This window comes from Lactuca virosa, chromosome 7 (assembly GCF_052849685.1).
Source record: "Lactuca virosa cultivar CGN04683 chromosome 7, Lactuca_virosa_CGN04683_v6, whole genome shotgun sequence".
Classification (NCBI taxonomy): domain Eukaryota; kingdom Viridiplantae; phylum Streptophyta; class Magnoliopsida; order Asterales; family Asteraceae; genus Lactuca; species Lactuca virosa.
Genome location: NC_136432.1, coordinates 183,167,761 through 183,239,849, shown reverse-complemented (window position 1 = coordinate 183,239,849; position 72,089 = coordinate 183,167,761). Strand labels below are relative to the sequence as shown.

The window sequence follows — 72,089 nt, the reverse complement described above, 5'->3', positions numbered from 1 at the left end:
ACTTTCAGGTTGATGATCGCCTAAACTACATTGAGAAGCCGGTGGCGATTTTAGATAAGAGAGTGAAGGTCTTGAGGAATAAATAGGTGCCCTTTGTTCAGGTTCAGTGGCAGCATCAGAGGGGATCCGAGTGCACTTAGGAGTCAGAGTCCGAGATACGTGAGTAGTACCCCGAGCTGTTTCCGAAAAATGACTTCGAGGACGAATTCTGATTTTAGTGGGGGAGAATTGTAACATCCTGACTCCCAGGTATAAATTTAATTAATTTATATTCATTTTGACATGCTACTCGACGAGTTGGAGGCCCCAACTCGTCGAGTAGAGATTGAGATAGCCGTGTGGTTTTTAGAGTCAACTCGACGAGTTGGAGGACCCAACTCGACGAGTAGGAGCTGAGCGTGAAAACGCTAATTTTTAGGGTTTGCACCCTATTTAAAGGACCTTAAGTCATTTACCCCACCTCCCTCATCACCATAGCACCCGGAGAGAAACCCTAATCAAGTTGCTATCATCTGTGAGAGAGAGAGAGGCTAAGAGTGTGTGTTTTGTTGCATTATTTGAAGGAGTTTGAAGAGTAGAGGGCTTGGAATGATAAGGAGTCTTTGGATCCGACATTTATTCAGTGGTAGCAGCCCTTTGAAGGTAAAAAGTCATTACCTTGACCACTTGTTTGTTAGATCCCTCCACTAGGGAGTTTATGGCTATTTCTATCTTCTCTTTGAGTACTTTAGTGGTTTGAGCATGCCTTGAAGATGAGACCTTAGATATAGACAATACTAAGTCCCTTGGGCCTAAAGATTCAAGCTTTGACAAGCTTTGGCCAACTTCCATACCCAAAACCCTTGTTGAGTTTTGGTTTGTCAAACTTAGCCCTAGATGCCATGCATGGACGTAAAGCTTTGCAGCTGTACGTGGTATTTCAGCCTTAGAAGGATAGATCCAGAGTTTGGAGCCTTAGCCTTGCTTAAAAACATCTGAATGAGAGAATGACTTGAAGGAACTCGACGAGTTGGTTAGGGTTTTCCCCGATAGTCGGGACGCGTTACACACTCGGCGAGTTGGTGAGACAACTCGGCGAGTTGAGTTGGACTTTCCTGATTTTTTAGAGAAACGAAGGAACTCGACGAGCTTCAGAGATGCACTCGATGAGTTGGGTCAACATGGACTATTGACTTGAGGGTTGACTTCCGTTGACTTTTAGGGCTTGGTCAAGTTATGGACTTAGGAGACCATGGAGGGGTAAAATGGTCTTTCACCCTTTCCGAGACTTAGTAAAGGAATAGTCGAACATCCTTGGAGTTGTTATTATAAATTGTTAATTAGAAATGATTATAATATATGTAGGCGGAGTCTACACCTACCGTTGAGTACGAGACATACTTGCTTACTTATGAGGTGAGTCTTCTCACTACACTTATCTGAGTGGTGATCACGGTGCGACCGAAGGGTCTTATTTGTGTTATCGACCAGAGGGTCTTATGTGCTTATATTAGGACATGTGATATTATGCTTTCTGTCTTTGTGATTTATGTTTTATATTATTCTGTGCATTTCTTGAGATAGGACCAGAGGGTCCAACTGAGTTGTGAGACCGGAGGGTCTTCAATGAGACACATGACCGGAGGGTCCTTGTCGAGATATAACCATGAGAGGCTAATTATTTGTGTGTGTTATTTTGGGGAACTCACTAAGATTTGTGCTTACAGTGTTGTGTGAAATGTATCTCAGGTACATCTCAGGATCACGGGAAGGCGCCGACATGATTGTACATAGTAGCTAGAGATTATGTTTTGAGGATTCTGGGATATTATCAAACATTTTTATTGTCTTGTGTTTTGAACAACTTATAACTTGGGTATTAGAAATGTGAAACTGTGTTTTGGGTGGTTTTAAAAATGAAAAATTTTATTTGAAATTTTAGACACTTACAAAAGTCAAATGGCATGTTTGATGGCTGTGTGTTAAAGTGTTAATTCGTTTTAAAGCATGGATATATATATATATATATATATATATATATATATATATATATATATATATATATATATACTTATTCATATCATCTTAGATAGTATAACATCTTTAGCCTGTAAGTTGATGGTTTTCAAGTTTAAAGTAGAAAATTTGTGAGTTTGACCTAAGAGCAAATGCAAGAAATACCATTGTACTTTTATTTGTTTCCTTACATTATTTTTTTCTTATTAGATCATTGTACTTTAATTAATATACTCAAAGTACAATGCTTTAATCAAAAATAATTTTGAAAGTACAATGTTGTAATAAGAAAAAGAGGAAAGTACTGTGCTATAATAAGGAAAGAAGCTAATTAAATTGATATATCTTGAATTTATAGCCTTTTGACCTAGTAATCCAGAACTAAGACATATTTGCTGCTAAAGGTTATGGTTGATGATATTTGGATAATTAGTATCTTTGTATCCATCACTATACATATGTTAATTGTTAAAAATAATTATATTTTTTACTAAAAAGTAATAGTAACATTCACTTGTTTTATTTAAAATCGTATATTTACGTAATGCTAATAGTATTCAAAATATGTTTCCTGTAAAGATCAATCCAAAAACCTTGGTTTTCAAAGTATGTTTGATTAAAGGAAAATTGAATGTAAGTATATATTCATTGGCCCAAACAAGATTTTATGCTTAAGCATAATAATGGTTTTATGCAGGAGCAAGAAATTATTTTTGCAACATGAAAAATAATTTTATATGTACAATTAGATTTAAATATGGTAGGATCCCCTCGATATATGTTCTGATAGCAATTAGATAATGATCTTCCAAGAACAAATGAACAACTTGATTGGACTTTGCACCTTCATCGACATCCTGACTATTCTAAAACCACACTCATATTGAAACTGTTGCATAATACCTCCATATGCATCACCTTTGTTTTAATACACAAAACACCTGAAATTCATGCAGTCACAACCCAAATTTGAGATTGTGACTACTAACTAGCAGCTTACCTTACATAACAGTCCATAATCATGCCACAATAAAATATAAACTTAAAGGGAAAATGACACATACAAGCTATGAACTTTCTAGGGTTTATGAGGGAACGAACTTTAGTCACTTAACTTTTTAAGTGGCCTTATGACGGAATGAACTTTATTTTGTCGGGTCGATTACGTCATTATTTAATTTGTGAAGGGGCCATCCGGTCATATTTATGCCACCTATGTTACTTAAACCCCTTGGCTTGCTGACTGTGTATGCCATGTCATTTAATAATAGCTTTACTTAAACGAGATCTTTTCCCGTCGACTGCTCACCACTTCCATCTCTTTCGATAAACCCTTACTTTCTTTCATCTCCTAAACCCCAAACATGGATCTTGTATTCATCCAAGTTGATGTGCATTTCCAAGGAATCTTCGCAAAATACCCCTTACGCTACACCGGGGGGGGAGGTTACTCAGAGGTTGTCGGACATCGATTTCGCAGGCATGGACAAGAACGGGTGTTATGAGTTTATCGAAAGTTTTACTAGAGAAAAGTGTGAGAAGCTCTATTACTACCAACCAAATATTAATTTCCCCAAAGGTTAGACCTTAATTTCCAATGAGATGGATTATGCCGATTTCATAGAAATAGCTTATGAATGTGGTGTTATACTCCCTATGTATGTAGACCATTTTGGTAATAGTAACATGCAGGAATGGTTGGAAGAATACAAAGAAGAGGTTGTTGATAACATAGTGGAATAACTGATTGATGGGGCAGGACTAATTAAGGAAATTAAGATAGGCCATTTGGATGGGGATGAGGATGAGGATGAACATGAAGATGAGGATGAGGATGAAGATGACCATGGGGCTAAGGATGTGGATGCTGATGAAGATGAGGATGACCATAACATCCCTTATTTTTTCAAAAAGGATAATGACCCTGATGTCGACATGTGTGAGAATGCAACTTTGGGTGACCCTTTGGAAGAAGCCATGGATGACAATGAAAATGTTTATCCTGAGTTGCCAAATATTTTCAATGAAAAGTTGAACTGGAAGGAGTAGGAACCTGTGTTAGGTATGAGGTTTGAGAGTCCTAAGAAATTGAAACACATGCTCTATAACTATGTTGTTGCAAATGGTTATCAATTATGTTCTGTGAAAATGATAGTAGACGCTTGCTAGCCAAATGTTGTGATGGAAATGTACATTTAGGGTTTGGGGTTCATGGATGAGTGATGATAAGTCTTTCCAAATCAAGTCTCTTATTAGAAACCATAATTATTCAATGAATTTCAAATTCGGATCAATTGTCACGTATAGATGGATAGGTACCCACTTTACCCAGCATTTTTTTAACAATCAAAAGATGAGTGTGAGATTACTTAGAGAGGAGGTGAAAACCACTTTTGGCATTGTTGTGAGTATGAGTTAGTGTAGGAGAGCCAAGAAGTATGCATTGAGTCTAGCTGAAGGCATGGTTGCCGAAAATTATGTTAGAATATGGTCTTACGGTGAGAAGATTAAAAGATCAAATCCTGGATCCACTGTTAAAATTTCTATAGATACAATGCCTGATGGTAAGAATTACTTCAGCAAGATTTACATATGCTTTGTTCTAGTCAAAGAGGGGTGGAAGGGAGGGTGTAGAAGGATCATTAGCTTGGATGGTTGTTTCCTGAAAAGTTTTTGCCAAGGTGAGTTGCTTTGTGCTGTTGGTAGGGATGCTAACAATGGAATATTCCCAATTGCTTGGGCAGTTGTATGTGTGGAAAACAAGGAGAACTGGAAATGGTTCATTGAAAATCTTTTAGAAGATTTGTAGTGTTGGAATGAAGGAAGTGGTTTGGTTTTAATTTCTGATCAACATAAGGTATGTTTGTAAAATATAAAAAAATAGTATAATAAATATTTACATTTCTAACATCACCTATAACTGGTACATATGCAGGGTTTGGTTGAGGAAGTCAAAGAAGTATTCCCAGCAGCAGAACATAGGCAGTGTGCTAAGCATATATATATATATATATATATATATATATATATATATATATATATATATATATATGCTAATTTTAGAAAGAAGTTTAGTGGAGCCAAGTTTGAAATTTTGTTTTGGAGAGCAAACAAGGCAACAACTGAAGCACATTTTAACATAGTCATGAAGGAGATTGAAAAGTTGAATCCTGAAGCCGTTAAGCGTCTTATGGATAGAGATCCAAAGACTTGGTCTCTAGCTTTTTTTAGAGTTCACAATTCATCTTGTGAATATGTGGAGAATGGATTTTTAGAGAGCTTTAATAGTGTCATTTTGGATGCTAGGAAGAAACTTATTATCAACATGTTAGAGGACATTCATATATATGTGATGTGAAGGATGGTGACTATGAAACTAACAGGTCAAGAATGAAATCGTTATTCTGTTTGTCCAAACATCAGAAACAAGATTGAATATTCTCCAAAATGAGAAAAGGTATGCACACTTATTTATTCATACATATATTACCTCTCTCAACTCTAAACATTTGCATTGCATTATGTAGGCATTGGCAGGTTGTGTCTTGTGGGCGTATGAAGTTTGAAACAAGGAAAATGGATGAGCCGTACATTGTTGATGTCACAAAAAAGGAATGCAGTTGCAGGTTATGGCAACTAAATGGATCTGGTTGTGTTCATTCAGTAGCTACAATAGCGTATTTAAACATAACACCTGATGGACCATATGTAGACCCATTGTACCTAGGATCCTTATTCCATTATACCTACAAACAATCCATTTGTGGCATGAATGGGATAAACATGTGGCCTTCTACAAAATTTATATCTCCATTGCCTCCTTTAAAAAGAAGAATGTCAGGCAGGCCAACAATGAAATGAAAAATGGATGCTTCTGAAAGGTCTGGAAAACACACGATTTCAAAGGCAGGGAAAAAGGTTTCTTGTGGCATATGCAAACATAAAGGGCACAACAAGAACAATTTCACTCAAGTGCCAAGACCTCCTAAAACTAATGTCACAAAGAAACAAAAGATCATCCAAACATAAGAGTCAGTCAATATGCAAGGGGGTGGAGAAGATGATGTTATGGGTGATGCAGTTCAGCCACAAACTGTTGACGTTATGAGGGTAAACAAATCTGAGCAAGTGGTGACAGTTAATGAAGCTGAGTAATTGGGCAGGGTTAGTGAAGTTGTTGGCCATGTGTATACTATAAGTCAACCAAGCAAGAGGAAAAAGTCAGAGAGAATTCTTAAACTAAAGCATGCTAAAATAGTTGAAAGTGAAGGTAGTAGTTTGGATCACCAATGGAGTAAGTGTAACATCCGGATTCCCAGGTATCTTAAATTATGTATTTTATTGAGTTTTGGAGAGAGACTCGGCGAGTAGGCGCTCAGACTCGCCGAGTAGAGTCGCGAATCTCCATTTGGGTTAATGACCGGACTCGGCGAGTCCACGCCGTTTAATGAAACCCTAATTTCTCGGGTTTGGGGACTATTTAAAGGCCCTTATGGCCGCCATTTGAGGTCACTAGTCATAGAGAGAAACCCTAGAGTGCTTGAGCGTTTTGGGAGAGGAAGGAAGCCATTTTTGACCTTGGGAGTGTTGTTTAGCAAGAAGAAGGAGGTACTAGCCAAGAGGAAGCATAGGAGACTGCTATTCTGTGGATTTGGAGCTAAGATCTTCACATTTGAGGTAGTAATTCGACTCCCCTTCTGTTCTTATGATGATCATATGGATTTAGGGTTTCTTAGACCCTTTGTTGCTTAGATTTGAAGCCCAAATAGTCCCTTATGATGAGGAGGCTTTGGTTCTGGATCCATAGAGGTCCAGAGAGCCTTATTCATTAAGCTTTTTGAATAACAATGGAGGTTATGACCTTGAGTTATGGTATTTGGGGCTAAATCATCATATATGATCAAATAGATGTTGTATGTGCATCAAGATGGAAACTTTACATGGTTATTGGGTTTGGGAATGATAGATCTATTGGTTAGAGGACTGGATCTGACCTCAGGAAGTTGTTTGAGGATGTGCATGGAATGAACTCGCCGAGTCCATGAACGGACTCGACGACTAGAGTCGGGTAGCCCCGCGACTCGCGATCTATGACGACTCGTGGAGCATAGGGTTGACTCAGTGAGTTGGAGGGAATTAGAGGACTGGAGTTCAAGGCGGAACTCGCCGAGTCCATGAACAGACTCGGCGAGTTGAGTCGGGGTGGCCCCGCGATTCATGCCAGGTGTCACCCGTCGAGTAAGGGGAAAGACTCGACGTGTCATGCGAGATCAGAAAGATAGTGGGCACGTGTAGACTCGCCGAGTCGCCCAAGTGCACTCGGCGAGTCGGGTCAAAGTTTGACCGTTGACTTTTATTGACTTTTAGGGTTTGGTCAACTTTAGGGTCTTTGAGCCATGAGAGGGGTAAAATGGTCTTTTACCCTTCTGAGAGTACTAAGAGGAGGAATAGTCTAGCCTTGAGAGATGTATTAATTCAGAGTGTTTATTTCATATGATTAGGCGGAGGCTAGACCCGACTTTACAGAGTTCGAGCTTTACCGAGTTACCCGAGGTGAGTCTTCTCACTATACTTTACCTAGAGTGGTAATTAGAGCTATGAGACAGAGTATTGTGTATACTTTTGCATGATGTGATTTCTATGTGTTATATGCTATGTATGTTACAGAGTTTTTAGAGTTAGGTCCACAGAGTTAGGGTCAGAGGACCCATAGAGTTAGGGCTAGAGGGCCCACAGAGTTATGGGACTGGGGGGGGGTCCCACAGAGACACTTTGACCAGAGTGTCAAACAGAGTTATAGCCTCGAGTGGCTAATATGTGTTATGTGTGGTATTTTGGGGAACTCACTAGGCATTTATGCTTACAGTGTTGTGTTATGTGTCTCAGGTACCAGCGAGGATCGCGGGAAGGCGCCGGCTTGATCAGTACACACGCGGGGAGATTTTATTATGATCTTGGGATATGATGTTATGTGATACAATGGTGTTTTTATAACGATTATGAATGAAAACGTGTTTTATAAAATGTGAAAAATTGTTTTGAAAATTTGGGTGTTACAGTAAGATTAATTACAGTTTTAATTGTGTGTATGTTACGTGGATTGGACAAGGTAATTTATGTTTGTTATGTTCATGTATGTTGTAATAATCGTAACATTTGATATTTGGATTCGTGTATGTATTTATAATATGTATGATCTTATTTATATTAGTGTGTACAGGGTACTTTAGTCATTACAAATATTTCAATAGGTCATGTTAATGTTAGTTCAGGGGTACTATAGTCATTCGAATGAATTAATCCAATAGGTGTATGTTATTTCAAGTAATTATTAAAGTAGGGGTATTTTAGTCAATCAAAGAAGTTAAATTACTTACACTCCCGTTAGGTGTCTTAGTGTCATTTTAAATAGTTAAAGAAATAGGGGTATTTTTGTCATTATTTGTTATTTGAGTAAACTCATCAAGGGTATTACAGTTAGTATTTTTTATGTGACTTAACCCATTAGGGGTATTTCAGTCATTACTTTTTTATTTGACTTAATCCATTAGGGGCATTTCATTTCTTCCAGACAATTATCGAAAGTGGGCAACCAGAAAGACAACAAAAAAGAACTTTGCCATTGTTTTCCATTTTTGGGTTACAGGCAACGACAAATCTGGGTATTAGATTCTTCTCTTTTGTCCTATGTCCCACACACAAACATTGGGGTTCATCTTTTAAAGGTTTAAAAAGTTTGACTTTGTCATGTGGTCCCAGGAAGAAAATCAACATAAAATATTGGTATTACTTCACGACACATGCACATTTAGATTTATAACAAGAACATTTTAACTTAACCAATATTTCATTCATGGTTACATCTTTACATCTATTAAACAAGATAAACAGGATTTGTACCACCATCTTACTACATACGACACCCATCACCTGTGATTAACATCAAAAAAATGATCATCACAACAACATGATCACAAAACCACCAAGCACGACCACCAAATACTACGACCATAAACCAAAAGATAACGAACAAAATGCCTTACTAATAAGGAGAATAAAGCAGATGCACATCAAAACAAAATAGAAACCCACGATAGAAATGGTGTAACCTAAAGTTCTTCTGTCATTTTAAGAACTTATAGGTTAACACCCCCACAATAGCAACGACAAAAACTCCAAGAACCCATTTCACTTTGTTGCACTTGAACACAAATGCATCTTTAAATCCGCAACCATGTTAGATAGATCGAGTTGACCTGCCCTAATATCATCGACTTCATGATTTAGGGCGTCCAAGTCTCTAGTGATGTTGCGTCGTAGTTCACGAAGGTCGTTTGCAATCTCTTCCCTCACAAGCGACACCTCCAACTGTGTTTGTAGCAAATTGAACGCCATGTCTTCATTGGTGACTCCATTGGACACATTTTCAGCCATGTGTCGACTATAGTTGGGTAACCAATTGTGATTTGGAGATGATCGTGAAGGCATCATTTTTGTGATTGGTATTGATGTTTAGGGTGCAGTTAGGGTAACCAGGTTTCGAATTGTGCCATTTTAGGGCACAACCTTCACATTTTATACGGAGGCGGGGCGAACAGTGTGAACGTGGCCTCTACGTTTCACATTCAAAAACGAAATCGTTTGGGTCCAAGACGTAAGTACAATTTCATCATGTCATCGATGATGTGTCAAATTGGGATGGTATGGCATGGTTACCGGGTATATTAAGTAAAAGGGACTAAAGTGCTAGGTTGCAACACACTTCGTTCCCTCATAAAGCCACTTACAAAGTTAAGTGACTAAAAAGGTAAACCCTAGAAAGTTCATAGGTCGTATGTGTCATTTTCCCAAACTTAACCAACAGAAATCCCACGGAATGATATATCAATATCAACGATCTTACAAGGAAAGTCTAACTCAAATAGATCCAACTGATAGCAACACAATCTTAACATTAAAATACACATACTAATGGTAAAACAAACTAAAATCCTTTAAGTTCTTTTACATCTTCTCATTCCCCTTCGAACTTGAAGCTATGGCACCTCCTAAGACACTTGATAATGGTGCTAAGATGGTATGTTCACGGTTTCCTATATATACACAATACCATATGCATGTCAAAAAGCATCAGTATGAAACTGATTACACATACAAAATAATGTACTATTTCATTACACTTTAAAAAAAACATTTTTTATATATTGTGATAAATGTACTATATCATACCGCTTTTCTAAAATGCATATTTGACTTGATATGTAATTTAATTAATGTTCGGATTAATGATTGAATACTTAAAGTAATTTTTAACATAACAATGTTGAGAAATATACGTATCAAGTTAATTTCACAATTATCTTTTCATGATCACTTCAAAGTAAATAAATAAAATCCATTTTATATTTTAAAGTCGTTGAGGGTTTTGAAACCACATCCACAACAAATTATTGTCTCGAAACATTCGTACCAAATTGTAATGTTATTCAAAGAATTATGATACCTTCATTTCTCCACCTGTTGCCAAGTGGTCTTATCCATTTGTATTTCTTCTGAACCGATCACTATATCTTGTATGTAGAAAGTTTCCAATGAACATCCCAACAGCCAGCCCACTTCCAAATCCAGAGGATATGATAGTCCAATCAATTCTTTTACTTGAGGGGAGAGACTCAGATTGTGGAAGTCTTGACGCCTTTGAATCTTGACATTCCTTGGATAAAGGTATTCCACACAATCCAGGATTCCCCTCATAGGAGGAATTCTCGAATGTATTAAATTGTTGCCCTTGGGGTATGCGCCCCTCAAGATGGTTGAATGACACATTGAAAATGGATAGGAAGCTGAGTTTTACCAACTGTTGAGGAATTTCTCCAGATAGTTCATTTCTGGAGAGATCTAAAGATTCAAGATTCTTTAGGTACCCCAGCGATGGAAAGACATGTCCAGTAAAATGATTGTTGGAAAGATTAAGTGATTCAAGCCCTCGAAGATCTTGGAGTGATTGTGGGATTTCTCCTTTAAAATGGTTACAAGATAGATCAATAGCCGTGAATATGGTTAAAATTTGTTCGTATTCTGTTCTTATACCATTGTGTATCAGCGTCATGGGGTATGATGATTTTGTATTGAATGTTCCAGAGGCTGAGGGTATCTCCGATTCCATAACAAATGATTCCCCAACATAAATGGATTTCATGGCATTCCATGTTTGGAAGTACTTTTGGTGCAACTGACCGTTAAAATTGTTGTTAGAGAGATCTATTATCCGCAACTTTGGGAATTGTGTGGAAACGTTTGTTGAACCTTGAATTGGACCATAAAATTTGTTGGAACGCAAAATGAGAACTTGCAGCTTGGCAAGAGTTCCCAGCCAATAAGGGAAGACATCATCAAAAGAGTTATCACCAAGAGAGAGGACCTCTAAATTAGTACACCTTTTTAATGATTTGGGCAGCTGACCCACAAATCCATTTTCACTCAAATCAATACTTTCCAACCGGCATTGATGCATGAACGCATGCATGATTATGCCATGAAAACTATTTCGTCTCAGATTCAAAACCATTAATGAATTGCGTAAGCTACTGAAACATGAAGGAAGAATTCCACTCATGTTGTTAGAAGACAAATCTAACACTTGAAGAGATTTTAGTTCACATATGAATGGTGGTATTTCTCTTGTCAAATTGTTATTTGAGATGTCATAAACAACTGTGGTCTGTGGTGGAATTGGTAGCTGTCGTACCTGATTATTCCCGATGAAAAACGCTTCTAAATGTTTCCATGGTAGGAAATTAGGATGCTGATCCAATCCGGTGATGAAGTTGTATGAAAGGTCAATAACTTGTAATGTTTCTTGGCTGTTGTTCCAGATCCACACCGGTACCAGGCCATACATTTTGTTGTCGCCAAGAAGCAAGTGAGTCATTTTATCTTGGAACTGCAGAAAGGCAGGAAATTTCTTCAAGTTGCATGATGTCAGGTCTAAGTGTTCCAATTCTGGTAAGGTATTATTGGTGTAATTATCGGTGGTTACTAACAATATCCTGTTATAACCTAACGCGAAAACTTGAAGTTTCTTGAGTTCTAGAAGCATGTCTAAGTCTACTCTTCCATTGAGATCGTTTGACTGTAGGCGAAGATCTTGAAGACTTTTGAAGTTGGAAAATGAGCTTGAAACTGTCCCTTGCAATTGATTTTCTTCAAGGCTCAACTTTCTTAGTTGGGTGAGGTTGAAATATGAGGATGGTATATGACCGGTAAGCAAATTATTTCCCATTAGGACAACACAAAGTTTGGTTAGGTTTGCAAGAAAGGGTGGGATTTCACCATTTATGTTCATATCATGTGCATACAGTTCATTAAGTTTAGTCAGCTTGCCAAGCCAATTCGGAAAGCGTTCCTTCTCAAATCTGTTGCCACTAAGCTCCAAAACATTGAGTTTCAAAAGACTTACCAATGGAGGAACAAAGCCTGTGAACTTATTGTTGGCAAGACCCAAGCCAGTGAGTTGTGTCAGGTTAGAGAGTGAACTCGGAATTTGTCCTGAGAAACCGCATCCTGAAAGGCGCAAAACTCCCAAATGGTTTAGGTTGCTTATGGATTCAGGCACAATCCCAAAAAAACTTGTGTAACCTAGATCCACATGTTCAAGTAAGCTATTGTTACGAAATTCGGGAAGGGAACCAGTGAGGTTAGTATTGTATGCCACACTCAGAAATTTCAATTTTGGTAGCTCAAGTATGGCTGGAAATTCATTCCGAAGCGAACAATTATGTAGCCGGATTGACCTCAAAGAAGAAAAGTTGGCCAAGAAATGAGGTACAGAAGAACTAATGTCAACCTCTGAGAGATCGAGTTTTTCGAGTAGGGTTAAGTTTTGCACTAGGTTATGGAGGCTAGGACTGTGAAGCTTTAGTGGATTCATTGACAGATCTAAAGAATACAATTGGATCAATTGTGAAATTTCAATTGGGATTTGGCCTCTAAACCCAGAATAAGAGAGATTAAGGCTTCTTAATTGCTTTAGATGAGCAATCTCAGATGGGATTTGAGATCCACGAAAGTTGTTCATGGCAAGGTTGAGGCTCTGAAGATGAAGAAGGCTGAAGAGGGTGCTGCTAGAGTTGATATGCCCACAAAGAAAGTTTTCACTCAAGTCAACGCTGATCACATGACTGTACGTATCATCGTTGCTGCACTCCACCCCATACCACGAACAACAATCAAAACTAGTATCTGATGCATTGCCTGTAGGCTTCCAAGTGTGAAACGTTTGAAACCAACTAGTAGTGCAAATCGCATCATCTTGATGAATTATGCTTTGCTTAAACTGAACCAAGGCTGAGCATTCCTCATCATTGTTTATTGATGATCCAGCGCATGTGACTGTGAGCAATACATATACAAGTGAAATTGTTTGAAATAAGGGGAAGAGCTTCAAGAATGGAGCCATGAAAAAAGGGTTTAATGATTTTAATTGTTTGTGGAAGTGATTATATAGACCATGTATCTGTTTAACATTCAACAAATAAGTGGATTATTTCAAGGGGGGGGGGGGGGGGGGGGGGGGGGGGATAAAAGTAGATAAATAATCAACTCATAGAGACAAAGATAATATATTGACCAGATATAAGGAGAACGGACTTTTAGTTTGTTTGGAAAATAAAAATTAAAAAACACATTAAATGACTTGTTTTAGTATTATTTTTTTCTAACATTTTAACAATTAGGAATTTTAAAGAACAAATGGTTATTGCTGTAATATTTTTAGATAATTTAGTATATAGTGCTTTGACCTTTAGCTGGTCTTGTATTTTGTTTGTCATAATCATCATGTAATGGCAGGATTGAAAAATCTGAAAGAAAATATATATGTGAAAAGTGAGAAAAATAGAGGGTGAAGGTTGCCCTCTTTTCACATGTGTTTGTCTCAATGTAGTGTTGTGAAATTAAATTCTTTATGTTTAAAGGAAATATTGTATAAAACAATGCTTTTTATGTACCGATTAAATCGTTTGAATGATAGTAAATAATATTACTCTGTTTTGATAAGTGCTTAATAAAAACTTCATTGTCTGTTTGAAAATTGTCCTAGTATAAATTTTGATTGACGTACCTTAAAGTTTGATATAGAATTATGAAATAGATAATGTTATAGATTCTTAAACATTTGATATAAATTAGAAATAAAAAATGTTTGATACAAATGAGGGAAAGTGATAGGAAAGCCCTTATATTTTTTACTATTTCTACACTCATGGAAACACGTTTTCCACTAAAATCATCTGAGACTAATTATGAGTTGTTAAATGCATGAATGAAAGTTTCCACAAAGTTATTACTAATTAAACTATGGAAAACTTCAAAGTCTTTTCTTTTGTCCTACTATATCAGTGCAAGCAACTAGAAAGGTGGTACACAAACGTCTTTTATGGTTCAATTTTTTTTCTTGAGTAAATTACAACTTTCTTCCCTTATGCCAAAAGTTATGTTTCTCCTCCAGATGTTTGTGTTTTCGCACAAATAGTCCCTAAATCTTAGTTTTGTTTCATCTTTCGTTCCTGGCTTGGACTGTGAGTGTAAACCTACTTGGATGTGAACCTGCTATGAGTAGCTGTACCACCCTCTTTAGTTGACAAATGAATCCCTCCTTTGTTGACAATAAGAACTCAAATGGCAACTTCGTATGTTCACATAATGAACACAATAAATGGTAGCAGTAGTAATTGTAGGCTTGTTTAAGTATAAATAGAGGCTCTAACCTCAGTTGTAAGACACCACAAAACAGAGAGTGTATTGTGTAATACTTAGAGTGAGTATTAGAGGGTTGTTTCTTTTTCTTGTAATATTGAGCGTGTAAGCTCTTCTCTTTTGTTCTAGTTCTGAATAAAAGTGTGTTTCAACCGCAACAAGTGGTATCAGAGCTTGGTTAAGCTCCGGGGGAAGCATTCTCTGTTTTTTGGTCGAAATTTTTTGTCTCAAAAACAATTTCGGAGTACACCGTTGGAAAGGTCTCGTTCTGAGGATTCCGAAAATATATTTTTTTTGAATTTTTTGACCACCGAAAGGCCTCCAAATCACCGGTCAAAGTTGGTCAAATCTGCCGGAAAAGTCGCCGGAAAAACCAGGGTTCGCCGGAGAAGACGGTACTGTAGCAGCACTGTAGCAGTGACGTCAGCAGCTGACCAAAGTTCTGGAAATTACAGTTTAGCCCCTGTTCTTCCGGAAAGTGCAATTTAGCCCCTGTTTTTCAGAAAAATTACAATTTTGGTCCCGTTTTTCAGAAAAATTTCAATTTAGCCCCTGTTTTACTTCTGTAAAAGTTCTGTTTGCCCCCTGAACTTCTGAAAAGTTCATATTGGTCCCCGTACTTCAAAAAAAAAAATATTCTTACTCGTGTATGCCCAAGTATATGCCAAGAATGACTACACCAACCTCGTCATCTTCTCAAGCCGGAGTTGAAAGTTTTCAAAGGACCGGGAAAGGCGGTAGCGTTACGTTACACTATCCAATGCTCACGAAGATGAACTACGCGGTGTGGGCCATAAAAATACGAGTGAATTTACAAGCACAAGGAGTATGGGATGTAATTAAAAATGCAGAAACGGACGAACGTAAAGATCGGATGGCTCTTGCGGCTATTTATCAAGCAATTCCAGAGGACGTACTTCTGATGTTAGCTGAGAAGGACACAGCTAAAGAAGCATGGGAAACGCTCAAGATGATGCACATGGGAGCCGATCGGGTCAAGGAGGCTAAAGCTCAAACCTTGAGAAGTGACTTCGAGGTGATCCGGATGAAAGACAGTGAATCGGTAGATGATTTTTCCATGAGATTGAATACTATCGTAACCGATATTCGATCTCTTGGTGAAAAGATTGAAGAAATTACGGTTGTGAAGAAGTTTTTGCGAGCCGTACCAATACGATTTATACAAATCGTAACATCGATCGAGCAATTCGGAGATTTGAAGAATATAACGGTGGAAGAAGTTGTGGGTCGTCTTAAGACCCATGAAGAGAGACTTCGAAGCTATGGAGAAAAAGAAGAAGGACCTTCTTTATTGCTTACACATGCCGAGTGGGCATCTCGTTCGAAGCAAACTGGCGAGAGAAACTCGTCAAACACTTCAAGAGGACGAGGAGGACATGGTAACCGAGGCCGGGGACGAGGCCGAGGTCGTGGACGTGGCCAAGGAGGTGGTCGCGAGTACAATACAAATCGGAATGACCATAATCCTTCTCGAAAGGATAAAAGTAAAATCAAATGCTTTACTTGTGAACAATTTGGTCATTATGCTTCGGAGTGTCCAAACAAGAATCGAGGTGAGGAGGCAAACCTCACTCAAGCCAACGAAGAAGAGCCTATTTTAATGATGGCAACCTCACAAGAATATGCACACAAAAAAGTGTCTCTAAGAGAGAAGATTTGTGTTAATCTTCTTGCATCGGGAGAAAGTCGAGTCGAGTCTGAGGTATGGTATCTCGACAACGGTGCTAGCAATCACATGACTGGAGACCGCTCAAAGTTTCGGAAATTAGATGAGCACGTTACGGGCCATGTGAAATTTGGGGATGGTTCGACCGTCGCTATTTTGGGAAAAGGGTCGATTTTATTCGATAGCAAAAATGGCGACCAAAGACTCCTTAATGAGGTATATTTCATTCCAAGTCTAAAAAAAATATTATTAGTCTTGGACAAATGACAGAGGAAGGGAGTCGGGTCATAATGGATGGGTCGGATCTGACATTGTTTGACAGAAACAAAACTCTACTTTTGAGAGTTAAACGATCCCCAAACCGGTTATATAAAACTCCTTTAAGGACCGGTAGACCGACTTGTCTTTTAGCAACAAAAGACGAACCAGCTTGGATATGGCATTCTAGACTCGGTCATGTTAACTTTCTCGCCTTAAAGAAGTTGTCCGAAAAGAATATGGCAATCGGAGTCCCAAAGATTGAGCACCCAAACCAAGTATGTGAAGGGTGCGTTCTTTCCAAACAAACCCGAATTCCTTTCCCGGATCATGCAGTTTTTCGAGCTCAAAAACCTCTACAACTTGTTCATGCGGACTTATGTGGTCCGATCACACCTACGTCTGTTGGAGGGAGTAAATATTTTCTCCTTTTAGTAGACGATTTTAGCCGGTGGATGTGGGTTTACATGCTATCGGAGAAGTCTCAAGCCTTGAGCGCTTTCAAACGCTTCAAGTTGATGGTTGAAAAGAATTCGGGTTATCAAATAAAGACACTTCGAACGGACCGAGGGGGAGAGTTCACTTCAAAAGAATTCTCATTATTTTGTGAAGAAAATGGTATTCAAAGGCATCTTACGACACCATATTCGCCTCAACAGAACGGAGTTGTAGAAAGGCGAAATCGGACCGTTATGGACATGGCAAGAAGTCTGCTCAAAGGTAGAAATGTTCCGGGAGAGTTTTGGGGAGAAGCGGTTAGACATGCAGTTTATCTTCTCAACCGCCTGCCAACAAAAGTACTTCCCGACAAGACGCCTTATGAAACATGGTTTGGCAAAAAGCCCAACCTTGAACATCTAAAAGTTTTTGGCTGTGTTGCTTTTGCTAAACTTGTAGGTGGTCACTTGAAGAAGCTTGATGATCGAAGTAAGAAGATGGTGTATTTAGGTGTGGAAGATGGAACTAAAGGCAACCGTTTGTTTGATCCACAAGACCGAAAGTTGCGAGTTAGTCACGATGTTGTTTTTGACAAAAAAGAAGAATGGAATTGGTACAAAAACAAAGAAGAAGAGATGGCGACTCCTAAGACCTTTACCATAATTGAACCACAACCCCAAATACACCTCGAAACACCTCAAAATGACCCCAAAATCAATCCGGAACAACCAAACAGCCCAGGAATCGATGCTATCCAAGTTGGACAACCATATGCTGAATTTGACGAGCCTGAACCAGCTCCACATACTCCTGTCTCAACCCCGTTTTCTTCAACCTCGCCCCATATGGAAAGCCCTTCTAGTGAGATTGGGCCAAGGGGATTGCGTCCGTTAACCGATATTTATTCTGAAACCGAAAATGTGTTCCTTGAACCCGGAGAATTGTTGATGATTGCAGCGGATCAACCCTTGAATTTTAAAGAGGCGGTAACCTCTAAGGCATGGCAGGAGGATATGCAAACAGAGTTGGATGCAATCGAGAAGAACAAGACATGGCAACTTACCGATTTGCCATCCGGACACAAAGCAATCGGTTTGAAATGGGTGTTTAAAGTGAAGAAAGACAACTTGGGAAAAGCGGTGAAGCATAAAGCTCGACTTGTAGCAAAAGGATTTGTACAAAAGGAAGGAGTCGATTTTGATGAAGTTTTTGCACCGGTAGCACGACTTGACACCGTAAGGCTCATTCTTGCCTTAGCAGCTCAACATGGGTGGGTTGTCCACCATCTCGATGTCAAATCGGCTTTTCTCAATGGAGATCTCAAAGAGGAGGTTTATGTCACCCAACCAGAAGGATATGTTGATAAAGCAAACAATCACAAGGTGTTCAAGCTTTATAAAGCTCTTTATGGTCTACGACAAACTCCTCGAGCTTGGAACATTCGTTTGGATAAAAGCTTAAAAAGGCTTGGTTTTACAAAAAGTTCACAAGACCCAGCTGTTTACAAAAGGAACTCAAAAGACAAAATTCTTATTGTTGGTGTCTATGTTGATGACTTGATCATTACCGGGTCGAACACTAATGATGTTGTCGAATTCAAAGAACAAATGAAGAAAGAATTCGAAATGAGTGACTTGGGATTACTTTCTTACTACCTTGGAATCGAAGTTTCGCAAAAGAAGTGGGGAATATCTTTGCGACAAACGGCTTATGCAAAGAAGATTTTAGAGCAATTTGGGTTGCTGGATTGCAATCCGACAACGTCACCAATGGAACCTAAGTTGAAGGTTAAGAAGGATGAAGATGGTGAAAAAGTTAATCCAACTGAATATAGGCGAGTGGTAGGTTGTTTGAGGTACTTGACTCACACTCGACCAGACCTGTCATTTTCGGTTGGAATTGCAAGTCGTTTCATGGAGGAACCAACCACTTTGCATTTCCAAGTTGTGAAACACATCTTGCGATACGTAAAAGGAACTGTTGATTATGGAATCAACGATGGAAGAGGTCGTGAAATTGAAGATTTGGTTGGTTTTACCGATAGTGATCTTGGAGGTGACCCTGTTGATAGCAAGAGCACAAGTGGAATGATTTTCTATCTGGGAAGGAATGCGATAACTTGGCAATCCCAAAAGCAAAAGACTGTTGCTTTGTCCACGTGTGAAGCCGAGTTCATGGCAGCTACAACAGCAGCATGTCAAGCCATTTGGCTTGCTAATCTCGTGAAGGAGCTCACGGGACATCATATTATGCCTATCACCTTATATGTCGATAACAAGTCAGCAATCGCATTGATGAAAAATCCTGTGTTTCATGGTCGAAGCAAACACATTGACATTCGTTATCACTTCATACGAGAATGTGTTGAACGTGGGCAAATTATAGTGGAATATGTCAACTCGAAGGATCAACGGGCGGACATCTTTACAAAGGCTTTAGCATACGTGAAACATGGTGAAATGTGAAACATGATCGGAGTGACGAATCTCGAGCCAAGTTAGGTTTAAGGGGGAGAATGTGAGTGTAAACCTACTTGGGTGTGAACCTGCCATGAGTAGCTGTACCACCCTCTTTAGTTGACAAATGAATCCCTCCTTTGTTGACAATAAGAACTCAAATGGCAACTTCATATGTTCACATAATGAACACAATAAATGGTAGCAGTAGTAATTGTAGGCTTGTTTAAGTATAAATAGAGGCTCTAACCTCAGTTGTAAGACACCACAAAACAGAGAGTGTACTGTGTAATACTTAGAGTGAGTATTAGAGGGTTGTTTCTTTTTCTTGTAATATTGAGCGTGTAAGCTCTTCTCTTTTGTTCTAGTTCTGAATAAAAAAAAAGCAATGGTCAAGTAAAGCATGGAAGACTTCAGAGTCTTTCTTTTATCCTATTAATTGTAGCAATAGACAACCAACAAGGTGGAGGTACATATCACAATGGTAACGTTCATTTTCTTCTTTAGTGGTTATTATTTTTTCTATGGAAGACTTATTGTCTTTGTTTTTAGAAGAAAAACAAATCAACGTCCTTAATGGTTGATTAAATTTTCTCATCTAGGTCATTATTCATTTGTATCAGTTATATATTAGAAGTGTAACTTTAATATAATGACCTTTTTGCCATTATTTATTTTTAACTTTTTTCAAAATTATTTTTTGATTTACATTGTATTTAAATCTAGTAAGACCCACCCCACCACTCCCCAACTCTTTGATCGACAGCAGCAACTTTTTTTTTTTTTAATTTATGTTGTAATTAAAGGTAGTAGGATGCACCCCACCCCTACCATGAAGGAGAATTTCCGACCACGAGACGGTCTTTGTTGATGAATTTTCGATGGATTTGAGGACGTGTTTTAGCTCGTCGGTATTTTTTTACCGATGTATGCGTCTATCGCAAAGTTACCTATGAAATAGTGATGGGCTATCGACTAAAGCGCATTTGACCTTGTTTGAAAAATTTACCGACAGATTTCGGATGGCGTTTTAGTGACAGATATATCTGTCGGTAATCCGTCACTAAATGCTTTTTTTAAGTAGTAAAAAATAATATAAATTTTAGTTTTCTCTGTCCAAAAGACTGAAAAAAAAAACCACATTTACGTTAAACCTATAATAATATTGAAATTCAACCACAAAACCAATAAAATTACAATAAAACTAATAAACATCGTCTAAAACATTAAAAAGGTATCAAATATATCATAAAGTGTTTAAAAGCATAAAACTAAGAATTATATGGTGGATTACCGGACAGCTCATAAATTTCATAAGGGCCGCTATTTGTTGATGGAGTTGAGCTTGATATTCACTTTGGCTTTGTTCTAATTGCAACTCACTTTCAACCAAAAAACTAATGGACATTTCTAATAATACATTAAAAGTGTCTAATAATACACACTAAAAGTGCCAAATACAAATGTTTAACTAAGTGCTTAAAAACATAAAACCAAGAACTATTTGGTGGATTACTTGGTGAGTTATTGGTAAGTTGAATCGATAAAACCCGGTAACTGTCTTGAATTTGAGTTTAGACTCAAAGGCCGCCAATTGTCCATATTTCAACACATCGTAATCAATGATCACAAAATACAAATATAGCAATATACTTTCAATTATTTTTTTATCGTAGCATCACTACAACAAAATGAAGGTAATGCAACCCCGCTAAAAGGATGCGTTAGGCCTTGAAAAAGTTGCATAATGCCCAAAACAACCTTTTACCCAAGGTTGCATTAGGTAAAGTTGTATTAGATCTAAAGCAATTTTTTTCTTCAAAAATGCAACCCTTTTTGAGATAGTTGCAAATCTTTTTTAAATTCAAAATTTTTATTGCAGCGTGTGTTATGCAAAAGCAATTTTTTTAATGCTCATATGCAACTTTTTTACACTTAGATGCAACTTTTTTTAACTATTTTTAGTTATGAAAATGCAACTTTTTTTTAACTATTTTTAGTTATGAAAATGCAACTTTTTTTATAATCAATTGCAACATTTATTATGTTTCTAGTAAAGAATTGCAACCTTTCTATACGACATATACAACCTTTGTTATGTCTTTAATTGCAAAAAATGCAACCTTGTTTATAGTCAAATGCAACTTTCTTTTTGTGATTTTTCTAATTTCAATGCGACATTTTTTTCCTAATCATATAGACGCTATATATGTTTAGTACATTGCTACAAATATTCATTACTACTAAAATTACACCATAACAATAATAACGTAAATATATTATATAATTTTATGGTCTCCTTTGACATGTCTAAATTCAAAATAACAACCATAAATCAAAGTCAACACAAAGTTGTCAACTATAATCACAAAAAAATGTATTAAAAACATTCTAGACGTGTATTAAACATAGACGATAATTCATATTAGCAACTATCGACTTTCGCATCATGGCTTCAAGGTTTTCTTGTTGGTTTTTAATATCTATTCGCAAAGCTTCTAATTCGGTCTGTTTTTTTTTCATGGTCCTCTTGAATCTCTTTCCGCATTTCAATCAACTCATTTCTTTCAACTTCATTTGCTTTGAATGATTCCATAAGTCCCGCTGGAAATCATGTATGATGAATCACCACCACCCACTTTTTTTTATCAATCTATTAGTAACGTCTCTACCATAAAGTCGACGGTATCCATCATTCCCTTTTTTCATCACAATCATATAAGGATCTACGATATCACTTTCATCTTCTAGATGTTCGTACTTCTTCATTTGTTCCTACAAGATTGTTAAAAATGAATAGGATACTTTTACTAAAGCATCTACCATTAAAAAGTTATTTATATTGTAACAAAACTGCATTTTAATGTAGAAAAAAATAGTTTTTTTATTGTGTAAAAGACAGCTATTTGATGTCCAAAAATATGCTATCAAGACTGTTTTTATGTAAAAAAACAGCACTTTAACATCTAAAAAAACTGCATTTTAACATCTAAAAAACAACATTTTAACATATAAAAATTTGCAATTTAACGTAAAAAAACTGCAATTTAACGTAAAAAAAACTCCAATTTAACGTCTAAAAAGGTAGTTTACTATCAAAAGAAAAAAAAATCTATTGTAAAATTGAAATACGAACTTATAATTTTATTTGTCGTGTAATCATATGTATCGGCATATACACGCTCATATGTCCTTTTAAGTGTACGTTCAAACATTTGACTTAGAGTAGGGAATGCCTTGTTTGAATCTTCATTTTTCTATACTCGCGATAACATATATATCAACAAGAAAGAATCAAAGTGTGGGGAAAATAAAAACACAAATCACAAGCAAAAAGAAGACATTAATTACCATCTCGTCACGAATTGTAGCAAAACTTTTTGGACCAGCCGTGTGCATATTTTTTAGAGACTTGCGTATTTCTTTTGCCTGCGAACAACGCTTCTACACATACGTTAATATATAAAACTCAACTGATCAAATACACCGAAAGACAACTCAAATATTAACAAATACTACCAATAAAGAAAATGTTTTTGAAATTACTGTCACATCTTTTTTATTCCATAACACTAATAGTTTTGAGAACTCTTCTTGAGGAATGCATTTAGGTCGATTCTTCCATCTTGTTTTATTGTCCTTAAATTGATAGAAGTGTTTTTTCTTGAACCTACATTTGTATACCTTATACAAATTTCCAACTCTCCTAAGAACCCAAGTTTTAGCATCATCGGGCACATCGTATTTTCCCTTGAAAAAAATTAGTAATTAGTAAAGTGAACGGAAAATAAAAGAAGATGGAAGGATAGAGCTACTTAAAAACTTACCAAGACATACTCCTATATCTTATCTTTATGTGAAACTTTGTGCCATAAAGTACATGTCAATGGTGTGGGTACGAGCTATTGTACCCAAAAATCGAGAGAATTTTCCTACTACGTCCTTCCCCTCTGTTATCGGTCCAACGGGTTGTCCATCTTCATTACATATAATAACCTCACGTTGATTAACTTTCCGTGTGTGAACAGCATGTAACATTGTTGGTCCTCTTTTCTTGGGTGCAGAAATTACTACATTCCAACATAGAATTATATATATATATATATATATATATATATATATATATATATATATATATATATATATATATATATATATATATATATAATTTATGACAAACCAAAAACATGATCAAGTAGTGAAGTTGAACCAATTTCCTTTTCTAATTGGGGCTCTTCTAATTGTTCTTCAAAAAGTACAGCATCCTCATTTCCCAAATCGTCATCGATATCATCAACTACAATCTCATTTTCAATATTTGCATATGTCAAATGGTCCATGTCTTCATAGTCATCATTTTGATCAACATTATTTTCTAATTAATTAGTAAATATAACACCAATAATAAATAGAAATTGTTGAGAGAAAAACTTGAGAAACACACTTGAAAAAACGTTAGAACAAGTTTATATTGTGGAAATTAAAGTTTAACTCAAAGGATTATAAAGCTCAACAATAATAAAAGTTATAGTTTGTAACATCCCGAAATTCAGGTACATCTCTTATACTCTTCTTCTTTTCCAAGTTGTCAAGTTTGGCCCTTAAAGGAAACATTAAGGCAAATGAGTACGCTGGGCGTACTGAAGAGTACGCTGCGCGTACTCATGCGCTTAAGTTGGACGCGGACTCGCCTAGGTACGCTGGGCGTAACCGGCCCAGATGCAAATCCTAAATTGTGGCTTGTGCACTATAAAAGGAATGTTAAGGCCTTATCCTCAGCCACCATTTCAGAGAGTGAAACCCTAATAGAGAGATACCCTTCGTTCCTAGCTTGTGTGTGTGTGTTCTAAGCTTCAAAGTGCCATTTCAAGGTGGTGAAAGAGAAGAGGAGGCCATTTTAGGAGCTAGAAGTTGGTGGACAAGAGTAGATCTGAGTTCTTCAGAGGCTGGAGCTTCTTTCTGAGGTAAAAAGCTCAAAGCTTTCCTTGGCATTTGTGATTTGTGCTTCTTGGACCAACTTTTAGGGTTTTTGGTCCCAAGGTGGAGACTTTATGAGCAAATGGTCTCCATAAGCCTAGATCTGCCATATTTCAGAGTAAAATGAGTTGTAGGTTCATAAAAATCCAATCTTGGACGTGAATATTGAGCCATGCATGAGATCTAGACTTTATAAGAAAGAAGGAAAGGTGTTAAAGTGATTAGGGACCTTTACAGCGATGCAAAGGCTTAAAGGTCTCGACTTTATGGATTAAGTGGTCTTAGAGAAGTCAGATGTGGAGTTTGAGTTTATGTCTTAACCGATTAAGACCAAAATCCATGAATGCATGAAACTAATACTTACGCTGGGGGTAAATCTCAGTACGCGCAGCGTAAGGGTCTGAGACCCCGATTCTGGATCGCCGGAGTACGCCCAGCATACAAGAGCTGGTACGCGCCGCGTACTGTCCCTGTTGACTTTCGTTGACTTTTAGGGTTTTGGTCAACATTTGGTCTTTTGGGTCAGGGAGGGGTAAAATGGTCTTTTACCCTTCTGTGGGATTGTAGGAAGGGATGTAATCTAGTCTTTGAGAGCCTTTATTTATTCGAGAGTACTGTTTATATGCTTAGGCGGGGACTAGATCAGCGTTTTCGTGTGCGAGATTATCCGAGATACCCGAGGTGAGTCTTCTCACTATACATTACCTAGAGTGGTATTTATATGTAGACCAGATGGTCTTGTATGTTATGTGTATATATGAGATTATGTGCATTGTGTTATATGTATGCTATGTGTTGAACAGACCGGGCCAGAGGGCCCAACGATATAGACCGGACCGAAGGGTCCAACGACACAGACTGGACCGAAGGGTCCGACGAGCTATGACCGGACCAGAAGGTCCAACGAGCTACGGGACTGGAGGGCCCCGCTGAGACACATCGACCGTGTTGTGTGTTATGTGTTTCAGGTACCAGTGAGGATCGCGGGAAGGCGCCGGCATGATCAGTACACACTCATAGACATTATGTTGAGATTCTGGGAATTGTTTTGTGATGATGACATTGGATACATTATGTTTTGATATTGTTTTAGGATTAAAAGTATGATTTAAAAATGAAAAATTGTTTTGGAAATTTACTTTGTTACATAGTTAGATGGTTAGATAATTAGGTGCGGAAATATAAGGAAATATAAATGACAGCAAGTATTATATCAAGTATACACTTAAGTTGATTATTAACAAGGAATACAATCAGACCAAGTTATTAAGTGAGATCAAACTTAGTGATTAAGTCAAGGCTGTCTTGCTCCGAAGGAGAGATGTAGATCTGTTATATTTCATATTACTTTTTTAGAGATTAGAGAGTGAGAAGTAGATGAGAGAGTAAGTTATGAATATCAAGAGATATGAGATTTAAGATGCGTAGATAGATAGATGTGTATTTTTCAGAATGAGAGAACTCCTTTCTATAGAGTCTCAAAGATTACAAAGAGTCTTGTCTGTTTAAAGTTGCTATGCAAGGCACATTGGATAAAAGAAAGTACAATAAGAGAAACAGATAAAAGACTAAGACTAAAAGTTGATGACGACGACTGCGGTTGCTAAACTTGACTGCGGATGAGAGAATGGTTGCGGATAAGGAAGTTACTGCGGTTTGGATAAAGTTTAAGAGGGTCACTTCTATGTTTCAACAATTTCCCCCTAAGTGACCTCTTCAACTTCCTTTCATTTGTCAAGCTTTAGGAACTTGGTGAGAATCCACTAGAACTTTCTTACTTCTCCAATCCAGGTGATCCTTCTTGAAATCTCAAACTTTACATCAGCAGTTGTGTGTTTTGACTTATGAACTGCGGTTTGATTTAGTTCAAGTTGCTTTCGAGTGAGACGATGCATGGCAGTCATAGGAATGAAATATTTAATTTCATCATTTTTGCGTTTAAAAATGACTCCATGATCTGGGAAGTTTGTTGCTCCAAGAGATCTTTCTTGAAAACCTTCAGTCAGCATTGGGGCAGGATCAAGAGGTGGAAGGTTAAACTTCTGAGCAAGTGCGGTATGAATGTCTGCGTCAATTCTTGCAAAATCATAAACAGTTTCTCTCAGAAACGTGCTAGCCCTTTCAAGTGCCATTTTCATATTGGGATTCTTCTCTGACTTGTTCTGAAACACCCTTGCTATCAGAAAGATTTCCTCCGGGTTCATACAGGGAAAATCAGCTTGGGTTCGGACATAGTCCTAATTTCTTCTGGTCAGAGTGTACTGGATGAAGTCTGCTTTCATGAATTTTCGAGACTTGAAGTTCTTGACTGCAGTGGGCCTATCATTCGACCAAATTTTCTCAATTGAAGACCCATGCTTGGCATGAAAACTGTTGAGTCTTTCAAACTCTAAGGGCAACCTCTTATCGTCTGGGAGACTGCGGTCAAAGGGTTCAAATAATGTGCAGTATTTTGTATTGGGAGAGATGGGAATGTCCCAATAACCATCATGAGGGGGTTCTGCGTATGTGAGGTAGGGCTTGTAATCGTCATCAAGTAATCTTCTGTGTGGATTGACCCAGGAGTTGATGAGGGATTCCTCCATTGTGATGTCAAGGCCATTTTCCCTCCAGATCAACTCGGCAAATTTAGCTGATCTCTAGTCAGCTTTCATCTGTTTGGTTGCGGGAGAGTCGACGGAGTGTTCGGATGACATATGAGAAGCTAAGTTTTTGAAATGAGGGGGAGTCACTGGTCGCTCAGGAGAAGGATGAGATTCTCAAAGTGTTTGATGTTGCGGTGGTGGCTGATGATTTGGACTCTTTTGAGGAGAGGGAACAGGTGTTTTCTTTTGTGGAGATAGCTGCGGTGAAGGTTGAGGAGTAGGAACTTTTTCTTGAATGATGGGATGTTGATGACCAAGATTTGTTTGGATGGGAGAGTTTAGATGTTGGTGCGGATGAGAATGGTGATGAGAGATTTGATCTGAGTTTCGGTCTTCACTTCCCCCTCTTGAGGAAGGAGCAGTTGGTACTTCTTCAAGCCATTGCTTAAGACCATCAATTTTTCCACAAACTTCGTCGAATTGAGCCTTTAGTGCATCAGCAAGCTGTTGGTTGTTTGGGATTGCGGTGTTAAAAAGCAATATGTGAATCTCCTTGGTGAGGCGCAAGATTTATGGACCATGAAAGTTGGATGTCAAAGATCGTCGTAGGCTGTTGATAGTGGACTGCAGGACTGAAATGGTGGACTCATATGCATTATTAGTTTCATCCACAAGCTTCTTCGATTGAGTGGATTGATCCGCAATTATCGCTTGAAGTTCTGACTTGATTGCGGACACCTCAGAAATGAGTTGCTCAACAGTTGTCAAAAATTGTTGATGATCAGCTTTGCGGTTGGTATCCAGGGCTTGAATACCCATTTCAACTTTAAGAGAGATTCTTTCCGCATCAAGTCGTTCTCTGGCTTCAAGTCGCTCTATCCGGTCTATGAGGGACTGCGATCCAAGCATATCTTCTTCTTGCGGTTGGTCCGATTTCACTGCGGCTAAGATCTGATTAACTTTGTCTTGCAAACTCAGAAATTCTTTTCTAGAAACGGGTAACTTCCTTTTCTTTTTCTTCTCCTTGGGCTTAGAGGTTGAGTGCTGAGAACCACTTGATTCTTCTTTTCATCAAATATCATGAGATCATCAGAGGGATCAGGTTGGTTTACCTCATTGATGTTGATGTCGTCAAAACCGAAGGTTGACGCGGAATTGACTTCAATCTTTGTTCCATCATTTTGTGATTCTCTAGCAGTTTGAGTTGGAGGGGGCTGAGATGGACCTGTACCACCAGGAATGGATTGAGAATTGTGGATTGTCTCAGCCATTGCGGACATCCAATCCTGTACTTTGAGGATAGTGGCGACGGTGTTTGCATTGTTGATTGCATCAGCCCAATATTTGGCTACCGTTTGAATTTCCTGCTGCTTGGTTTGTTGATCTTTCCTTGCTTGAAATACCCTACGGAAAGCGGCATACTTCTTGACTTCAGATTCTGCGGTTGGTTTGTAATGCCTCTAGGAATCATTAGATTCATCACCGTCAAATCCTTGAAAACGCACCGAGGTGTCCCTCGAGTTCACGGATCCTTGCACATTTGTGCTCACCGTGCCTAAACCACCTGTGTTAGATGTAAGCAGAGTAGGATTTCCGGAGCTTCCTCGGTCTCCTTGACCCGTGGTCAAGTTTGGCCTCGGCTCCGTTCTGGCATGGGATGAAGAATTGCCCTGCAGTGGGGAAGGTGTATCGAGTGTTTGGATTACAAAGTCTAGAATGGAGTGCAACTCCTGTTCTTCAAAGAAATGAAGTTTAAAAGCCCTGGATACCTTAGGGCGAGAAGAACCAATTAAATCCTCTTGGGATTTAGCTGGGGTGAGTCTCCATGTTTTGATGAAACAGATACACTTAATGTATATGAGTAGTCAGGAATGGTTGATGAGAATGGGTCTGCGGCAACCCCAAGGACCACTGGAGCCTTTTGAGAGGCTGCGGTATCTGTCCGGTCACGCATTTGGCTAGAGGGATTGGGTTTCCTTTTCTTGAGAATAGCGATTGGTAAGAAGTCATCATCAAACTCATCTTCAAGGTCAAAGGCAGGAGATCGATTGTGATCAGATTCGTCGTCTGAAGACACAACATGTTTGAGCTTTCTTTTCTTGGTTGGTTCCGCTTTCTTGGGGGCGTTACTTTTCTTTGGTTTAGCATGTTTCTTGATAATGTTGCGGGGGCCTTTCTTGGGTGAGGCTAACTTCTTGAGCCTTTTAGCTAAGGGTAAATGAGATAAAGTAGTAGAAGATGGAGTTGCGGTATGCTCTGGATTGGTGGGGTCAGTAAAGGCTAGTATATTCTGACTGGAAAGAAGCGCGGTAGAAAGGTATGGGTCAATACCTTCCGTGGCCTCAATATGTTCAGAGACTTCTTTTGTCTCAAGTCCAATGGTAGTCAAGATATAGATGGGTAAACGTCTAATTGGTACATAGATAGATTGATCTTTAGAGGGTGCGTACCTTTTGAGATCGCGTGTGATAAAGAAGTTGATATCGTTTCCCATACTGATCTTGGCGTTGGAATGAAGATTTGAAATACAGAGAGCCCAGAATCTTGCAAAAGTGAGCTCTGTGGGTTTTTCTCTTGGACTTTCCTTACGGATGTACTGAAGGAAATCATCCCATAAGATTTGGCCGTAGTTGAAATCATGGCCTGTGAAGATGCTTCATAATAATTCCAGTAATTTGAGGCCCATGTTGTTTGTGCCTCCGGTTCTTCCTGAAAGACTGCGGATCACAAATTGGCACACAAACTGCCATACCGCAGGCAGCTGATTCTTCTTGAACTCTCCTATGCCCTTGAGCTTCTTTTGGTATCCCATCTGATATAGAGTGGAGAGAATGTCTGTCACACTAGGCGAGAAAAACTTGGTTGAGGGATGCACCAAAAGATTGATTGCAGTGAGAAACTTGTCCTTGTTCAAGATGACCAATGAATCATCCACCAAGTTCAGATGAAGTTCTTGAAGATTATTGAGTGGTCGGTACGCCGAGAAAGCACATTTGAATGCAGTTGAGATGGGATCTACATCAGTGAATGAGTCGAAAGGTCCAAACAATGGATTATTGGAGATGTACTTAATCATGAGACGGATTGACTCATTATAGAGAGGGTGATCATCGAAGACTGCCCTAAAATTGCTAGATGCAATTGAAGGTGATTGGTTCCTTGTAGCAGAGTCGGAACTAGTTGGTTGAACAGATGCTGAGGTCTTCGATTGTTTCTTGGAAACGACAGATTTCACCATTTTGATAAAAGATTTGAGAACTTGTAGAAAAAGTGGGAATACAAGAAGGTGAAGAAGATGAAGTTCGCCTTAGAGAAAACAGAAAGCATAAAACTTTCTTGGGAAGAAAAGAGGGTTTTTATAGTGGCGGATTTCAAATGATCATTGTTTTTACCCTAAAGAGAAACGGTGAAAGGTAAAAAAAAACCTTTGAGTTTTTTTTATATTTAAAAAAAAAATCATTAACAGCCACAAAATCATTTAACGAAAAGTTTTTTTTTAATTTTTCAAAAAAAAATGGAATTTAATGAAGTGTCAGGCCCAATACCCCACGTCTAAAGAACGTGTGGTGAGGGGCGATGGTATGTTGAATAAAGGTGGAATATGTAACGGATTTGACATCTTGAGGTAAAGGGGAAAAGACAGTTTAAGGAAAAAGATTTCCTAAAAAGATTTCTTTTATTGGAAATTGTTTTATTTTGGCATCACACCTAAAATAGGTCTGACAAAAGGTTTATTTGAAAAGATGAACTGAAACGATCATATGCTACACAATGAATATTCTTGAGAATGTTTTTCTTATTTAATGAAGTATCATTAAATAGCACACAATGTTTCAGAATTTATGAAGTAGTTGAAAGTTCAATCACTATGATTGCGGTTTGAATCTTCATTGCGTATTAAGACTTCATTGCGGACGACCGGTTAGATGACTGTGGTAGAAGAAACTGAAAAGAACACTTGAACACAATTAGAAATAACAATCAATAAGGACCCTTGAAATATAGGTATGATATATGGTTGCGGTATATACGGTACATTGCGATACATAAGATGTACTGCAGTACACAAGATATACTGAAACTATGTAAGATATATATATTTCGTTAGGACCGCAATGGTGACCAAGGATGGTCTGCGGTACCTATCAATTCAAAAAGAATTGTGGGTCCGGATTCATCATTCATAACATTTGTAAGAAACAGTTAAGTTTTGTAGAGTCAAGTGCCTTTGTGAATACATCAGCAATCTCTTCATGAGTGTTAACAAAAATTAGTTCAATGTTACCTTTCAGAATGTGGTCTTTAATGAAGTGATACCGTAGTACAATATGCTTCGTCTTAGAGTGATGAATAGGATTATGGGAAATCGTTATTGTACTTTCTGAGTCACAGTAGATCGGTATCCGCAGCATCCTGTATCCGTAGTCCATAAGTTGTGTTTTCATCCACAAGACTTGTGAACAACAGTTGGCTGCGGCCACATATTCAACTTCTGCGGTAGACAGTGAGACACAACTTTGTTTCCTTGATGACTAGCTGACGAGTCTTTGACCCAGAAATTGACATCCACCTGAAGTGCTTTTTCGATCCAATCTACATCCAACATGATCCGCATCAGTGAATGTTTGTAGGCTGAAGTCATTCCATGCGGGATACCAGAGGCCAAGAGCTTTGTTGCCTTTTAAGTATCTGAGAATCTGCTTAGCTGCGGTCAGATGTGATACTTTCGGATCGGCCTGGTACCTTGTGCATACGCATGTTGCAAAGACAATATCTGGTCTACTTGCAGTGAGGTACATCAATGACCAATTATTCCTCTATAAGTTTTGTGATCTACTGATTTTCCGGAAGGATCAGCAGAAATCTTCTATCCGAAGGCCATGGGGACCTTGGCTGAGGAACAGTTGTCCATTGAGTATTTCTTCAGCAGTTCAAAGGTGTACTTCTCCTAATGGATGAATATCCCTTGAGGGACCTATTTTATTTGAAGTCCTAGAAAGAAGTTAATCTCTCTATTCATGCTCATTTGAAATTTGTTGGTCATGAGCCTTGCAAATTCATCCACCATCCCCTGATCTGTAAATCCGAAGATGATATCATCCACATATATTTGTACAAGCATAAGGTGATTACCGTTCGCTTTTCTAAATAAAGTGGGATCAATCACTCCTCTTTTGTATCCAGAAGTGACAAGAAACTCTGATAGAGTCTCATACCACGCCATTGGTGCTTGCTTTAGACCGTAGACTGCTTTTTCAAGCTTGTAGCAGTGATCTAGGAATTCATGACATTCGAAGGCCGGAGGTTGTTGAAGATAGACCTCCTCTTTTAATTCACCATTTAGGAAGGCACTCTTTACATCCATTTGATGTACTTTGATGTTTTTGTGAGCTGCATATGCTAAGAAGATGCGTATGGCCTCCATTCTGGCTACAGGGGCGTATGTTTCGTCATAATCAACACCTTCAAGTTGACTATACCCCTTGGCAACTAGTCTTGCCTTGTTCCTGATGACCGCACCAGATTCATCCAACTTATTCTTGTACACCCATCTACTACCAACAATAGTGTGACCATGAGGCTTTGGAACGAGTTGCCACACCTTATTTCTTTCAAATTCTGCCAGCTCTTCTTGCATTGCTGATATCCAGTCGGGCTCCATTAAAGCTTCTTTGATCGTTCGGGGCTCGACCGAGGACATAAACGCTGCATAGTGACAGTGGTCAGATAAATCTTTTGAAGATCGAATTTGGATGCCTGCTGATGGGTGTCCGATGATTTGACTCGGTGGGTGATCCTTTGTCCATACGTGTAAACGGGGTTGCAGGTGGTCAGCGGCTATGGTGGAAGGGATGTCTTCAATATCGGAAGACTCTGCGGTTGGAGACGGCAGTTCCCCCTGGACTTGAGAGCAGCCCGCAAAATTATCTTGGATTGATGGAGCGTGATCAGCATTTTCTTGAGCAATTGAAAGAAGTTCCGCATGGATTGCGGATGAGAGTTCCCCCTGAACCTGAGAACGTTCCCCATGGATTGATGGAAGTGTGATAACCTTAGGGTCAGTTCTTGTGTCAATGTTCTCTATATTTTCATCATTTGAGTCTGAAGAAACATTTGAGGGCAGAGATCCTCTGCGGATAGGAACCGGAGCTACATCTTCAAGTACTGGAACCTCGATGGTTGTCACATGATTCGGAGTGGAGCTTTCCCCCTCAACCGGCAAGGTGGAAGTATTGAGTGATACTTCATCGGATAGAGATGGACCAGATACATCGACATGCTGCTGTTGAGCTTCCGGGGACACAAGAACTTCGGATAACTTAGCAGTCTCTACAGGGTCAAAGAGATCATCATAGTTTACTTCAACTATGTTTATGGACTCGAAGAGGCAGGAATATCACTTTCCAGGATTGCTTTGGTTTCGGTTGATGGAGCAGTGTTGCGGACGTAATAGTCATCGAATTTGACGTCGAAGCTTTCGACTATTAGTCTTGTGCGTCTAATGAGAACCCTATAGGCTACCTTGTTTGTTGAGTAGCCAAGAAAGATGCCTTCATCAGACTTTGGTGCAAATTTTTTAAGATGATCTTTGTTGTTGATCACAAAACATCTACACCCAAAGATGTGGAAGAATCAGACATTTGGTTTTCGGTTGTTAAGGCCCTCATATGGAGTTTTGTTGAGATGCTTGCACACAATGCTTCGGTTTTGCACAAAGCATGTTGTGGCCACTGCTTCGGCCCAGAAGTAAAGAGGAAGATTGGCAAAGTTGAGCATGGATCTGGCTGCTTCCACCAGAGTTTGGTTTCTTCGCTCTACTACTCCATTCTGCTGCGGTGTGTAAGGAGCTGAGAAATTGTGACTGATACCCTTAGAAACCAAGAAACTGTTTAAGAGATGATTGGTAAACTCGGTTCCATTATCACTGCAGATACGACGTACTGGCAACTTGATCTGAAGTTCGATCTCCTTGATAAAGTTGATCAACACATGCGGTGTTTCTGACTTGAGTCTTAGAAAGAAAACCCACGTGAAACGAGTAAAATCATCCACTATAACCAGTATATATTTCTTGTGATGAAGACTGGCTACGGTAGATGGATCGCAGAGATCAATATGTAAAAGTTCCAGTGGTTCAGAAATTGAAGAATCAATCACCATAGGATGACTTGCTTTGGACTGTTTGCCACATTCACAGGCTGGGCAGAGGGTATCATTGTGATATTTCAGAATGGGGAGACCTCGGACGAGTTCCCCTGTGACGATATTATTGATATAGCGAAAGTTGAGATGAGCTAGCTTGCGATGCCATAGCCAGCTAACTTCTGACACTGCTTTGGATAGGAAGCATAGCTGCGGTTTCCCTATGATCAGAGAGACATCCAAAGGATACATGGTACCTTCGGATTTGGATTTGATCAAGCAAGTACTTCTATCACTTGTCATTACATAACAGAATTCACTATCAAATTCAACTCGATGGCCTGCCTTACATAGTTGGCCAACACTGATGAGATTAGGTTTAAGACCTTCCACATAAGCAACCTTTTGGATGGAGAAATTCCTAGTAGTAAGAACACCATAACCTCGGATTATCCCATTCACGTTGTTGCCGAATGTAAATTTTCCATCGTTGCAAATTGGCCTGAAATCCCGAAGGTACTCCAACCTTCCGGTCATGTGCAAGGAGCAGGCACTGTCGATTAACCATTCTTTTTCTTGTTCCTCCTTGCACATAGCCTGAGAATTACACGGTTAGTTTGGGCATCCAAATGAGTTTGGAGCCTGGGACAATGGATGTTTTTTTAATTAATGCATGAACCAAGGTTGCAGGGACAAGTTTCGTGTCAACTTTTAGGCCTAGCCCTGGGTATTTGTGAATTATTACAGTGTAGTGAGATTTAGAAAGGTTACGAGGTTTTTGAAAGAAACGAGATTTGACATGAGATGAACCTTTTTGACAATTACATTGACATGCAAAATTTTTGTCATTTACCCTGACACTTTGTTTGGTCAGCGGTCTGGGTGAAGAATTAAGCTTGTGACCAGTCCGAGAGAGGTGGGATCTGATAGTGGTGCTGTTGGAAAAAGTGCGTTTTGTAGGTGTGTTAGCACGTGTAGATCTTTTGGAAAAAGGTTTCTTAAAACTTTGATGTGATTTCAAAAGTGTTGGAGTTGGTAAAATCCATTTCCATTTTGGGTCATCTGAGGAATAGATTTGAAAACCATTGCTTCGAAAAGACTTTACTTTCTTTTGGGTTGTGTCAAATGTTTTTGAAATGGTTTTAGAAACTGTACATTCCCTTTTGTTTGTTTTCTTGACTGAAGAGTTTTTTGAAAGATAATTTGAGAAAACAAGCTTTTCTAGACTCTTAGATTTTGGAATTTTGACTCGTTTTTTGTTTTTTGAAAAAATTTCCCGGTTTTTGTCACGGGATCGAATTTCCTCTTTGAAAGCCTTTTTTGCCTCGGTTTTAGGAGAACCGCAGTCATTGAGGTTCAGCTGCGGTTTCCTGGAAACCATTGATAATTTTTGAAAACGAGGACTTGATTCATCCGAACTAGAGGGTTCAGGTTTTTGAGAGCACTGACCCACTTCAAAGTTTTCAATGGGTATTTCATAATGAATTGGCTGAATGGTCATAGTGTTTTTGACTATGGTATGCGGTAAGGAAGACTAGACTACCGCAGAGTAAGTCTGATTTGAGACTTTTGTGGGACACTTGATGATAGGCAGATGGGCAGACTGTGGTTCATGACTGCAGTGAGAGATACTGCAGTCTGAGAGCAGAGTTCGAAATCCATTGAGACTTCGGGTCCTTCCACAACAATTTCCTCATCAACAACTGATGAAGTCTGAGAGTTGGGATAGATTGTGCCATAGATATGAGTTTGATCACATGAGTGACCCGAAAATTCAGGAACAATTTCCTCTATGACACAATTGTTACTCATATCATGAAGTCTACCGAAATGAGCTTTGATGTCTTCGGGAAAGGTTTTGTCATTGATTGGGAAATGGAACTCTCGGTCCGGAGGGACATAAAGTCGATCTTTATTAAACCGGGGTGAGGAATCCTTTGCGGTAGGATATCCATTGGACCAACCCCAATTATAGGTGTTATCTACGGTTCCATTGTTCACAAGATTTTCAATAGCTTGATTTTCATTAAAAAGTTTTTCTATTAAAAGATTTAAACGTACAATTTCACTATGAGCTAAATCTCTTTGATTCAAAGCTATTTCTAACTGTGTTTCACTCAACATTCTTGCGTCTTTCTCTAACTCTAAGTCCTTTTCTAACATAGCTACTTTGAGTCTTTTGTTATCCAGTCGTCCTCTTACGTGAAACATCTCTTGGGACGCTATGTTTTTCTCATCTAGAGCTTTGTTATAGTCTGTAAGGACGGCAACACATGTGTCATTAAGGTTGTCTATAAAAGGTTGACAGTCATGCATGCTATAATTAAGAGTTTGGACCATTAGTTTTACCTGTTCGACGATGCTTAGAGTCCCATCTTTTGCCATGTAGCAGTAGTTCTTTTCTAGCTTTGTAGACCCATCCTCGTCCGCAGTTGCCAGCATGCAAATCTTGCCTTTTCCCTTGACGTTGTTGATGTCTTCATCCTCATCTCCGGATGACAAAACTTGATGGTACCTTTTCACATGAGCTACGTATGCCCTTGCTTTCTCCTTTTCTTCCAATTCTTGAGCCATTCTAAGATAAAATGCTCTATCTTTCACCATATTAGCTTTGCAGTCTTTGGCAAAGTGATTCTCCTTGTTGCAGTTGTGACAGATTACAACATCACTTTTATCTTCTGAAGAGGTACCGGAGTCAGTTGGATTGGTAGGCTTCGGTGCCTCTTTGGGTTGAGTGGTCTGAGGTTGCGGTGGTGGGTGAGTGTTTTTGGAGAAACGTGAATGATTTTTTTGAGGATTGAAGTTGCGGTTAAAGGGAGGTTTGTTGAATTGTTGATTTTTACGAAAAGAAGAGGGTGGTAGCCGGTTGAACTGTTGGCTAACAAGAGCAATAACATTCTGAAATTCTTCTTCATCATCATACTCTGAGTCAGCTTCGTATGACTGAGGAGGATTGTCATACGAGGGAGAGTAAGATTGAGTATGTGGAGCTTGTACTATGAGGGCAAGTGGTCCTCCGAAGTCAGCACAATCCTTGAGTACGGTAGATTCTTATGCTTGTAATTCACCATAGATCTTGTAGAGAGATAACTAATGGATATTTCTATCTACTTGAACTATCATTTTAGTAGTCGTCCAGTGTCTTCCCAAACCATTTAGAAATTGAAGATTTGTTTCATGGTTGCTTCGAACCGTGCCAGCATTGGATAACTTAGTGACAATCAGATTGAACCTTTTGAAGGAGTCTTCCAAACTTTCGCCTGCATGAGCCTTGAAATTGTTGAACTCATTGAGTGCGGTTGTGAGCTTCTTATCTTGAACTTGTTCTGTACCCTCATATAAGTTTTTGAGAACATCCCCAGATCTCTTTTGCTGATTTGCAGTTTATGATAATGTCGAAGTTGTCGGGAGCAACTCCACAGGAAATCTCATAAAAAGGAACAGCGTCATTTTCCATTTTGTCGAGATCATCTTTGGTGGGACGATTCAGGGCTGGTTGACCTCCTCCTAGTCTGGCTGTGGCGCCGTCGGTTTGAACTGATGTAAGAACAGGGACATGTGGCCCTTCTTCTACAGCGTCATACATCTCTTCCAAGTCTCCTTAAGTATCTTTCCATTTGTTTGAGACCAGTGATGATATTCGTTTGCCACCAATATTAGGGCTCTACTAGAACCACCAACACTGTTGGAAACATTGAGAGATAATGCTTGTGCCATATTTCCGTGTTTTGAAAATATTTTTGTTTTTTTTTAAGAAATGAGCTTCAGTGGTATAGAAGGCTTTTTGAAAATCATAGTTTTGCTTCAAAAGGCAACCACTTTGGCTCTGATACCAATTGTTGAAAGAAAAACTTGAGAAACACACTTGAACAAACATTAGAACAAGTTTATATTGCGGAAATTAAAGTTTAACTCAAAGGATCATAATGCTCAACAATAATAAAAGTTATAGTTAGATTGTTAGATAATTAGGTGCGGAAATATAAGGAAATATAAATGACAGCAAGTATTATATCAAGTATACACTTAAGTTGATTATTAACAAGGAATGCAATCAGACCAAGTTAGTAAGTGAGATCAAACTTAGTGATTAAGTCAAGACTGACTTGCTCCGAAGGAGAGATGTAGATCTATTATATTTCATATTACGTTTTTAGAGATTAGAGAGTAAGAAGTACATGAGAGACTAAGTTATGAATATCAAGAGATATGAGATTCAAGATGCGTAGATAGATAGATGTGTATTTTTCAGAAAGAGAGAACTCCTTTTTATAGAGTCTCAAAGATTACAAAGAGTCTTATTTGTTTAAAGTTGCCATGCAAGGCACATTGGATAAAAGAAAGTACAATAAGAGAAACAGATAAAAGACTAAGACTAAAAGTTGATGACGACTACTGCGGTTGCTGAACTTGACTGCGGATGAGAGAAATGGTTGTGGATAAGGAAGTGACTATGGTTTGGATAAAGTTTAAGAGGGTCACTTCTATGTTTCAACATAAATTACAAAAAAATATAATAAAAAATGAAATATTCATTAAACTAAACAAAAGTACCTTCACATTGCACAATACGTCCTTCATTGACATCATCTTTCAAACCAGATTTTTCCATATCAGCTGCAATAACATGACAAAAATCGTATAAATGTAAATTAATATAACATGTAGTTTTATGAGGTGACTTTGTTATTTCTCATTAATTAAATAAACATTTAGATTGACAGGATAATACATTCAGATATCTCATCATTCTCATCCTCATCAACAAGAGCTAATTGTCTCTTTCCTCCATTCTGATACAATTATGCTTTTCTGCCTTTTGTCTGAATACCTCCCTTCCCCTTTGCGGTCCTTTATTCCTCAAGATTAAGTCACCCATAGTAGTCTTTGCTCTAGATTGTTTTTCTTTTGTTGCATTCGAAACCAATGGTTACTTATTCGAGACATTTGGAGCAATCGCCCGACGTTGCCTTGTAAAATTAGCAAGTCTATTCATGGACATTGGTGCAATATACTCTGGACGATGTTGCTGTAACAAATTTACTTTTCATTATTGAAGATCAACATCAAAATAAAAAAATTAAAGATTTGCTAATCTGATTACCTTTTTGGATACTTCAACATTTCTAGAAACTTTGTGGTAATCTCCATCATTACCATCACACAAATCAGGAATATAGTCTGAATCTCTAGCACCAGTATATGTTGGTTTCACTTGCTTTTTCTTTGGTTTTTCACTTTCTACCAAACTTGTCAAAGAATTTGAAATCTTTTAACTCCCAAATCTTTTAGTCTTGCTGGGTTTTCTTAAATCCTTAAAAGTCTATTCTTCTCAAAATCATTCATTTCTTTTTGTGCACTTTGATCTTGCTTGTTTTGTTTTCCCATCACCGGCCTGCTCAAAAGTGAAATTATCAATTTAATTTCAAAATACATAATACTAGCATTGTACTATCACTTACATATAATATTTTCCTGCAGTCATAAAATTAAATCAAAAAGAGAAACAAGAACCTGACAAATAAGGCATAATGCAACTCTGGTACTTATGATTAAACTGAATCGAAAGGAACCTGCAAAACAACCACACATGCACCTCTTGTTCAGAATCTAAAAAAGGTAAAAAATAAAAAACATGAAAATTATTCCAACAATATAAACATCATATTATAAAATAAAATCTATCAAATATAGAAAAAACCTTTGTTTTTCAGTTACCTTCAAAACTAAACTTTCACAAAGTATTGACTTATTATCACTTGCTTATTATTCAATGCACAAAATGACATAAAATAATTTAGGTAAACACAAAACGTTTTAACCATTAAACTAACTTATTACAAAAATGTAAAAGAAAAGTAAATATTAATATTAGTGTTGGTATCTCAATGAGACTCGTCTTCTTCTGCTTCCATCCAATCCCATAATGTATTGTCATAATCAAAATCGCCTCCACTATCACTATTAGTTTCATCAGCCCCATCTAAATTTGTATTTGTGTCAGCTACAAGAGGAGGCATATCGTTTATTGACAATTGAATCTCATGTTCACTAACTTGTTGCAAAAGAATTTAACCTATCTTCATTAGGCTCGGGCCAATACGAGTCACGAATAGTTTCACTACTTTCATCTTCGAGGTCATAGATATCTCTAGGAACCCTATTGAGAAGATAATGCAAAAAGTATTCTATAGGATCTGCTACATAGAACACCTGGTTTACTTAGGAAGGCATGACAAAAGGATCGTCTGAAGAGAAAAATTTGTTGAAATTAACACATGTTAATCCATAATCATCTTTCTCTACTTGGTACCACTCACAACGAAACAAAATAACTTTGAACTGCGACCAATAGTCGAGTTCAAGTATATCCAAAATTCTACCATAGTAGTCAACATTCCCTACAACTAGATTTTTGTCTCTAGAACTTGCAAGCTAGGAGTTAAAGCCGTACTAGAAACACCACTATTTTGAGTATGGCATTTAGCATCTCGTGATTTGTTATGAAACTTATATCCATTGACATAATACCCGTAATATCTCTTTGAAATAGGACTAGGATCCTTAGCAAGCCAAAAAGTATGATCTGGAACATTATTGGTTTTAACTTTCTCTTTTAACTAGTCGGTGAACTCATGACTATGGTTTTGGGCACGTGCCCATCGACTTTTCTGTGGTTGAGTGTCAATATAAAATTTATGCTCACCGCTTCATTACATAGACCAAAGAAAATTAAATGTGAATTAAGTTATATAATACATTTAATTTGAAGAAATGAGATGTTATAAATTGGTTACTTACTTGATATATTCAACAACTTGTGCACAATCAGAACTGAATAAGGCATAACAATGTGCTTGTTCCCTTAAAATAAGATCTAAAGTTATAAGATTCCCTTTTCTTCGGTTTATACCTCCAATAGGATGACCCTTATTGAAAAATATTGGTCCACCGGACTCATGTTCTTCATCCATATCATTGACATCTTTTGAACCCCTATTAAGTCTTGTTTGTACTCCATCATGCATATAGCGTGAGCAAAAAGTCAAACATTCTTCAATCAAATATCCTTCTACTATGGATCCCTCTGGACGACTCTTGTTTCGCACATATGACTTCAACTTGCACATGTATCTTTCCATAAAATACATCCATCTATATTGAATAGGTCCTCCTAGTCTAACTTCGTTTACTAAGTGGTTTACTAAGTGGATAGGTAAGTGCACCATTATGTCAAAAAACTTTGGCACAAATGTTTTCTCAAATTCACACAATATTTGAGTTATTTCTAATTGTAATCTGTCAACTTCCCCATGCCTAATTACCTTGCTACACAAACTACGAAAAAAAACACCCAACCTAATCAATGGGATTGCAAGATGCTTTGGTAATGATTTTCTCACTGCAACTTGAAGCAAGTAATGCAAAAAGATATGAGCATCATGACTCTTTTAACCCGAAAATTTCTTTTCTGAGGAATTACACATCGGGTAATATTAGATGCACATCCATAAGGCAACTTTGCCTCCTTCGAAACAAGACAAAAAAATGGCTTTCTCCTTTGATGACATTGAAAAACATGCATTGTGGAATATAACATTCTCATCGTCTTCAGAAAGTTCTGGTTGAAGTCTTTATTTAATGTCCAACTGCAAAAGGTAAAATCGAGCTTTTACATGATCCTTCGACTATCCACTAATATCCAACACAGTCCCTACCACGTTATCAGTTATATTTTTTTTATATGCATCGGATCAAGATTATGTCGGCATTCAATAAATTTCCAATAGGTAAATTAAAAAAATATTGAGCTCTTTTTCCATGGGTAATTGCTATCATTTTTTTCTTTTGTGTCTTTCCAAAGATATTTTGAAAGCTAGACAACTCTCTCAAAGTTGCATCTCTTGATAGGGGTTTTGGAGAAGGTATTTTTTCAGTTTTACCATTGAAAGCACTCTTATTACGTCGCCAAGGATGTTTAGCATCTTAAAATGATCCATATAGCATGCCTTATTACTATGCTTCAGTTGGAGTGAACTGGTTTCATGATTACAACATGGACATGCAAATTTTCCTTTTGTTTTCCACCCGGACAACATGGAATATGCCGGAAAATCACTAATTGTCCATGTTAAGGCTGCATACATTCTAAAGGTTTCATCCTTATATTTATCATGTGTCTCTAACCCATCAACCCATAATTCTTTGAGCTCCACAATTAAAGGATGGAAATAAACATCAATGTTATTACCTGATGAGCCGGGTCCACGAATTAACAAAGACAACATAAAGTATTCGGGTTTTAGTGACATCCATGGAGGCAAATTATAGTTAACTAACACAACATGCCAAGTGCTATGAGCAATGCTCATTGTTCGAAACGGATTAAATCCATCACTTGACAACCCTAACCTTACATTTCTAGTTTCTTTTGCAAATTAAGGATACAAAGAATCAAATTTCTTCCAACTTTCCCCATCTGTAGGATGTCGTAAGTTTCCATCATTAGGACGTCCTTTGTCATGCCACATCATATATTTAGCTGTTTCAGAGCACATGAAAAGTCTTTGGAGCCTTGGTTTTATAGGAAAATGACACACAACCTTAGCAGGAACATTTGAATATTTTTTGGAATGCTCATTGACATGTTTGCTCCCTTGTTTCTCATCCATTTGTTTCCACTTAGAGGTATGACAAATGTGGTAGGTATCATCTTGTTCATGATCCTTCCAGTATAGCATACAATCATTCGGACACGCATGAATCTTTTTGTAATCAAGCCCCAAGTCCTTCACGATATTTTTAGCTTGTGCAAAACTAGCAGGAAGTTTTGCCTCTAGAATCACCTCTGGGAAAAGTTGTTATAGATCATTAAATGCTACATTACTTAGCCCATGAAGCGTCTTGTAGAGAAAAAAGTCGGATGATGAAAAATAGCTTTGTGAAATTTTTACAACCTGGGAACAACTCTTACTTTCCTTCTTCCACCACTTTATAGAACTTTTTGGCCTCTTCATTTAAGCCTTCTTGCACCATACCTATTTCTTATGCCACATCTCTAAACCTATCATGCAATAATTCATCAAAATTGCCGTGCATACCAGCTCCATCATCGTCTATGATGGTATTATATATAGATTGTGAGGAGTTTTCTCCATGAAAAACCCATACATAGTAGTTTTCTACAATCTTGTATCCTTTTAAATGATCAAATACTTTATACCTTCAATACCAATAACGGTTCTTACACCGTTTGCAAGGACAACAAATTTGACCACCCTTTACCACCTTAGCAAACGAGGCATTAAGAAATTCAATGACACCAGATTCAAACTTAGGTAACCGTCTAGGTAAATACATCCAATCTTTAACATTCCCCATGTCTCTCATACCCTGAAGTTAATAGGAACATTTAACTATAGTAAAGAATAAAGATCTACTAGTTAGAAGTCAAATTGTTATGGGTAAGAAACATCAGAAGAACCTAGAAGAAGAACCTAGACGGTTCCAAGTTTGGCTTTTGGAAGTTTTAAGATATTTATTATGGGTTAATGCAATAAATAGAAATGTGTATTTATTGTATCTTTATTAATGGAGTTTTGAAATTTTTGCTAATTGTCAAGCAAAATAAAAAAATATGGGAGTGTACAACTCCTAATGTAACGACACTGCTATGCATCAGGTTTAGCCATGGATTTTATTTGGGGGTATTTTGGTAAACTCGGTGAAATAGGTTTGCATGTGTAGGGCCAGTTTTGGTATTTTTATTCTGAACTTTGTTACAACAAGATACTTACAGTGTAATAAGTAGCGATTATACATGGGTCTTCGTGTGATTCTCAGTTACAAATGTGACCCTAATTTTCATAAACATTATATGACCATTTTCATATAAGTGGACTCTTTGATTATTAGTATGACTGTTGGTTAAATATCATTTTCACATTGTTTTAGTTTTGTTGCAATTATTGGATTATGGATTTGAGGTTATAAAGTTTGATAAATCCACATATTCAATTATTCCTAGCCTTTTTTTAACCTTTTCATTTCCAAACTCAAATAATTTTGAAAACTCCATTAATATCAAACACATTGATATGTTTGCATGATTCATGATTCTTGTTTGTCGTGTTTCATAAAATCATTAAAGACATACTTATGCATATGCAACTTGGCTAAATGTTGGATTGGCTCTTTCTAAATTCAGGGCTGATGCCATGGAATTAAAAAGTTGCATAAATTTGGATCTGATGTGTTTAAAAGAAAAGTTGTAGGTTTCAGAAGCTCTGTAGATGGAATTATGGTTCAAAGTTGTAGGCCGTAAACCATGTTTTGAAAACCGGACCGGACCGTGCCGGTCTAATCAGGAACCGGTCCCGAGTCCTGGATCCGGTTCTTAGAGTTCTTAGAGGCCAAAAACCGTTCGTCATCTGTGCCGGTAAAAACTGGTCCGGTCGAACCAATAAAACCGGGAATTTTAAATTTGTTTTTTTTTTTTTTCATTTTTTGTATTTTTTTATATACTCAAATTAATAATAACTTAATTATGATACTATTCGATTTGTCAGGTTTTTGAGATCGATTAGACAACTTGAACCATCGAACCAGTAAGACGGTAATTTCGGTCTCTCGGTCTCTGGTCCGGTTTTCAAAACATTGTCTATGAAGAAACTGTTGCCTAATTGTCGTTTGCTCACTGACGAACTGAACGTAACGTCTCATTCTAACTAAATGACTATTCTACCATTCTATTTTAAAATGTCCATTTATTTAATAACCTTCATAAATTAATTTATACATTATCACATTAAAAGTTTTTTTTTTTTTAATTCTATTTCATTTGAATTACTATTCTTTTGTATACATAAAATATAAATATATATCCAACTTCAAAGATCAAGAAGAAAAAAAAATACATAACATAATAAACCAAACAAATATAAACTAATGTTTGCCGTTTATTATGTACTTGAAAAAGAATTATGCTATGCTTAACAATATTACAATCGTTAATTAATATTATATTAAAAATTAAAGTATAAAATTTCTTTTGAATAAGTTAAAAACTACAATCATTTGGTAAATATTTTTTGCAAATATTATTTTTAATTTTAAAATTCTAGAAACAAAATAGTAATGTATTCAAAGTGTTGACCAAGGGGATTTCGGGGAATAGCAGATAACAAGGGAAAAGGGAGTAAAATCAATCGAAGAGGATGTAGTAATGTTCATCATGGTATATTTGTAATATTATATCCTATTCATGTAACATAAATTATTTTATTTGTATGTTCTATAAGGTGCTTCTAAATTAGTGTATTTCTATGTTATGTAATATCAGTTGTTGTTAAAAGCAATCCAATCTCTCCTTCCATACTGTGAGTATCATTCTTGACCAAAATGTCCTCCTTCAGTAACTGATATGACTTCAAGCTTGCTTTTAAAAGATGTTGCTTATGGTGCAGCTGCATATATTTATTATAAGCTGCCAAATTATCTCAGTGTTAAGGAATGGTGTGACTTTTTTACCCTTATAAATTGTATATATATGTTATTTATATAAAGTGTTGTGTTCTATTACTTATTTACTTATTATTTTGGTTTTTTTAGATGAGTTATACTTTTGTTTGTGTGGAATTTTTGTAGGATTTGACAATGCTTTATCATTGGAACTCGCAAATGATCATCCCAACATGCAGATTATACATAGGAAAGTCGCACTTATTCTTGGTCAACGGGTTTCTGTGGTAATGTCATTGTGTTTTTTATTTTTTTAATAATGCAATTCCAGTTTTGTTGTTTTGGCCATCTTTTCTTATGGAATTTGAACCTATGTTCTGCAATAGATATATCTGACATAGAAGATGCCACCTTCGTTACTGTTACAAATGTTTTCGTAAAAGAAATTATATATCCTCTGTCTAAATTTAAATTATTCCTTACACAAAACTTAAAACTAATGAAATCTTATATAACTAAGTACAAACCTGCTTTAGTAATATGACTTTTATAAGCATAGGCATTATCACATTATAGCCTCCTTCCTACTAGAATCACATTATAATTTTTTGGGTATCCACAAAAAATACAAAGTTTTGTTTTGTTTGGTAAACATTACTCATACTTTTCTATAATATATAATATTTAATTATTTAAAAATTTAATTTCTAACTTTTTGATTACTTCTCGTGTTATCTGTTGTTTCTCAATTTAGGTTCAACTGTTAAACACAATCTCCGTGTTAATTGCCTATGTTGGTGATATCATCCCATACGCTCTTGATTTGGTTCATTTTTTTTAGAAGGTATTTCATCCAAATACTACATGATCAATTTTATTCTTATTTGTGACACTGGAAAACTCCCCCTTTTTTATGTCTATGGGAGGAATCTTCTGGTGAAAGCCTTCTACAGATACAGCTTCTAACTGCACTCAAGAACTTCGCAGTTGCACTTGGGTATAAGTCCCCTATTGCTATAATGTTCTACATCTTATTTTAGCATTATGGTGTTTGGTATTAATTTATGTTGGGGCTGTGTGGTGCTTATAACTTGAAAACAGGGACTATTTGTTATGAATTTGTGTAGGGGTTGTTTCGTATTTTTTTTATTGTAAATCAAGCTAAATAAAAACCATATTTATCGTACGTACCTTTCTTTCAAATATGACCTTGCTTAACATGTATATGCATGGTAAATCATTAAACAAACAACTTTGAATCAATTAGCTATGCTCTGAAGCGAAAATCTACTGAATTTTATTGAGTAGAGGAGTAATTTGAGGAAAAAGGGTATAGCATCATACCTGGTTTGGGTAGACAGACTTATGCAAGAAGCTTTGATGAAATTGGCAATTACATGAAGATATTCCGCCTCTTGGCACCTGTAGAAGAGTAACCGAGAGTAGAGAAAAGATTTAGCAAGTCAAATCGTAGAGACAAAATAGCTTCGAATCAATTAGGTTAAATGAAGTTCCAGTTAGCTTTTGTCGCTTTCATGGAATTTAGAATAGGTACGAAGATAACTAAGCCTTGGAGCCTTCAGTGGTGTTAACCGAAACTGTGGAATTGAGATGAACGGTGCCAATGAATGGCACTGTGAGCATGCTCCCTTGAATGGCAGTGATTGCCTGATTCGCGAGTTAGGGTTGAGAGGAGTATGACGTCGGTTGAAAGATTAGATGTAATTGTGTATACCGTGTTTTTGGTTGAAAAGTCAAATATTGGAAACTATATGATTTAGTCAGAGGGAAATAAAAAAAATTAGCGGGAATTGAAATAAAAGGTTATTTATTGAGAGAGTAAATGAAATTAGAAAATATATGTAAATGAAATTTTATGAAAATAAAGGTACGAAAAATATATTTAAAGAAAATTTGAAGATTATTTTATAATAATAATTAATATCTTCGTTATTATATTTAAATTATATATAGTAGTGTTTTATACTACATGGACCTTTACACTAAAAGTTGCATTCATGTTTTAACAATGCAACCTTTTTAATAAAAGTTGTAATTTTTAATATAATTTGCAACCTTTTTGAAAAAGGCTACAATGGTAAATATAATTTGCAACTTTTTTTAAAAAAACTTTCAATTTTTAATATAACTTGCAATTTTAAAAAAAAAGGTTGCAGTAAATCTTTTAATGCAACATTTCTGTCGGACACGATCTTCTTTATAATCAAATGCAGCTATTGTTAAAAGGTTGCATTAGACTCATTTTATAGTAGTGCATCATGCTTTCATTTTTTTCTACCACACCATTTTATTTTCAATTTTTTTTCTTCTTAAGTAATTATACATTGAAAAATCTACCCAGTTATAAGAATGAAAATTGATTTGTATTTGAATGAAATTTCCATAATTGGTAACATTTACAAAAGTACAACACTATAAATTAGACGAAATGAAAGTAAGATTTTATAATTAATGAGCATGTATATGATAAGCTTGTTGTTGTATCTTGAATTTAACCCAAAAAGGTATATAGTCATATGGTAATACAAACATTTTGTGGGTCTTCTTCATTGATCTTCAATCAGTTATCTCAAAATGCAACGAAAAAGGTACATGATGTATGCAAGATATATCAACAAACTTCCATTTATTTGTTTATTAGAACATCCTAACTTCATTTTGTGTATTGCATTTTTCATGTAGTTTTTTTTTCTTATTTCGGCATTATACTTTGAAATGTCTACCAAGTTATAGTATTGTACTTTGAAAAATCTACCAAGTTATAGATTTGTACTTTGAAAATTTTTACACAATTATAGAAACAAAATTTACTTTGTATATGAATGACAGAGCCATTATATGGAAGATTTTTTAAAGTACAATGCTATAATAGGACAAAATAAAGATAGGATATTATAAGAAACAAATATACAAAAGCATATTGTTATATCTAGCATTTAATATACAAATTAATAACCATTTGGTAATATGTGCCATACTTGCATAATAACCAAGACATCCAGTATGTCGTTATCTTCACAAAGAGTACATGTGATTAAGCCATAACTGTAAAGGGTGAACAACTGATGCGTAACAACCCGAATTTTCAAATAAATTTTTCATTTTTAATTAACCAAAACATTCCCATAAAATACGACATTACAATGACAATTGTTTTCAAAATCCAAAAGATCAACATTTTATTTCAAATATCAGAGTGTCCCATCAAATGAAATGTTGAAGAGTACATGCCGCGCCATCAAGCCTTGCCCTTGCCCATAGGCTCGGATGTACCAGAAACAAATCAACAAACTGTAAGCTAACGCTTAGTGAGTTCCCCAAAGCATACCACACAAAATCCACATAATCACATAATCCATATTAGCTACAAAAGCTACATAAACCACATAAGCCATGCATACAACATATAGGGATGTTGTGGGCTCCCCCAGGGTTTTACTCCAGGATGCCATGGGCTCCCCACATGGTCTTACACCTAAGTGTCATGGGCTCCGCCATGGTATTTAATAGTAAAGCCATGGACTCGCCACATTGTCTTACATCCAGGTGTCATGGGCTCCCCCCTTGGTCTTTAATAGGAAAGTCATGGGCTCTCCACATGGTCTTACATCCAAGTGTCATGGGCTCCCCCAAGGTCTTTCATACAAGTATACCACATATACAACTAGCATACCTCCTACATATAACGAACTAGCATACCTCATATCACTAAATCAACTAGTGTACCACATAACATAAAATGGGTCGGCCTTGGTGCCTTCGGCCTATTGGTATGGTGAGGAAACTCACCTCTCAAGAATGTCGAACTGATAAGATAAGATCAGATAAGTCCCAACGCGCAGCTCCAACTCAACTGCCTACAATCATCATGTGATTGGTTTTTTCTAAATCCCGAAATACCAAAAATATCCTCAAAGTCAAACTTGGTCAACCATGGTCAAAGTCAAGGTCAACAGTCAAGGTCAACAATCCATGTTGACCCAACTCGTCGAGTGCATCTAGCAAGTCGTCGAGTTCCTCATGAGTCTAGAAAATCAGGACAAACCCTAGCCAACTCGCCGAGTTGTCTCATTAACTCGTCGAGTTCACTCAATATCCATTAGACGGGGAAACCCGATCCAACTCGTCGAGTTTTCCACCTGTTTGCACATTTGGATGATACTTCGATTACAGGTACTCTAGGGCTTAGATCTGAAATCTAAAGGTGTCTCAAAGGATAAAGTTTCCAATTTTATCCTCTAGAACCACTCTGAATACTCCTAATCCCTTAACAAAGGTTGGAAAGCTCAAAAGTTTAGCCATATGGCTTAAGACTCTAGGGAGCTGGAATCCCTCCTTTCCAGAAGCGGTTCTAATTCTCAAAACGTTCCAAAGATGGAGACATTATGGACATGCATGTCCAATGCATGTCTTGAAGTCAAAATATCCAAAGAGGGAAAATATACCCTAAAACCCATGCATGGCATCCATGCTTAACCAAAAGCTAGATCAAGCCCACTATGGGACTATTTTGCCCTGTAGATTCATAAAGTTGCAAACTTTATGAAACTCATACATGCAATCGACAAGAATAATGTAACAACCGGTTATTTCGGGTCAATAAAAGTCAAACAGGTCAAACCAAAAGTCAAAGAAAGTCAAATAAAAATTATTTGTGCCAACAAAAATCAATAGTTACAAATTAAATCCAATAAATAATGAATTATACCCCACTTTGGGAGTTTTCGGTTTTGGGAATCAAAAACCAACAAAAAACCGAAATCCCTTTTGCGGAGCAATTAGGACCGAAAAGCACATGGAGCTAAAACCACCCCACCGAGAACCATTGCCACCGAGAACATTTGTAACCGAGAACCCTTAGTCAAGGATCCACCTAGACTAAGAACCCTTCCATGAACGAGAACCTCTAGGCCGAAATGTCATTTTTTAAACGGTGGCACACCTTCCAAAAAGATAAATTACACCTCCCAATGAAAACATCACATCAATTTTTCCACCACATATATATGTACAACCGAAAACTTCGCCCCATTTGTCTCATTTACGTCCCAAAACTCTCCCCATTTTCTCTCAAAACTCATACTGCATTTTACAATCATCAAACCATATTCAAACCATACTCAAGAACATTATATCTTGAATAGTTTCTTAGAACATCTTCAACACTTTCCCAAGAAAAACAAATCCTTCAATTAATTCTTAGGAATTAATTGGTAAGTTTCCTTATATCACTTAGTGTTTATATAACACTTTATTGATAGTTATCTAATCTATACACGGTATCATGTGTTAAAACAAATTAGGATACGACTATATACACATGTTCTAACTCGAAGAACATAGCCACTCATTTCATTATCCAGCCAAGAACACACCCGAGGTGAGTTCATACCCCTGCAGTTTTTACGATTTTTCTATGTTTTTAAGGGGGGGGGGATACAAGTAAAAGACAAGAAAACTTGTGTTAAAATACGAACTGTTACATTTATAGTTTTACAAAATATAAATATACAAATGGATACACATTTTATTACAATAAAACTTTAACCCTTTTATAACATGTTGAGCAAAAAGGGGTATAATTATACAAACGAACATATATAATTATTTATTTCATTTTATTATCATGGCAAATTTGATAATAGCATACAAAGGGTTTACTATTTCAACGAAACATTTATATAAACAATAATAGGTATAGTTTATGGAATATACACACTATTTTACCCTGTTAGGGCACAGAAAATAATTATTTAAAAGAATAATTATTTTTCACACTATGTAAACACTATGACGATGTAATACAATTTAGATTTCTGGAAACATACATTCAAATGGTTTTATATATGTATAAAACTACATATTACTATTTTAAGTATGGAAAATACTTGTTCAATTCTGTCTTTGAATATTTAAGACTACATTACATATAAAAGAAAATATTGGATTTCCTGCAAGAACATACTATCATTTTCAAGGAACAAAGACACATATTTCTCATACAAAATGCTTATGAACTCACCAACTTAATTGTTGACACAGTTTCAAAACCACTTGTATTCTCAGGGAATCAGTAGACAGGTAGGTTTTGTGAAGACGGAGCTTAGCATAGTTACGTCTTACATTTTGCCATACGTTTTTGGGAGTCAAAAAAACAATGATTCGAACTCAATGTAAATATTAAATTATCAATACAATTTTTGTAATGCTTTGATCTCTATTATTCAATTGTTATGATAATGTACATGACGTCGTCCGCCCCCGTACGTTTCCGCCGTCTCATCGGTTCGGGGGTGTGACAAATGACAGGAAATGAAGAGTAAACTCAAGAATTAGTCATACTCTAAGACAAAAATCGAATCTTAAGTGCTTACAATAGTCCACAAGATGGTCAAGCTCAAGAGTGAGGACTTTGTTTGCTGGATCTTCTCCTTCTTCTCACTATCTTCTTCTTCTTAAGCTCCAAAAGTCACTCTAGCTCACAATATGATAGAAAATAGGGATTAGGGTTTTGCACTGACGTTCTTAGGGTTTGGAGGCTGATGGAAGGTCAGCCTCAAGCTTTTAAGGAGATTATATAGGGTGCAAACCCCTGAAAATTAGGGTTTCCTTTACAGCGCCTACTCGTCGAGTTGGGCCTTCCAGTTCGTTGAGTAGATCCTAAATCCCGCATCCCACAAATAATCTCTACTCGACGAGTTGGAGCTCCCCAACTCGTCAATTTCCAGTCTAAAACCCTAAAATTCTGAAAAGTAAATGATACCTAAAACGAGCGTTACAAATCTCCCCCACTTGAACTAGACTTCGTCCTCGAATTCTGCTGATGCCAACAAATCCGGGTAGTGTCTCGCATCTCATCCTCTGGCTCCCATGTCCATTTAGAGCCCCTTCGGTGATGCCATTGCACCTTCACTAGCTTCACCTATTTATTACGAAGGATATTGATTTTCCTATCCAAAACCGCCACAGGCCGCTCAATGTAGTTCAGGCTCTCATCCACCTGAATGTCATCCAAAGATATAACTGCAGCCTCGTCTGTGACATGCTTCTGAAGCTGAGACACATGGAAGGTGTTTTGTATCTAGCTGAGTTCGTCCAGTAGATCCAAACGGTAAGCCACCTTGCCCACCCGGGCCGAAATCCTGAACGGGCCAATATATCGAGGCCCTAACTTGCCCATCTTTCGGAACCTGGTGACTCCCTTCCATGGCGACACTTTCAGTAACACAAGGTCCCCCACCTGGAACTCAAAATCCGATCGACGCTGGTCAGCATAGATTTTCTAACAGCTTTGTGCGACTCGTAGCCGGTCGCGCACCTGCTGAATCAACCCGGTAGTCTTGAGCACTACCTCGGTGCTCCCTATGACTCGGTGTCCAACCTCGCCCCAGAAAACCGGGGTCCTACATCTATGACCATACAACATCTCAAACGGAGGTCGTTCGATACTAGCATGATAACTATTGTTATATGAAAACTCTACTAGTGGGAGGTAGGTATTCCAACTTCATCCAAAATCTAACACGCATGCCCGAAGCATATCCTCGAGTGTCTGGATCGTCCTCTCATTCTGGCCATCTGTCTGGGGGTGGTACACTATGCTGAAATGTAACTATGTGTCGAGTTCCTCGTTGAACTTCTTCCAGAATCTAGATGTAAATCGAACATCCTGGTCAGAGACTACTGACACTGGCACCCTGTGCCTAGCCACCACCTCTCGCACGTAAATATCTACTAATTTCTCAGCAGAGATGCTCTCGGAGATCGGAATAAAGTGGGCACTCTTTGTCAATCTATTCATAATAACCCATATGGCATCCACACCCCTCGTTGTCCTCAGTAACTTTGTGATGAATTCCATGGTGATCTCTTCCCATTTCCACATGGGAATGGGTAGCGGCTGAACCTTGCTATGAGGTCGCTATTGTTCGGCCTTGACCTTCCTGCAGGTCAAGCATCACTCCACAAACTAGGCGATCTCCCGCATCATGCAGGGCCACCAGTAACTTAGTCTCAGTCTCTATACATTTTTCTAGCCCCTGGATGTATAGAGAACTTGGACTTGTGTGTCTCCTCTAATATCTTCTGTCTTACTCCTCCAGATGCCGGAACCCACACTCGGCCACACTGGGTCAAGAGACCCCAACAATCCCGGATAAACAAGGGAATTTGACCCCGTATTCGTTCTAACTTCCAATTTTACCTCTTCAAACCCTCCACCTGATCCTCCTTGATCATATCTAATAATGGAGAGATCACCGTCATCCTCAAACAAACATTCCTAATCGGGGAACCCGCCGTCTTACAGCTCAAAGCATCGGCCACCACGTTGGCCTTCCCTGGATGGTATAAAATCTCACAGTCATAATCTTTCAGTACATCCAACCACCTCCTCCGTCGCATGTTGAGGTTCTGCTGATCCATCAAATACCTCAAGCTTTTGTGGTCAGTAAAAATGGTGCACCGTACTCTATACATGTAATGCCTCCATATTTTGAGGGCAAACACCACCGCCCCCAATTCCAGGTCGTGAGTGGGGTAATTCGCCTCATGAGGCCTCAACTGCCTCGAGGAGTACGCGGTCACATGCCCCCTATGCATCAATACCGCCCCTAACCCTGAGATCGATGCATCACTGTACACTACCAAATCGTCCAGCCCCTCAGGTAGTACTAGAATCGGGGCCGCACATAACCTCTGCCTCAAGGTCTCGAAAGCCGACTGCTGGTCCAGGCCCCACCAGAATGTCACATTCTTCTTGGTCAAACTGGTCAATGGCACAATGATCTTGGAGAAATCCTGGATGAATCTCTGATAATAGCCCGCTAAACCCAAGAAGCTACGGATCTCAGATGCATTCTTCGGTACTTCCCACCGCATCACCGCCTCAACCTTGGCTGGATCAACCGAAATACCCTCTTGGTTGATTATGTGCCCCAAAAACTGCACCTCTCGCAACCAGAAATCACACTTTGAGAACTTGGTATATAGCCTTTCCATTCTTAGTGTCTCCAATACTTCCCTCAGATGTTGATCGTGTTGCTCCTTGGTCTTAGAATAGACCAGGATATCGTCAATGAAAACGATCACCGACCGATCCAACATCGGTCTACACACCCTGTTCATGAGATCCATGAACGCTGCTGGGGAATTGGTGAGCCCGAATGGCATCTCCAAAAAATCATAGCTTCCGTACCGAGTCCTGAAAGCCGTCTTCGGTATATCCTCATCCCGAATCCTCATCTAATGGTCCTCTGACCGAAGATCAATCTTGGAAAACCAAGATGCACCCTGCAGCTGATCAAACAAATCATCGATCCTCGGGTGCAGATAATGGTTTTTCACCGTTAACTTGTTTAGCTCTCGATAATCAATACACATCCTGTGTGACCCGTCCTTCTTTTTCATGAACAGGATCGGTGCTCCCCGTGGGGAACTGCTCGTACGGATAAACCCTCGGTCTAGCAGCTCCTGAAGTTGCGTAGACAACTCCTGTATCTCGGGCGGAGCCAGTCGGTACGGTTCTTTGGCTATCGGAGCAGCACCTGATACCAAATCAATATGAAACTCTACCTGCCTCGCCGGAGGCACCCCAGGTAACTCCTCGGGAAAGACATCTTGAAACTTCTGTATAACCAGTACACTGCCCAAATCCATCGAGGTCTCAACCCTCGTATCCGAGATATATGCAAAAAATTATGAACAACCCGGCCGAAGAAGTCTCTTAGCCCTCGCAGATGAACAAAGGGTTGGCCCCTGCGAGGCCCTCTCTCAATGAATAACCAGTTCTCCCCCACTTGGGGTTCGAACCCTCACCAGCTGGCGCTCGCAATCTATCATGGCCCCCTTGGCTCCCAACCAGTCCATCCCGACGATCACCTTTAGCCCTCGCAACGGTATCGGGACTAGATCAACACGAAACCTCTCCCTAAGCACATTCAGGACACAATCACGATACATCCTCGCAGCACTCACAGTGCGGTCATCTGCAATCTCAACCTTAAGCGGGGAATCCAAAGTCCTCGGCGCATCTCGTAACTTTTTGCTAAGCGAAAGAGCTACAAATGACCGGGTAGCTCCCAAATCGAACAAAACGTGAGCAGACATACCATTGACCAAAAAGGTCCCTCTATAGTAACACATATATACATATAACAAAAACAAATCAATATCAAGCAGGAGGAATAAAATATGTACCAGCCACGTCGTTTGGCGTTGCCCGAGCCTCCTCGGTAGTCAACTGAAATTCCCGGCTCTTCACTACAGGAGTATCCGCCTTGACAGGGCGGCCGTCCGTGATCCTCATCGTGGCGGGCGTAGGCACCACCACCGCTCCTCCTCCTCCCTGAAATCTCGGATAATTAGCATGTTTGTGGCTGGTCTGGTTGCAGTAGAAACAAATCAAGCCCTTCTTGGGGCAATCCCTGATCACATGGCCCGACTGGCCACATGCGTAGCATCCCGAGCCTGTCGTTCGATAAGCCCCACTGTGCGGTTTACCGCACTTGGCACCGGCCATGGCCTTGCTAGCCCCTACTGGAAGAATCCGAGGTCTTAGGCTTTTTAGCCTGACCTACTGCTATCTATGCCTGCTCAGGCTTCCGCTTGGTGAGGAAGTCCAACTCCATCTCCCGCTCACAGGCCTTCTCCACCATCTCATTCAAGGTTTTACATGGAATTATACCTCGTCCTCCTCATATCCTCGTCTATAGCGTATTGTGGGATCAATAATGCTCGTTCCCGAAACTTGGCGGTGATCTCTGCCATAGTCTCGGTGGTCTGCTGGAGCTCATGAAACTCCCTCACTAGCCGTTGCACCTCAATGGGTGGTGCAAACTCCACATTGAAACGCCTGACGAACTCTGCCCATGTCATCTCAGCCGCACCGGCTGCTCCCACCTGGCTAGTCACCACTCCCCACCAATCCCGGGCTCGATCCCTCAGCATACACGAAGCAAAATCCACCTTTGCCACATTAGGGCAAGAACTCATGCGCTGGGCGTTCTCTATGTCTGCCACCCACCGTCGGCTAACTATGGGGTCCCTGACCCCGACGATCTCCGGCCCCCTGCACGCCTTGCACTCCTGGAATGAGGGAGTTCGGGCCCCTACTTGGCCCGCGGCAATCTCTGCTCTGAATGCCCTGAGCCTCTCCTCCATAATCTCCGTTATCCCTTACTTGACTGTCCCAAAAATCACTGGGGTCGCATCAAGGATGCCCCTCGTAACCTCGGCTGCAATGAGCTCGCGCAGCCTCTCGTCAATGGGCTTGGTAGTGTCACCCGACCCAGACCCGGATCCTGATCCTGATCCCGCTGCTCCAAACTGTGTCACCACCATCCTGATCTGAAATACCACAAGACAAAATGATCAAAATGTCCAAAAATGGGATCTTCCCACACCGGTTCTCCTTAGAGCTTCCAAGTCTAACATTAGTTCGGGTACAGGTTATGTGCTTTCAGTAGTATGGGCCCAATACTACCTTCCACACCTACCTTTACCTTCCCCAAGCTCTACCTGATAACCCTAATTCGTCCTAGAACAAAACATATCTCACAGGCTACCGCATATCTCAATCCTAGGCTATCCTAAGATTTGCTCCATCCATATCAAACCAAAACTCAGTCATAACTGGTTTCCTTATGCATGTAAATTATACACAGAACAGGATCAAATAGACTTTTGAATAATAGGTTTTACCTTAGGACCACAACCAGACAAGGAACAGGAAATAAGGCCAAATCATTCATTTTAAGGCTATAAGCTCCTAACCGTATACAATTTTAAAAGCATACACATAGCAAAATCCATCAGACTATCATAATCCAAATATCAGTATCACATGGCTAACATATTGGGGAACCACTTACTTGAGCTCGGACAATTGCGTGCATTGCACTATCCTCTTTTCCATCTTAAGAAATTTTAACTTTGATTTTTTGAAAATAATTTTTACCATTTCCTTAGTTTGAGTCCTGACACACTCGGGAGTGTGCCCGAATCCCTCAAACCAAGGCTCTGATACCAACTTGTAACAACCCAAATTTTCAAATAAAGTTTTCATTTTTAATTAACCAAAACATTCCCATAAAATATGACATAACAATGACAATTGTTTTTAAAATCCAAAACATCAAAATTTTACATCAAATATCAGAGTGTCCCATCAAATCAAATGTTGAAGAGTGCATGTCGCGCCATCAAGCCTTTCCCTTGCACTTAGGCTCAGATGTACCTGAAACAAATCAACAAACTATAAGCTAACGCTTAGTGAGTTCCCCAGAGCATACCACACACAATCCACATAATCACATAATCCATATTAGCTATAAAAGCTATATAAACCACATAAGCCATACATACAACATATATGGATGTCATGGGCTCCCCCCAGGGTCCTACTCCAGGATGCCATGGGCTCCCCACATGGTCTTACACCTAAGTGTCATGGGCTCCCCCATGGTCTTTAATAGGAAAGCCATGGGCTCCCCACATGGTCTTACATCCAGGTGTCATGGGCTCCGCCCATGGTCTTTAATAGGAAAGCCATAGGCTCTCCACATGGTCTTACATCCAAGTGTCATGGGCTCCCCCATGGTCTTACATACAAGTATACCACATATACAACTAGCATACCTCCTAACATATAACCAACTAGCATACCACATATCACTGTATCAAATAGTGTACCACATAACATAGAATGGGACAGCCTTGGTGCCTTCGACCCATTGGTATGGTCAGGAAACTCACCTCTCAAGAATGTCGAATTGATAAGATAAGATCAGATAAGTCCCAACGCGCAGCTCCAACTCAACTGCCTACAATCATCATGTGACTGGTTTTGTCGAAATCCCAAAATACCAAAAATATCCTCAAAGTCAAACTTGGTCAACCATGGTCAAAGTCAAGGTTAACAGTCCATGTTGACCCAACTCGTCGAGTGCATCTAGCAACTCGTCGAGTTCCTCCAGAGTCTAGAAAATCGGGACAAACCCTAGCCAACTCGCAGAGTTGTCTCATCAACTCATTGAGTTGACTCAATATCCAGTAGACGGGGAAACCCAATCCAACTCGTCGAGTTGCCAGAGCAACTCGTCGAGTTTTCCCCTTGTTTTCACATTCGGATGATACGTCGATTATAGGGAGTCTAGGGCTTAGATCTGAAATTTAAAGGTGTCTTGAACGATAAAGTTTCCAACTTTGTCCTCTAGAACCACTCTGAATACTCCTAAGCCCTTAACAAAGGTTGGAAAGATCAAAAGTTTAGCCATATGGTTCAAGACTCTAGGGATCTGGAATCCCTCCTTTCCAGAAGAGGTTCTAATCCTCAAAACGTTCCAAAGATGGAGACTTTATGGACATGCATGTCCAATGCATGTCCTGAAGTCAAAATAGCCAAAGAGGGAAAATATACCCTAAAACCCATGCATGGCATCCATGCTTGACCAAAAGCTAGATCTAGCCCACTATGGGACAATTTTGCCCTAGAGATTCATAAAGTTGCAAACTTTATGAAACTCATGCATGCAATCGACAAGAATGATAGGAAATGAAGAGTAAACTCAAGATCTAGCCATACTCTAAGACAAAAATTGAATCTTGAGTGCTTACAATAGTCCCCAAGATGGTCAAGCTCAAGAGTGAGGGCTTTGTTTGCTGGATCTTCTCATCCTTATCACTATTTTCTTCTTCTTAAGCTCTAAAAGTCACTCTAGCTCACAATATGAGTGAAAATAGGGATTAGGGTTTTTCATTGACGTTCTTAGGGTTTGGACGCTGATGGTAGGTCAGCCTCAAGGTTTTAAGGAGATTATATAGGGTGCAAACCTTTGAAAATTAGGGTTTCCTTTACAGCGCCTACTCGTCGAGTTGGGCCTTCCAACTCGTCGAGTGGATCCTAAATCCCGCGTCCCACAAATGATCTCTACTCAACGAATTGGAGCTCCCCAACTCGTCGAGTTCCAGTCTGAAACCCTAAAATTCTGAAAAGTAAATGATACCTGAAGCGAGCGTTACATGATGAATATAAGACATGATCCGCCAGATAAATCATGTATTAGAAAATTATCCAAAAAATAAATATAACTTAGTACATCAATTATCATCATTAGTTACCTTGATAAGCCCGTTTTTTTGTTAAGCTCATACTTTACCTTGATTCTCATGATAATCTCAGTCACCATCACCTCTACCGCTTGGGAAAGGTGGCTCCTCAGCTCCATCAACCCCATGTCCACGACCCATAAGAACAACCATGGTGTACAAAAACAAGAGCCATATCGACAGCATTTCCTACAAAATTATAAGATATACAGATACAATTTCTATTACAAACACACAATACATAATAATAGCATCCTAATTTAATTGTTTTTTTTACAATCCACATTTTTTTTTAAATAGCATTCTCAATAATATCATCTTACTTTATATGTATTACATTGTTTTTTTTCTATTTGAGCATTGTACTTTTTTTATTATTTTATTATTTATAACATTTTATTTTTGTTTTTTTTTTCAATTATAGCATGGTATTTGAAACAACTATATTATGTTGTTTTCTATTGTAATGGTTTACTTCATGTTTTCATTTCTAATAATAGCATCCTACTTTATTCTTTTATTTTTTTACAATCCACATTATCTTTTATAAAAAATAGTATTCTCAATAATAACATCTTACTTTATATGTATTACATTGTTTTTTTTTTCTATTTGAGCATTGTACATTTTTTATATTTTTTTTATTTATAACATTTTATTTTTGTTTTATTTTCCAATTATAACATTCTATTTTAAACAATTATATTACGTTGTTTTCTATTGTAGTGGTTTAGTTTATTTTTTCATTGCTAATAATAACATCCTACTTTATATATATATTTTTTAACAATCCACACTGTTTTTTTTAATAGCATTCTAACTAATATCATCTTACGTTATATGTTTTTTTTTTCCAATAATAGGATCCTACAACAATAATATTCTCATTACATATACTAAATACAAAATAACATCCTACTTATACCAAAAATACATGCTTTCACCTACATACATATACAATAACATCAAAGACACATACTTTCACATACACATACCACATATACACAAAATACACATACATTCTTAATACATATATCAATAAACAATAGCATCCTACTTATACCAAAAACATATAATTTTACATACATAGTTAATAACACATTACTTATAACAAATACACAAATTTTCACACACATACACCAAATTCACATATACATATAACAAATACACATATATACCACATATACACCAAATACACACATATACCACATATACACCAAATACACACATATACCACATATACACGAAATACATATATTTTTGCAATTAATCTCCAAAATCAGTAAATAGAATCTGTGGTGGCCAGAAATCAGTAGTTGGTGTAGTGGTGGTGGTGGTTGTATAGCCGGCGGTAGTGGCGGTGGCACGAGAGGAAAATCTTTTTGAAAAAAAATCCAATTAATCAAAAATAGTTATGGAAATTGACATTAAAATAGAAAGAACGTAAGAAATGATGAAGGAAACACGAACCATGGAGCAGGAAATCGACAACAGCAACAACGTCGGTGGTTAGAGAGGGGAAGTTTCCGGTGGCTGCAGGTGCGTCTTCTACTATGGTGAGAATCGGCGGGAGAATCATTAGGATAATCATCGGGTGAGGGAGAATTTCGGAGCAAATGAGAAATGGAAGAAAATGGGAGCAGAAGGCAGAAAAGGGATCGACCGCGAGAAATTTGCGTCGACTTTTAGGGGAGACGCCCAATAGCCGCGACAACTAAAGCAATATCGGCGACACTAACCAATAGCGGCGACATACGAAGAGGGAAAAGAAGGCGCTTTTTTTTCGACCTTTAGCGGCGACAATGTTAGGTCTTTAGCGGCGACTTAGTGTCGCCGGTATTGGTTTTATGCGTTCCACGACAACCTCAACCATTGGATTAGAAACACGATCGAACGGTTGGCGTTTACCATAACGTGAAAACGCGGATTCGGGTACGTAGGCATTACCGGCGACACCAATAGCGGCGACAACATATTTAGCGTCGACAAATTGATAAGTTGCCGCTAAAGGTCCTAGTCGCCGCTATTAGTGTCGCTAGTAATGGCTATATTTCTTGTAGTGTATTGAGAATTTTCACTGACAGTTACTGATAGGTCACTAAAGTGCTTTAAGAAGTCTTAGCAACTGATATTTCCATTGCTAATCTAATTTTCTAGTAGTGTACCAGCCCACCATTTCTTCAATACCATTTAATGATAATATTAATAATAATATAATAGCAATAATACTAATAATAATAACAATAACAGCAGCAACATAATAAAGATGATTTTTTTAAAGAAGAGTATTTTTTGCGATTGTGAAAGCTTAGCAAGATTGGAATATCTGTTTTCACACTCATATTTACACTTAAGGAAGTCGTAAGTGTTTGGTATCGTCCAATCAAAATCCTGCATGTTTCTGTTTATTTTAATAAAAAAGGTAGTTTATTGATTTGTTATTACTACACTTTGTCAGCTTACAATTTGTTTTGCATCTTTTAACTACCGAGATTTGTAAAGTCATCCTCTTAGTCATTGTTTAGCATAAATATCATCGTCTTTAATCTATTATTTCCCTGCTGAAAGCTCTTTCTCTGTTTATTTTAATCCTTGCTCAGATTGGAAAGAGACAATTTTCATCATATTAAACGAACAGAATGTGGTCTATGTAGATAATAATTTATTAAAGAATTACTAGTCATCTCCAATGGAAATAATCACGGAATTTGATTATATAAACAACATTGCCAAATGCCAATCCAAGTACACTTAAATTTGCATTTTCTCGTTCTTCTGTGATATCATGGCAAAACTGTTGCATTTGTTTATGCTGACACTTGTCCTATATGTTCTTCAATCTATCTTAGCAAATGAGTTTTCATCTTCAATTCAGTCATTGCGCCATAGTGATGAGTGCTCTATATTATTCCAGTTCAAGGAGAACATGTCTATAAACCACTCGGCATCCTCCGATCCTCATGCTTATCCAACGGTTGCTTCATGGAAGCTCAACACAAGCGATTGTTGCTTGTGGGATGGAGTTGAGTGCAGTGGGAAAACCTCAGGTCATGTGATTGGGCTTGACTTAAGTAGCAGCTTTCTTTATGGCCCCATTAAATCCAACAACTCTCTCTTCAACCTCATCCACCTTCGAACCCTAAACCTTGCAGATAATGATTTCCAATTCTCACAAATACCATCTCGAATAGGACTTCTCTTGCATTTAGCAAATCTAAATCTCTCCTATTCTCTTTTCGGTGGTCAAGTCCCGAATGAAATCTCACAACTCAGCCAATTGATTTCCTTGGATCTAACAGGAAACCCATTAAAGCTACAAGCTTTTAGCTTCAAAAATCTAGTTCAAAACATAACGGATACTCTGAGAGAACTCTTTCTCTCAGGTGTCAACATAGATTCTGAAGTACCTGATATCTTGGCCAATACCTCTTCCCTAACATCACTCGTTCTTAGAGATTGTGGGCTTAGGGGTGAATTCCCAACAGGTATATTTCATCTACCAATGCTGCAACATCTTGACATGCGTGGTAACCATGATCTTTCTGGTTATTTACCAAAGTTTCATGCTAAAAGTCAACTTAAAGATCTGATCCTCGCTGAAACAAATTTTCATGGCATGCTACCGACGTCCATTGGGAACCTCATACACTTGAATCAGTTCGATATAAGTGGTTGCAATTTCTCAGGGCCTCTTCCTGGATCAATCAGCAACCTAACACAGCTTACACTTCTGAGGCTCGATTATAATAGGTTTTGGGGGCGTATTCCTTCTTTGGTCAGCCTATCAAAACTCAGTTATCTGATACTTTCCTCCAATGAATTTGATGGAAGGAACCTCTCTGAATGGCTTGGTAAGCTTCCAAACCTCTTACATTTGGACCTCAGGCTTAATAATCTAAGTTGTGAGATCCCATCATCTATTGGGAATCAAACACAACTTAGAGAACTTTACCTTAACTATAACAACATGGTTGGTGAAATACCATCCTCACTTGCGAACCTAACACACCTCACAGACCTGATCCTCGGGTTTAATGACTTCACAGGCCGAATTCCCTCTTTAGAAAGCCTCTCAAACCACAACGTTTTGTACCTCTCACTCAATAATTTTGATAGATGGAAGCTTCCTGATTGGATTGGTAAGCTAAATAAGCTTACATATCTGCAACTTGTTGCTGTCAATCTGTATGGTGAGATCCCATCATCAATTTTTAACTTGACCCAAGTTGAAGAATTATTATTGTCATCGAATCAAATTGAAGGTCGGGTCCCACCTTTTCCAAGTACCATGACAAAGCTAACGAACTTAATCCTTCAAGAAAATCAACTGAAAGGCCCCATCCCAAGGTCATTGCTGAATCTCCAAAATCTTGAAGCAATTGTGTTGAATGATAACAACATCAACACGACAGTGGAGGTTGACATTTTCCTTGGTCTCAGGAATCTCAAGCTTCTCACTCTAGGGGGAAATAGAATCACACTTTCTGTCATTAACAACATTACCAGTGACATGCTACCAAAGTTTGAAATCTTAAAGTTGGAATCCTGTAACATGAAAGTCTTCCCTGATTTTCTGAGATTTCAAGATCAACTGCAGGAGGTGTATCTCGATGACAATAAAATTGATGGGCTAATACCCGAGTGGATGGGGAATGTTAGCAAAGAAACACTGCAAACACTTTCTCTTTCTAAAAATTCCTTAATTGGTTTTGAGCAGCATTGGTCACTTCTTCCTTGGGTTGGTTTACGATTATTAGACCTGAGTCACAATATGTTGCATGGATCGATCCCAGTGCCATCATCAACCACCATGAACTATTTGGTATCAAACAATAAGTTGTCTGGAAAAATTCCACCATCCATATGTGATTTGGACTCTCTCCAGTTGCTTGATTTGTCGTTTAACAACATCAGTGGCTCAATTCCTCCATGCTTGGAGAAACTAAATAGTTCGTTGTTAGTGTTGAATCTTAGAGGTAACACTTTACAAGGAACCATTCCCAATGCTTTCAGTAATGGAAGCAAGCTTCTAATGATCAATTTAAGTGAAAATCAATTAGAGGGCCAGATACCAAGATCATTGGAAAACTGTGCGTCACTCCAGATCCTTGATCTTGGAAATAATCGCATGGAGGACATGTTTCCCTTCTGGCTGGGAGCACTTTCAGACCTACAGGTTCTCATCCTTCGGTTTAACAAATTTCATGGTGCTTTAAGGATCCCAAGTAAAACCAACTCCACATTCTCAAAATTACGCATTATTGACGTCTCATTTAATTCATTTTCTGGTGATCTGCCACATCAGTACTTCCAGGATTGGTCAGTAATGAAGGAGACAAAACAAGATGCAGCATATATGCAAGCAAATGTTAATATTTTTGCGGAAAAGTACTTCTGGTTAGGAAATTATTCATACTCGATGAATATGACTAATAAAGGTGTAAAGACAGAGTATGAGAAAATTTTGAACATCTTTATAGCAGTTGATCTCTCAAGCAACAAGTTCGTGGGCGAGATTCCAGAAGCCATTAAAGCCCTTAGTAATCTTCAATTGCTCAACCTTTCGAATAATGAGCTTTCAGGTACAATCCCATCATCCATGGGGAACTTGACAAATCTCGAATCATTAGATCTTTCTGGTAACAAACTCTCTGGAAAGATTCCTCAAGAGCTAGTACAAATGAATTTTCTTGCATTCTTAAATGTATCTTTCAACAAACTCACTGGCCCCATACCACAAGGTGGACAGTTCAGTACATTTCAGAACATGTCTTACATGGGAAATTCAGCACTTTGCGGGGACCCTTTATCCAAGGATTGTGGGGATCCAAAAGCATCAGAGCATCCAACAATTTCATCAGCTCAAGCTACTTGGTCTGACTTGCCGAATGGAGTTGACTGGGTTTTTATTATTACAGGAGTTGTAAGTGGGCTAGTGATAGGGGTTCTTTTTGGAGGCCATCTAACCACAGGTTGTTACAAGTGGTTTCTCAAAAGATTCAGAAAGTGAAAGAAGTGACAACAACAAATGTGAGGACTAAGAGGAGTGAGGGACGGAAAACTTCTAATTTATTTGTCAGATGAAATTATTAATTAGTGGGCATGTATATAGAGTAATTTATAGTTTCTGTCCATGGCGTATTCTAGGCCATGTATTGTATTTTGTAAGATATAGATATGAAGAATAACAACCGGTCTCCTTTGATGGGAAAATACGACTGATTACATGGTATTAGTCTTAGAGTTGTAACTTATTGTCTTATTCTTCCTTTCTATCTTCTCAATCTCCCTCTCTCTCACTCTCGCATCTCATCACGGCCTAAACCCTAGTCGCATCTCGCCTTTCACACACAACGTCTTCTTTACGATGGCAGGCAACAAGGACACATCTGAAAAGTCATTTGGAATCACCAACATCAAAGATTACTTCCCCCTTGCGCTAGACTTTGACAAAATCAACTGTGGTGCGCGAGTTGTTGGAGACTCGCTTTTAAGATTCAGTGTCCTAGATCATCTCAATGAAGTTGCACCTTCCGACCATTACCAAGAATGGATTAAGTTTAACTCATTAGTCAAACTGTGAATTATAGAACCATCAACAAGCCACTACTCTAGATGATAATCAAGAAAGGTCGCATTGCTAAAGATGTTTGGAAAAGTCTTGAGACACAGGATATGCAACTTGACAATCACATCAGCAACATTGAGATTACAGACCTTTCTATCACCAACTATTGCGAACAGATTAAAGTCCTATTTTATGCACTTCCTAGTATTGATGAAATTGTCCTGAAGAAAAATTTAGTCACATATTTGTTTAATGGACTTCGTAAAAAAAATCATAGGTATAATCTCCCACTAATCCCCATGTCGTCATACCTTCAGATACGATTTATGCTTTTGCTAGATAAAATCTACCTTGCTCGTGTCGTCGTGATGACACTGTATCTTCTTCTACCGTTCTCCATATCTTCTCCTACGGTTCTCCATATTTAGGACAAATGATCATCAAAACAAGAGTTTTGACCAAGATAGTGTGTTTTAAAAAAATATTTACCAAATAGATATAGTTTTAAACATACTTACTAAATGTTGATATATATATATATATATATATATATATATATATATATATATATATATATATATATATATATATATATATATATATATATATAGAGAGAGAGAGAGAGATAGGTTCAGGTGTTATAACTAATTATTGTGTGATTGTATGCATAAATGTGGGCCAATCAAAATTTAAAATAAAAATAAATAATTAAATAAATAAATAAGGGTAAGTAGGTAATTTGATAATTAGTTTCCACAAATAATATCCTATAATTTTGCTATGCTAGTTACATTGATTTTAACCTAATTCCCCCCTTTTATATACGGTCTACGACTGATCTGATCAATCTTCATCACCAGTGTAGGATCAATCTTCATCACCGGTTGAAGACTCCTTCACGCCGACCATCCAATCGGCTACTGACCACCACCATCATCTTTATCGTCGACGACCACCACCATCATCTTTATTGTCGACGACCACAACCATCCCCGTCTGTGACAACCTGAAGTTTCTATTCTGTACAACCATTCACTTCAATAGGAGTCAAAACTGTTTCTGCTAATTTTCAAGCTTTTTGGAATAAGTTTGAGTATTTTAAGATTAGTACTTCAGGAGATAACAGGAGAGAGGATGCCCTAGGGTTTATTGTGCAACAATAATGTCCCAAAACTCCAAGAGTTTGGAGTTTACAGCCTAAACAAAGGTGTTTACGACCGTAAACCCTAAAAGAGGGTATAAATATGACACTTAGTCATTATTTATCACTTTTCACAATTTCAAGATCCAAAACTCAATTCTCTCTCAAGTATCATCGACTTTTCTTCTTGATCTTCAACATTGTAAGTGTTTCTAGCCCTAAAAAGTTGATATCTTACTTAATCTAGTGATCTAACATGATTCCATCCGTGAAATCATTCCAAAAGTGTAGATCTTCAAGTTTCACCAAGAACACATACTTCATCACCAGTGTAGGATCAATCTTCATCACCGGTTGAAGACTCATTCACGCCGACCATCCAATCGGCTACTGACCACCACCATCATCTTTATCGTCGACGACCACCACCATCATCTTTATTGTCGACGACCACAACCATCCCCGTCTGTGACAACCTGAAATTTCTATTCTGTACAACCATTCACTTCAATAGGAGTCAAAACTGTTTCTGCTAATTTTCAAGCTTTTTGGAATAAGTTTGAGTATTTTAAGATTAGTACTTCAGGAGATAACAGGAGAGAGGATGCCCTAGGGTTTATTGTGCAACAATAATGTCCCAAAACTCCAAGAGTTTGGAGTTTACGGCCTAAACAAAGGTGTTTACGGCCGTAAACCCTAAAAGAGGGTATAAATATGACACTTAGTCATTATTTATCACTTTTCACAATTTCAAGATCCAAAACTCAATTCTCTCTCAAGTATCATCGACTTTTCTTCTTGATCTTCAACATTGTAAGTGTTTCTAGCCCTAAAAAGTTGATATCTTACTTAATCTAGTGATCTAACATGATTCCATCCGTGAAATCATTCCAAAAGTGTAGATCTTCAAGTTTCACCAAGAACACCAAGAACACACACTAGTGTTCTTGGACTTTTAGCACCTTTTCAAGCTTCTACCTAGTAAGTACTTCTATCCTAGAGTGTTATAGAGCTTGTTACACTTCTAAACATCAAGAAAACACCCAAGAAACCAAGGATCAAAGGTGTTTACGATCCAAGATGTTCTTGGACCGTAAACTCCAAAAAGGGTGCCAAAGTGTGCCCTAGTGCCTTCTAAGCCTTGGAAACTAGCCTAGATCCCTTCCTTGATATGCTTAGTACTTGAAAACATCAAAATACCACAAACCATTTGGGTTTAAGGCCGTAAACCCAAAGGGAAATGGTCCAGGGACCGTAAACTCCTAAAAGGAGTGAAATGGTGCCCTAATCTCTTCCTAAGGCTTAAACATGAAGTAGGAATGCTTCTTGTGATCTTTAAGGCTTCAAAACACAAAATGGTCAAAGAAACATGAGTTTACGGCCGTAAACTCATGGGTTTACGACCGTAAACTCAATGAGTTATGGTCACAAAACCGTAAACTCCAATAAAGGGTCTCCTTGAACCCTAAACTCAATAGCAATGTCCTACAACACTTAGATGCAATCCTTAGGACTTATAGCACTTATATAAGGTGTTTAACATGTCCTAGGATGCCTTAACTTTGTTAATTAGTTGTTTAAAGACTAATTGGATACATATATGTGTTATTATATGTTAACTAGGATCATTGTGTGTGTACAAGTCTTCACTTGACACCTAGCAATCCTATATCATCAGTTCATCCAAACCACTCACTACAGGTGAGTTCATACCCCTTAATTAACCTTTTAAATGTTTTTGAATGCTTTTATGGGGGGGGGGAATACAAGTTGAACAATTATAGTTATTATATCAATCACATGTGATTAATAACTACCAAACAAGTGGATTTCTTACTTTTCAAACTGTATTACCAAACTGTTTTACTTCAAACTGTCTTACAAACTCTTTTACATACCAAATGCTTTTATCAAACTCTTTTACATGTTAAATACTTTTACTTAAACTCTTTTAACTTATATTTTGTGTATCTATATAGATATAGTTATATAAGTAGGATTGAAAGGACTTAGGACTGGTAGCTCACCTTACTTCCTGTTCCTTGTTTGGTTGTGGACTTAGGGTATTCGGGTTATTTGTCCGAAGGTCGTTTGAATCCTAGTTATATATCATGTATATGTGTATAGATATAAAAGGTTACTTCTTTCATTCAGTTCAATGCCTTTGGGTAGCAAAGGTATACAAACATGTTCATTTACACAAACAACATTACTAGTAAACTATAATAGGTATAGTTTAGGAAGATACTATTACTAGAACAGTGAAACATACAATGAGTCAGTTCATTCATGAGTAATACATAGTGATGAGAAACAAACATAATACATAGTGATGAGAAACAAACATAATACATAGTGATGAGAAACAAACATAATACACAGTGATGAGAAACAAAACATACAGGCTAGACAGAGAAAGAACACACAATACAGCTAGCACATACATATACATATACATATACATATACATATACATATACATATACATATACATTACTTACAGTTATGTGAGCCACTTAACGGGGGCATGGCACTACCTGTCATGACCCGTTTTGTATCCAAAATCTCCTTAAATGGGGAGCGTATGAGTTTGTGTATAGATCTATACTGGATTGACTAATCTACACCTTGCTGCTCGCTACAGTGGGACTTGCAAGTCTACGGGTGCCAAACGTCATTTCGTACGACGTCTTACATCGTCGTTTTTCTATAGAGTCGGTAGCAGGATACATGCCGATCACATGGTACTTTAAAATAACAATTGGTTTAAAGTAATTAGTACAGCAGTAGTTACTTAATACAACACTACAGTACTATTTCATTTTCCCTTTACATTTACTTTGTGATATTCACACAATAAACAATAATGTAAAAACTATATTTTTGGTTAATGATAGTCAGATTTGGGAAAATACACACTCTTACAAGAGACACACACACAGATACTAGATGCCTTGGTAGAAGGCTACTTTTAGTAGGAAACATAGGGTTTTCTAGGAGAGTTCAAACAATTACAAACTTTTACAAAACTTATACATAACAAGACTTACAAACACTTTCATAACAAATGCAGACACTAATATACTTATGAACTCACCAGCTTTAAAGCTGATAAACTCTTTCAAAATAACTTGTATTCTCAGGTCGCCAGTAGACAGGTACCGGAGCCAGGTTTTTGAGAAGATGGAGCTCGTTCAAGACTCATCTTTTATTTTGATGTATATTTTTGGTGTCTATATAACTTGACAGAACACACTTGTATTAAATTATATTATTAATGCAATGGATGATGTTGTTGCTTGTTTACTACTTTGCATTGTTGTGATACTGTACATGACGTCCTCCACCCCCGAACGTTTCCGCCGTTCCGGTTTTGGAGTGTGACAGATTGGTATCAGAGCATTGTTTATAGTGAATCGAGTGTATCAACCTATAAAAGATATACGAACTATAAACACAGCGAGATTAAAATACTCTGATAAAGAGTTTATACTTTTAAATAATAAAATATTTAACTAAGTATACATACATGCATTCATACTAAAATCAATGTCACTAGGACAGAACAAAAGTATTACGATTGTTGGACAGCACAAGTAGACTTAGAGACATATGGTCAACCCTGGGAAGATGTAGCCTGATCAACTACATTATCCGAGGAGTGATTAGCATGTGCCTAAGTGTGGTTGTGAGGTTGCAACAAGTCTAAAAACTTACCAACACTTCTACAACAAGAACAGTAGAACATAACATAAACTTAAAATACTATAGGAGTATTTTGTGTTACTATTAATTACTTATCTGAGAACTAAAGGTCTTTATTAAGTATGTCAATAGTTGCGGAGTGGATACGCTAAGATCATATGTGTCTAGGATATCATAGACTTAGAATCTGTGATCTTTGCTTTACTTCCTGTTCCTTGTTTGGTTGTGGACTTAGAGTTAGGGTCATTTATTCGAAGGTCTATCCTGTCTTGGTTACATATGACTGGTATGCACTACGCAAATGTTGAAGTAACTGATAAAGATCATCTTATAATTATCTAATTAGTTCGTCTATTTAGTTATTTCTTTATCCCTTTTCTCGCGTAGATTTCATGGCTGGATTCCATATTCCCGGACACCCGTACTACCCCAACAACGGCAATGCAGGATGGCTGGGAGAAGAGCCAGAAGATGATCACCCAATCCCTTTGGATGATCACGAAGATGAAGGATTTTCTGATGGTTCTGACTCAGAGCCATAAGTCAACAACCTACCCCCAGCTGCTCAGGACCCAAACCTGAATCCTCGTCCAGCATTTCAAGGACCCACACCCCTGTGGGCCACAAACTTGAATAGATGGAGTCAGGAACAGGGTCAACCTTTTCCCTACAATGGAGACAGAAGTTTCTACAACCTCACCGAGGGAGGTTCAGCTGACAGGGTCCTACCCATCATGATTCGTAGGATTGCTCGGAACACCGAGCAAGGTCGAGCAGCTATCGACCGAGTCGT

General features: G+C 38.0%; 3 protein-coding genes and 1 long non-coding RNA gene across 5 annotated transcripts; 2 read left to right on the top strand and 2 right to left on the bottom strand.

The window, feature by feature from the left end:
• The first annotated feature begins 4,302 nt into the window (after nucleotides 1–4,302).
• LOC145127369 (uncharacterized) lies at nucleotides 4,303–4,804 on the top strand. Its single transcript, XM_079062584.1, has 2 exons — nucleotides 4,303–4,310; nucleotides 4,420–4,804. The coding sequence occupies exons 1-2, from the start codon at nucleotides 4,303–4,305 to the stop codon at nucleotides 4,802–4,804; spliced, it is 393 nt and encodes a 130-aa protein (XP_078918710.1).
• A 5,044-nt stretch (nucleotides 4,805–9,848) lies between these two features.
• On the bottom strand, nucleotides 9,849–13,539 carry LOC145126190 (receptor-like protein 6). The gene is made up of 2 exons (XM_079061590.1): nucleotides 10,499–13,539; nucleotides 9,849–10,088 (listed from the first exon to the last, which is right to left on the bottom strand). The coding sequence occupies exon 1, from the start codon at nucleotides 13,451–13,453 to the stop codon at nucleotides 10,529–10,531; it is 2,925 nt and encodes a 974-aa protein (XP_078917716.1). The 5' UTR covers nucleotides 13,454–13,539; the 3' UTR covers nucleotides 9,849–10,088; nucleotides 10,499–10,528.
• A 24,978-nt stretch (nucleotides 13,540–38,517) lies between these two features.
• On the bottom strand, nucleotides 38,518–47,486 carry LOC145123751 (uncharacterized). Of its 2 annotated transcripts, none has more exons than XR_013715281.1 (6): nucleotides 47,100–47,486; nucleotides 39,810–39,868; nucleotides 39,400–39,690; nucleotides 39,028–39,324; nucleotides 38,850–38,912; nucleotides 38,518–38,746 (listed from the first exon to the last, which is right to left on the bottom strand). It is a non-coding gene; the product is annotated as an uncharacterized LOC145123751 (long non-coding RNA). The 2 variants fall into 2 exon arrangements; XR_013715282.1 differs by having other exon boundaries at nucleotides 38,518–38,709.
• Nucleotides 47,487–62,667: 15,181 nt separating this feature from the next.
• On the top strand, nucleotides 62,668–66,072 carry LOC145126283 (receptor-like protein 7). Its single transcript, XM_079061680.1, has 3 exons — nucleotides 62,668–63,709; nucleotides 63,785–64,144; nucleotides 64,217–66,072. Exons 1-3 carry the CDS (start codon nucleotides 62,668–62,670, stop codon nucleotides 65,890–65,892), a joined length of 3,078 nt encoding a protein of 1,025 aa, XP_078917806.1. The 3' UTR covers nucleotides 65,893–66,072.
• Nucleotides 66,073–72,089: the final 6,017 nt, after the last annotated feature.

What these genes read in the sequence shown, in the direction of transcription:
- LOC145126283 (XM_079061680.1), top strand. Translation starts at nt 62,668, where the DNA reads ATGGCAAAACTGTTGCATTTGTTTATGCTGACACTTGTCCTATATGTT. An exon ending in TTCCTCCAATGAATTTGATG is followed by an intron (nt 63,710 to 63,784) that starts GAAGGAACCTCT and finishes ATAATCTAAGTT; the next exon opens with GTGAGATCCCATCATCTATT. An exon ending in GTCATCGAATCAAATTGAAG is followed by an intron (nt 64,145 to 64,216) that starts GTCGGGTCCCAC and finishes ATCAACTGAAAG; the next exon opens with GCCCCATCCCAAGGTCATTG.
- LOC145126190 (XM_079061590.1), bottom strand. Translation starts at nt 13,453, where the DNA reads ATGGCTCCATTCTTGAAGCTCTTCCCCTTATTTCAAACAATTTCACTT.